Raw genomic sequence first — 72,089 nt, forward strand, 5'->3', positions numbered from 1 at the left:
GTTACAATCAAGTCAAAATGGCCGAAAAAGAAATGGAGAAAACAACCTTCATCACTCCGTGGGGGTTGTATATATTACTACAAAGTCATGTCATTTGGACTCAAGAATGCAAGTGCTACATATCAACGTGCCGCCACCACCCTCTTACATGACATGATACATAAAGAGGTAGAGGTATATGTTGACGACATGATCACGTCAAGTCCAAAGACAGAGAAGGACACTTTCTTGCACTGAGGAAGCTCTTCGAACGACTCCGAAAATTTAACATGCGCTTGAATCCTAAAAAATGTGCTTTCGGAGTCACTTCATAAAATCTCTTGGGATATGTCATTAGTTCCCGAGGCATTGAAATCGATCCTACAAAAATCAAAGCGATCATGTCGCTTAAACCTCCTTCGAACGAGAAGGAAATCCGTGGGTTCCTGGGTCGACTACAATACATTAGTCAATTCATATCTAAACTCACAATGATCTGCGAGCCTATATTCAAAAAGCTCAAGATGAACTCACCTAAAGAGTGGGACAATCAGTGCCAACAAGCATTCAAGGAGTACTTGTCTAATCCATCGGTTCTTGCTCCAACCCTCCCGGGGCATCCTTTGAGACTGTATCTCACATTCACAAATACCGCAGTAGGTGATATGCTAGCACAAGAGATCAAAGGCAAAGAGAATGTAGTCTATTATTTGAGAAATAAGTTCCTTGAGTATGAGGAAAGGTAATCTACTATTGAAAAGCTCTGCTTGGCTTTGGTTTGCGCATCGAGGAAGTTAAGACACTGCTTGCTAACTCACACTGTCCATATCGTATGCAAAGGGGATCCACTCAAATACCTCTTTGATAAGCCAACAGTCAATGGTCGAAGGTCGCGATGGATGGTCATGCTTGCCGGGTTTGACCTCAAGTTCGTATTACAAAAATCAATCAAAGGTAGTATCGTCTCTGAGTTTCTAGCAGATTCTCCTAATAAAGCTTCTTCTGAGGACTTCAACTTTCTAGATGAAGAGTTGATGATGACCTAGGTAGATAGTTGGGCATTTTGCTTCGATGGTGCCTCAAATCAAAAAGGTTGTGGCGTTGGTATACTTCTTATTTCACCTCAGGAAGAGCACACTCCCATCTCTGTCGAACTAGACTTTGATGTCATCAACAACGCTCGGAATATGAACCATACATCATTGGGCTTCAGGCCGCACTAGCAATAGGCGTAAAGCGACTCCAAGTCTTTGGTGATTCTTCACTCATCATCAACCAAATCTTGGGTCGATGGAAGGTGCATAGAGAAAAACTCACTCCTTACCAATCTTATCTACAAGATATTGCTTCTCGGTTAGATGAAGTAGAATACACCTACTTACGACGAGACTTGCATCTATGGTGTGAAGTCCAAGTTCAGTGACTGAAATGCCTTTGGTCATTGAAAGGAGGCAAACTCCAACTCATGTCTATACTCTAGAGGTGCACGACCTCGAACAAGAAGAACCTTGGTATGTTGACATCAAAAGGTATTTAAAGACCAATGAGTATCTTATAGATACATCGAAGAAGGAACAACGAGCATTAAAGCTCCTGGCCTCTCAATATATCCTCTAAGGAGGAGAACTATATAAAAGGCATCACAATGGGCTCCACCTTCTTTGCATAAGTCAACAACAAGGCAAGAACATAATGAATCATGTCCATTCAGGGGTCTGTGGCACGGACATGTATGGCAAGCTTCTCTCCCTTAAAATCCTCAAATTAGGATACAATTGGACCACAACGGAGAAGGATTGCATTCCATATGTGAGGACTTGTGATACTTGCCAAAAGTATTCAATTGCCCAGCACATATCTTTCTCACTCCTCAAAACATTCGTTTCTCCATGGCCATTCTCAACATGGGGAATCGACATCATTGGCAAGATTGTGCCTCCTGGGCAAGGTAATTATGAATTCATTCTTGTGGCAATAGACTATTTCACAAAATGGGTTGAAGCCGCATCTTATGCTACCCTCAAAGCTAACCATGTGATGACCAAATTCATTGAATCCAACATCATTTGTTGTTGTTGTGTGCCTCACGAATTCATCAGTGACAATGGGACCCACTTTCAAGCTGAATGTGCCGAGGTCATTGCAAAGTACAAGATTCAACATCATCACTCTTCGCCTTCAAACGAACGGAGCAGTTGAGGCAGCCAATAAGAACATTAAAACAATGATCTCTAAAATGACATAAACTTTCAAAGATTGGCCGCAAAAGCTACACTTTGCATTATGGGGGGTATAAAAACTCTATTCGCACTTCAACATGCACCACACCCTACTCTCTAGTCTATGGGATGGAGGTAGTTCAACCAGTTGAGCTTGAGATTCCATCACTCTGTATTGGCCTAGAAAGCAAACTCCCAAAAGCTGAATGGGCTAGGGTACGAGATGACGAGTTGGTTCTTTTTGACGAAAAGAGATTAACCACATTGCATCATGTGCAACTCTATCAAAAGAGGATCGAACACCACTTCAATAAGCACATCAAAATAAGGAATATCAAGGCAAGCTTGTGCTCAAAGTATTACGCAAAACAGTGCTCGATCCTACAGAAAAATTTCGTCCTAACTGGGCCGGACCCTACATTGTCAAAAAAATATTATCTGGCGGGGTCGTGCAACTATGGATATGAACGGTGATGAATTCTACAGTCTCACTAACTTGGACCAACTCAAGAAGTACTTTGCTTGAGGCATATACACTCATGGCGTGTCAACATCAAATTAAAATCGACTTTCTAGAATTTTGATTAGCCTGATTCCTCCTGGATATGTAGGCAACCTTCGATTTCGGCCATATCAACAAGTTCATGATTTTTGTGTTCAAAGTGGACAAGACAAAGCAAGGTGAAATGAAGCATCTGGATGGGATAAATTAATTAATTGTTCAAAATAATGTAAACATAAAAGCAATGCACCATTGTAATAAATTAGAGCAGTAATCATATATTAATTTATTCCATTAATAGACCATAACAAAAATAATTCACTTTATTTGCAATGCATAAATAATAGGCGGCTCCCAGGCCAATCAATTTATTAACTCTAATTAAAAACATTACATAAATTAGAGTTGTGAATCTAAAGTAATCAATCTTTTTTTTTTTTCTCTTTCTCTTTTCCGGACTCCATGACATCTTTTTTCGTCCCTGAACTTTCACCACGAGACTTCCTGATCCACTTCTTCTTCCTTAGCTTCGCTTCTTCCATCACAACTTTTTTCTTTCCCTTTCCCTTAAGTCACCTCCACAGCGCGTCCTTTGCCTTTTTCTCTACCTTCTGGGTCAATCCTCAAAGGAGGAAGCTTCTCTAGCTTATCCCACATGGGTACTTTCTTAGGAACGAGTTTGTCTTTGATAGAAACAGCCCTAGACTTAGACACAAGAGTGTCAGTCGAGTCATCTTCACCTCTCTTGTTTGAGTCACGGTCCTTCCTTTCAGATGTCCTCGCCTTAGAACGGTGCTTTCAATCACGAGAAGTCATCCACACGAGATAATGCTTCGATACTCTTTGATCATCACGGGCAAGTGGGGTCACGTGAAGTTGGGGACGAACTATCCAATATCCTTCCCAGCTTTTACCATTGCCTAACAGCATAGGCTTGTTATTATTTTTCACAATATCCTCATTCGGGATGTACTACTCTTTTCCATATTGCCTCATCACCCACACTAGGAAATCAAAGGAAAACAAAGTCAAGCTTGCAATACGCACGTATGTAGACCTTTGAGTATGCACCATACTCTGAATATTCCACCAAGGGATAGTTCAACGCACAAGAGTTACACTAGTGTGATACTTTCTACGTTAATTGGCTTGTGTCACTTATTCCCATTTGATTTAGTTATATTCGTAAATGGTTTTATACATTAGCCATTTTGGTAAATAGTTTTAGAATAATAACTATTTTACAAAAAGACTCATTTGATTCCATATTGAGATTAACTTAATATATTATCCACTTGTGTATAATACATCCATGCTGCCATGCAATCAAACATGCATGAATAAAGAAAGTCACCTGGATTGATTAGCGATCTTCACCATGAGCTGTCTTAATTATGTCTTGAGCTTTCTGCAAAAACCAACCCAAGGTAGACCTTGTCTGCAGTACTAATGGAGAAATTTGCTGACACAATGACAAAACAAATGTCAAGTAAATAACGTACAGTAAAACAAGGTGCTTATATGTTTATCATAAATACCCTTTCCCCTCATATTTCCTTCGAACAACTCTGTAGATACAGTTACCAGAGATGGAAAAGCAAAGTTTTGGAACATCATATTGCTTGTCTATAATTCCTAATATCCCATTTTTTTTTTATTAATATTTCATCTTACCCCCATAACTGTTATTCTTCTTTCATGGTTTTACATATACAGGAATAATTTTACAAACAGTTAGAAGGAGAAACAAACTAATAAAAGAGAGACCTGAAGGTGTCTGCAGCTTCAACAATCTCTCCTAGGTAGACATCATTTGGAAATATCTGTAGAGAAGAGGCAGAAGAGGTTATTCACTAGCAATTTATGAATTTAGTGCATTGATTTTAACCTCTCAGCTTCACAAAGATATAATGCATTTAAAGGGAATTAAACTTGTCAGCCACGAGAAACATGAATGAGTGATCAGTGAAATTGTCCAATCATCCCAAAAGAATGGTATAGAGAAGATAAAAGAAGTAGTTCTAGTAAATATGCGAAAACAACCTTAACAATTTAATCAACATATCCTCCTTGTGCTCTTAAGACTAATATCAGCTTTCACCAGCTTTGTCATGCATACACATATTGAATAGGCATCTCTTACATTTTAACAGACACTTGCAATTATATAGTAGGCCACATCTCTATTGAAGGTTTGTAGATCATCCCAAATTAATAACTAGATAGTAAGAAACACATAGTTCTTACTCGTACGTGTCTAACTCCAAACACTAGGTCAAATTTCAATTAAGATCGTTAAAGGTCGTCACTAATGAATCATGTTATACACAGTAGAATATAAGTATGTACCTCCACATTCTTGACCTCCATAGTCCCATCTATGACCTCTATTAGCAACTCATGGTTCACTTCAGACTGCTTGATTTGATCTTCAACATTAATTTGCCTCATAACCAAGTCTTTTGGTTTATTTGGCATCTATACCTTGAAAACACACAAAGAAGTGATACAGGAGGCTAGGCAACCAACCTTCCAAGTTCAACATTTTAAGATTCTGGATTTTATTTGACAAAGCAGCAGCTTCAGCCTCGGTGTTTCTGAGCTCATCATTCGACCAATTCATATATGCATCTGCAAGCATACATTAGGTATAATACATCAATCATATAGGATCACTCGAAGGATAGGATAGGTTTTAAATCGTGGATATTCTTGCACAATGCAGATATTGAATAATCGAGTCGCATACTTTTAGCTCCAGATTTAGAACTAGAAAGCAATAAAACCGTCTCAGAAGAAGACTAGTCACACATTACGCATATATATATAGAAGTAAAAGTAGGAGAGTATAAAGTCCGAATTTGTGAGGTTGTTGGAAAAAAAGAAAATATGAACGAATGAAGCTACAACTAAGATGATTTAAGAAATGAAGACATAATTAATTCTAACAAATAAAGAATAGCTACTCCATTAATTTATACGGAAAAAGAAATTAAAAAAAAAAAAGAAAAAAAAACAGTATGATGGTGGTTAGCTTTACCCAGGTGTTCAGAGGCAACATTAGAATGTTCAGAGACAATTTGATCCACATACGACTGCATAATAATTAAATTATAATAATAAATTAGTTTTTTATTTTATCTTTTGAGGAACTAAAGGGAAACAGCTTGTAAGGCAATGAATGAAGAGAAGAGAAGAGGCAGGGAACCTTAAGAGGTAGAAGGCATTGTTGAATGTGAACATCATCATCAGATTCAGGAGCAGAAGCAAAAGTAGAGATACAATTTGAAAGGAAGTCGGATAATTCCGCAATTTGACAGCATTTATTATTATTATTATTATTATTATTATTATTATTATTACTACTACTACTATTATTATTATTATTATTATTATTTATTATTTATTATTTATTATTATTATTATTATCATTATTATTATTATTATTATTATTATTATATCTCAAAACCATACAAACATACATTCAAAATGCTTAATTGATTGAAAATAAAAACAAGGAGAGGAAGAGAGAAATATAAAGAGAGTATTACCTTTGAATCGATTAAAGATTGATCTCATACTCACACTCCATTTTTTGAGGTTGAGAATGTGTGCAACTGTGAATTTGTAATGCTTCCGTCGTCCCGCCGCTTTGGGCTCCCCTCTATTTCAAATTTCCACTATCCTTCCTTTATGGTAATGGGTCGGGTCTGTTTCGGGGTTTTTTGGAATCCCTCGGAATATTGGTCACGCTCTGACTGGAAACGGGACTCGGACACCTAAAATGATTCGCCTCCGACGATTAAGTTAGTGACTGAAAACGAAATAAATTTAGAGAGAGAAAGTAGAGAGAAGTTAGAGCTTTTAGTGCTCTTTTTTAAGGATATGTCATAATCCACCCCTCCCATCATCAATGATTGGGGTATTTATAGGGGTGGGGAATTGTGCCCCTTAGGGTATGTGACCTACATTTTAGGGCATTTGATTGGCTGCGCAATCAGTGGAGGACATGTGTCCTCTAGGGGCGCCGTTATACGGCTTTCCTAGTATTTTGGGCCTCCTGATGTAAGGAGGCCTTTATGACATAGCTGATTTCAGGTGCTCTCTTGTTGTTTATACGTGTCTTCTTCCTATGGTGACACGTGTCGCCCATTTATTGGGCCAAGTGTCATCATGGGATTGGACCACGTATGAGGGGTAATTTTTACACTAAACATTTGCCCCTCAAAGGGGGTGGCTCGTCCCAACTGGGTCGCCTCATCTGATCTTTACTCGTTCGGGTAACTTGGGCTTTATTTGGAGCATTCTCATATTACTGACAAAGCCGGACGGGACCGTCCGTCTGCCTATTTGGGCTTAGCGCCTCGTCCGAATATCTTGATACCTTTTTATGGATATCAGTCGAATCACCATTTGGACAGAATTTTCCGAATGGCTTTTAACTTGGGCTAGGTGCCTTAGCTGATTTTGTCTGACACCTTCAGGGTCTTTGGCCTGATTGGTCGGACGAGTTGGGCCAAGTGGGGGCCGAACGTAACCCAGACTCTTTTTACCAGTTCGGTCCTTGGAGCGGACGAGCTACCCACTTCATTGCCCCCTCCTTCACCTCGAGCTAGGACAGCTCAATCTGTCTAAAATCAGCTACAATCTCCTCCTGCGGCTGCTATTCAATTTGGCCAAAGTCGGCCACAGTCTTACACGGCCGCTGGCCCTTTTGTGGCCGTAGGTCGTACTCTTGCTCCCCCCTTTTCTCAAGCTCTTAGATCAGCACGACCTAGGATAGACAAAGTGATTGCCGAACCGATTGACTGCCCCCGACCCGCTCCATCTAAAAATTGCAGTCCTGGGGTCGGTAAGGATCAAAAGGGAAAGGCCCCCTTGGTGCCTGAAGAGCCAGTGATGGCCGAGCAACTACAGGGCTCGGCTGGAGGCTGCTCTGCCGAAGCAGATGAGCTGGACAGAGTGCTGTCCAGCGACTTTGGTGCGATTAGGAAAACTGCACCTCAGCCAGCCGAACAGGGAGATGAAAACCCTGAGGCCGAGGCTGATGAATCACATTTATATAGAGTTTATCGGCACATTTATGCTAGTTTTATAATTGCTTTTTGAGTCTTTTGTCTCTTTTTAGGTCGCAATTGCATAAGTTGTCCATTTTATGCTCTATTACGCTTCCTTTGTGTTTTCTTAATGTTTCAGGTAGTTTCCATAACTATTTAGACGCTTTCGGAGTGGTTTTGGAAGAATCGGACAATGAAAGGATGAAAATGCGATGAATCGAGGTCACTTAAAGAAGGATATGTGTTTGTGGAAGCTTCAATTGATATTTATATGCATGAGGAATGATAATGGAATCCACAAGGGTCGCTATGCATCTTTCGGAAATGAATTTGAGTTAGAAACGAAGGAAAACGATGGTCTACAAAGTGTCAAAACAGACCTTTAGTCACTCTTTTGATCATAACTTGAGTTCTACAGATTGGAATGAAGCGATTCAAATTGCATTAGAAACTAGACTTGAAGAGCTTTCCATTGATAGGTTTCAAGCCCCTACACGCGTCCTAGATCTCGAGATACAAGCCTTTGAATTCGACCTTGTGAAGCTGCCAATCCATCGCCCAGCCATTGGGCGATGGCCGTGCTGTGCGAGCAAGAGTGATCTGCTGGTTGGGGCGATGGAAAACCAGCGCCCGATGGTCGAACTCCCCCTTGTGCAACTCGTCCAACCATCGGCCACCCATCGCCCGATGGGTGGGGTGCGCGCAAGCTACTAGGAATCCTACATCGATTATAACTCTTTCAATCGACCAATCATATCACAACTTATTTTTCTGATTTTATTTTATTTATTTATCTTTAGATTAGTTTTAGGATAATATAAATACTGAAGGGATATTATTTTTCCCTTAGGCCTTTTATTACTTTTTATTTTACGTTCTTTTTAGTTTTCTCTCGAACCCTAGTTTCTCATGGCATCTCCATGGATTCTTCCATGGATGATTCTTGGGTTTACTAGTTTAATTCATTGAGGTATTTTATTTCTATTTTCTTGCTTTTAATTATGTTTTATTCCTTAGATCTAGTTTTATTTATTTATTTCATGCTAGAGTAGTTTTATTTCTAGGGTTTGGGAATCCATGTTTATATTATGAATCTTGATTGATATTATTAATATTTTGATTATTGATTTCTCTAATTGATAGTGTTGTATTGTTAATCTTGCAACCTGATCATTGTATGATTAATTCATGTTAATGAGAGTTTGAATCGAAAAATCTTACTTTTAGAGGCTTACCTACAATTAGCAATTCTGATTATGTTAGCGACCGAACTACATATGTTGAATTGAGAGCGTTAAGACCCGACCGTAGGCTTAGCAATTGCTCTAGATGATTTATTGATTGAATTGTTATTGATTTTTTGATAGATTTAGAACTATAAACATGGTGAACCATAACCCTAGGTCTTTTTATTATTTGTTTTATTCCTATTTTAATTTAGACTACTTTTCTATCTGAATTTCGTGACTTGTTTAGTTTCTCCAATTTCTTAGAGGTTAGATTGAATACCATTTCTCTGTGGATTCGACCCTACTTACCCTACTACATTGTTAGTTGGATTCGTTAGGAATTTATTTTTGACAGGTGTACGACAACCTATCAGAGGCCGAGGAGGAGAATGACTTTAGCAGCCCCTATAGGTGCTTGATTGGGGACGTAGCCTTAGCGTTCCTCAACAGTAAGTTCGATGAATGGGAGGCATTCCTTATGCTGGGAGAAGGATACAATATTTCTGCCCCCGTTCCTCTGGCTTGGTCGCCATCTCGGAGGATCGTAAGAAGATCCGCCGAGGATTCAATGTATATAGGGTGGCCTTCGAGGTCGGCCTCCATTTTCCTCTTCATCCATTCGTCCAGGAGCCGCTGGACGAATATCAGATCGCCTTGATCCAGCAATCGCCGAACAGTTGGGTCAACATTTTTGGTTACTTGGTGACCTGTCTTCGGATAGGTTTCACCCCAAATTTTCCCGTCTTCTGTGCCATGCACAACATGACGAGCATGGAGTCGGACTCGGACGGGTGGTTTATTCTGAGCACCCGGCCGGAGTATATGGTGACTCTGCTAAAGCCGTCCAAGTGGCGCGACTGCAAGCAGAGGTTTTACCTCGTTGAGACGAGGGACAGGGAGTTCAACAAAAAGATGAAAAGATTTAAATCCTCTCCTCTCCACCTTGGACGAGGGGATCATTGGCCGACTCGCCCCCTAATCCACCCGGACCATGCTACTCAACTTGACTATTTCTCGGTTAAGCGGGAAATCAGAGGCGGCCGCCGAGTACTGATCATTCCATGGTGGATTCCCTTAGTAATCTGGCTAAGGGACCCCATCTTCATGTCCTCCTTCGCCCTACTCAGGAATTACTCCCCAGTTTGATTTTGTTGCATGCCTTATTTTTCTTTTCGAATTTTGAGAATTTTTCTAACTCCCATTGTTTTGTTATTTTCAGAGGAAGCCGCAGCCAAGCTCGGCCCATATCAAAAGGGAGAGATGGACATGAACGAGTTTGATATGGAGAGGTACCGGTTGTTGAGGGAGCATTACGAGTCGACGAAGGGGGTACGGACAACTTCTTTATTTATCACTTTGCCTTATACTTTTTTTTTGTCCGATTTGCCGTACTTTGAGCATCATAGTTTGCTATTTGACTCGGACATTACTCCTGGCCGAGTGGGACTAAAATGTAGGTTCTTTCCTACAACCCTACTCGGACAGGGGTTGGCATCTTTTGCCGAGTGAATTTCAATTCAATGTTTCTTTCTTCAATGCAACACGAACAGAGTTTGCTAATCTGATTTTCTTTCGATTTTTCAGACAGCTACCCCTAAGCCTGCGAGGAAGCGGCCGGCGTCCGCTTCGAAGTACGACGGATCGTCCAAGTCTTGCAAGACTACGGCGGCCAGGGCAAGGTCGCGAGTTGTTTCGGCGCAACCCAAAGGAGAACAACCCCAGCTGACACCAAGTGGGGGCTCCAAGCCCTCGGAGCCACCTTCGTCCGAGGTGGCCCAGAACGAGCCCGTCTGCAAGGACGGGGAGGGAATGCCGTCCCTGGACAACACTGCCGGCCAAGACTCAACTCCGCATGTTGAGTATTTGGGAACTCAACCTCCGAGTTCCCAAACTGAAGGAGAGCTGTCGTCTCAGCCAAAGGCGGACGAGCGGTAGCAAGTGACGCCTCCTCCCACGAGGCCTCCACACTTTGCCAATCTCTCAGAAGGTACTCGTACAACTTTGTTTATTATTTTTTAATTTTTCATCTTTCTTCATAATTCTAACTTTACTTTCCATTTTGTAGAAACTTTTGAGGATTTGGACGTTCGGGGTATTCCTTGACCGGGGCCGAACGCAAGGCTGTCCGGGACGCTATTCAAAGGGCTATCACGGGCGAGGTTCAAGACAAATACCGAGGTATCCATGATGGGCACCTCGGTCCAATGATCAACAACTGCGTTGAGGTAGTCTTCTTCCTTGGCAAATACTTAGCTAATTTTCTTTGTTTTTCACTTTCTTTTACTGACACTTGATTCGCTGCAGCTTCTCCTTAGGATCTTCGCCTTTCAAGACTGGAGTTCGAGGCAGAGGCGCGAACTTGAGTCGGCCTGGTCGGACATCCACAGGCTGCAGGACAAGAACACGGGCCTTCTGTCCATGGAGCGACTTTGCCATGATAAGGCGATGAATGCCTTATTTAAGAAGGCACGCCGTCAAGCTGAAGACATCGTCAAAATTGGCAATGCTCTAAAGCAAGAGAGGCTGGCGAATGAGGCTCTCATCAAAGAGAGGGACGACGCCCTTGTTCTGGCGGCCAGTTGACAGGAAGCGTCCGAGGCCTCTGGCCAACTGAGGGCCGAGCTGGAGTACAGCCAGGAAGCCTTGAAGGAAGCTCTCTAAGCTGCGGATGAGAGCAACCAGGAGGTCGAGCACCTATGGAAGGATGTTGAAGAGCTGAAAAATCAACTAAGTGCTTCAAGGCCAATTCCTCCCGCCGATGTTGTTCATATTGAACAGTCGGCTGTCACTCGCCTCAGAAACCGCTTTGAGGATGGTGGGACTTCCTCACAATGAAGGAAGAGTGCGAGGCTGTTGGTCGTCAGCACTCGCCCTTTGTCGAGACTCCCTCCTACAGCGATGCTGAAGATGAAGAGGATGATGCGGCGGACGAGGATGAGGAGCCTCCCCTGGGTAACAATGCAGCCGATACTAAAATGGCTGATGCTGATAAAGATGGGGAAGATGTGGCTAAGTGAGGGGCTCTCTTCTGCGGCTTTTCTCAAGCCTTTATGTCTTCAACTTTTATCTATTTCGGATAACTTTGAACAAATTTTTTTTGATGGCTGCCTGTTTTGAGCGGTCTTTGTAAGGATTTCACCGTCTTCTGAGCGGTTTTTATTTATATTAATTTGCCGCCTTCTGAGCGGTATTCTGCAATTTTTCGTACTTAGTAATTTTATGCATTTTTTTTATATATGCTTATGGCTTTTGCGTACGAATGCACTGGGGGTATGCCCCTTTATTCGGCGTTTGCCTAGTCTAAATTCCAAGTGGTTTGATTAACTTAGTAGAATTTATACCTTAAAGGGTATGACTACTAGTGAGTTAATCAAATCATACATAATGATTGCCCTGGACTAGGCGAACACTGAATCAATTTTAAAGATACGGCCTTTTTATTGGCTTTGGTTGAGTCGTCCGTTGAAGCTATTGCTTGGACGGACCCAAGAAATTCCAAGTATGATCTCAACTTGAAGATTTCTGTTCGTTGGGCTTGGTCGCCTAGGGGAATATTTGCCCTAGATAGGCTTCTTTTGCCTTAAGCAAATTTTAATCTCCCTTTTTGGTCTTTCGTTCGTCCGGATGGGGTCGAACATTAGACTGACCCTTAGGCTTGTTGGCTGAATGGCTGTATAAAGTATGCCCCTGCTACACTTAGTAGTTGGCAGAATTTGACTTTGTTTAAAAGCGGTCAAGTGATTTAGCAAAGGATGCTACTTCTTAACACTTTACTCGAAGCTTGTGTCCTAGTTGTTATGTAAAGATTTACTCGGCCGATGCAAATTGCCCCTTCTTTTGGGTGCATCGATCATTGCTCGATTAGGTGTGGCCGAGCCAATTTACTTTGTTGAACCCTCATTGAAGTTCTACTCGGCCCACACATTATGCCCTAGTTTGAGAAGACCGAGTTGCCATATTGAGGCAACTTTAGTTTCTCTTTTCATGCGGCCTTTAGGCTAATTTCATGGTGGCCGCTCAGCATATCTATGAGCCACCATGTTTTTAATTCCATTCGGCATTTAGCTCAAAAGAATTATGAATAAACAATAAAAATTTAACAACAATGCTTGAATTTCATTAATATTTGTCAAAATTTGTACATTGTTGGTGGCCGTACGGCTTAATTACATCATTTAGCCATGAAGGCTTAGTTAAACTACTTGGTCATAAAGACTGATGTAAAATTTGGCTGAATAGCTTTAGATAAAATATTTTTTTTCAGATTGTCCGTATTCCACGTTCGAGGAATAGGACGGCCATCTAAGGCTTTCCATCTCGGACTTCTTCTTTGATTCGGTAGGGCCCTTCCCAATTTGGGGTCAACTTTCCATCTTCATTGGCCCGGCCTATCGCTTCCATCTTCCTTAATACCAAATCTCCCATCTTCAACGGATGCTTAGACACTCGGCGATTATATGCCCTTGTCATTCTCAAACGATAGATTTCATGTCTGAGCGCCGCATTGCCCCTGGCTTCTGGAAGAAAATCCAGGGCGGTCTTCATGGCCTCCCAATTAGCCGTTTCATCATATAACATAACCCGAAGGGTGGGCTCGTACATTTCAATTGGGAGAATTGCTTCAGCACCATAGACCAAGAAGAATGGGGTTTCTCCTGTGGAACTTTTTTCTGTTGTTCGTATGGACCATAACACATTAACCGACTCATCCGCCCATAGGCCACCTGCTTTTTCAAGCTTGCGCTTGATTCCATTGGAAATCAACTTGTTATAAGCCTCAACTTGGTCGTTGTCTTGTGGTCGGCTGACTGAGGCAAAACAGTGAGTTATTCCCTAGTCACCCAACCATTCCTTGAGCTTGCGCGTTTCGAACTGTGGCCCATTGTCGAACACCATAGACTGTGGCACTCCATACCAAGTGATAATATTCTTCCATATGAAGGCAGATACATCCGTCCATTTTATCCCTCGGACAGCTTCGGCCTCAACCAAATTTGTGAAGTAGTCGACCGCTACTAACACATATCGCCTTTGACCGAGGCTGGCGTATAAGGGCCTAAGATGTCCATGCCCCATTTTGCAAAAGGGAGAGGACTAATTATGGCCGACAAACTATTAGCCGGGTGATGGATTAGGGTTGCAAACTTCTGGCATTTATCACACTTCTCTACCATTTGCATGGTATCCGCGGTAATGCTCGGCCAGTCCCCTAGGTGGGTGGCCTTTTCTGCTAAGGCTCGTCCTCCAATTGAGAACTACAATGCCCCTGATGGAGGTCGTCCAGCACATCATATCCCCTTTCGGGGGTGATACACTTCATGTAAGGTTTCACAAATGCTTTTTTGAATAACTCCCCGTTCTTCATCTCGAACCAGGCCGCTCTCTTTTTCATCAGCCAGCTCTCTTTCGGATCGGCTGCAAGTAATCCATCCCTCGGATAGGAGATGATCCCATCCATCCATGTTGAGCTTCTATCAATGATCTGTACTGGCTCGGCATCGATACTCTTCTTTTCCTGTACTTCCCAAAACACTGATCTGGGGGTATCACATGATGCCGAGGAAGCTAATTTGGAGAGCGCGTCTGCTTGATGATTGGACGAACGGGGGACTTGATGTAAGGTAAAGTGCTCCAGGCTCTCGGCCTCTGCCTCTGCTTTAACCATCTTCAGATATTTCATCATGGTAGGCTCCCTGGCTTCCCAGTTGCCATTCACTTGGTCGACTATTAGCTGGGAGTCCGAGCTTACATCAACTTTTGTAGCTCCTGCCGCCTTACAAATTCTAAGGCCGGCAAGGAGAGCTTCATACTCGGCCTCGTTATTTGAGGCTTGGAAGTGAAATCTTAACGCATAATCAAACTTGTCTCCTTCAGGAGATTGACAAATAACACCTGCACCGCATCCGGTCGCTGTCGCACTTCCATCCACATAGGCCTTCCATATTTGATCCTCGACTGGCTACAAGTCCGATCTAGTCATTTCATCGAAAAAAATCAGCAAAGGCTTGCCCCTTAATCGCTTTTCTGGGTTCGAACGTAATGTCGAAACCTCTAAGATCAAAGCCCACTTTAGCATTCGGCTAGGGGTGTCCATTATTCGGATAAAAACCGAAATCCAATCCAATCCAAACCGAATTATTAATTCGGATCGGATCCAAACTTTAAATCGGATCGGATCGGATTGAAATTTTTTGAAAATTCGGATTTTCGGATCGGATCGGATTGACCTTGTTCGGATCCAAAAAACCGAATTAACCAAAATATAAAACCCCACTTTTACAAATAAGGATACATTATATTAATCATGTAATTTTTTTTGAAAATTACATTAATATAAACTATGAAAAATTATGTTTTTAATATTTGTATTAATCATGAGGAACTATGTATTTAAAACTAGGCTTTTCATAATTGCATTTTTATTTTTATAATCACTTAAGTCCCTAAAAAATTTGCAATGTATTTTAATTCGGATTTTCGGATCGGATCCAAATAACCGAATTTTATTTCGGATTGGATCGGATTGGATTCATGAGAAATTTGGATTGGATTGGATTTAAAAATCAAAAACCGAATTTTATTTCGGATCGGATTGGATTTGGCCTAAATCCAAACCGAAAACCGAATAAACACCCCTACATTCGGCCACTGGCTTCCCAAGTTGTAAACGACTTCTTTAATGGCTGATCAGTATATACCACAATTGAGTGGGCTAGGAAATATGGCCGCAGCTTCTTTGATGCCATGAATAAGGCAAGGCCGAACTTCTCTATGGGTGGATACCTTAGCTCAGCATTGCGCAGTACATGGCTGATGAAATAGACTGGGATTTGATTGATGTCCCTCTGAAAAAGGAGGACAACACTCAAGGAATGATCCGAAATAGCGAGATATATGTATAGCTTTTCATCTTTGAGTTGACTGACGAGTCGGGGCAGTGTATGCAAATGGCTTTTCAGCTATACGAAGGCTTCTTCGGCCTCCTATGTCCACTCGAACATAACTTTCTTCTTGATTGTTTAAATAAAGTATCGACACTTATCCCCTGATTTTGACAAAAATCGGCCGAGTGCAACTAGGCAACCAGTCAATCTTTGCACTTCTTTGATAGTCCTCGGCGACTTCAAATCTAGGACAGCTTAAATTTTTTCAGGGTTGGCCTCAATTCCTCTCTAATCAATCAAAAACCCAAGAAATTTGCGGACTCAACACCAAAGACACATTTCTTAGGATTTAGCATCATCTTATGCCGCCTGAGTTCGGTAAACGTTTCTCGAAGATCCTTCAGATGATCGGCCGGTTGCTTTGAATTGACAATCATGTCATCAATGTATGCTTCTATATTCCGGCCGATCTAATCTCTAAAGACTGTGTTGACAAGTCTCTGAAAAGTAGCGGGAGCATTCTTGAGACCGAATGACATGACTTTGTAGCAGTATAGTCCCTGCTCGGTCACAAAGGCAGTTTTTTCCTGATCTACCTCCCAAAGAGGAATCTGATGGAATCCGGAGTATGCGTCCATAAAACTCATAAGAGAGTGTCCGGCCATAGAGTCAACCAGTCGGTCGATTTTTGGCAGAGGAAAACTGTCCTTCGGACACGCTTTATTGAGATTAGTGTAATCCACGCACATTCTCCAGGTTCCATTCGGCTTTTTGACAAGAACCGCATTGGCTACCCAATCAGGGTAGTAACATTGCCAAATGAAACCAGAGTCCAGCAGCTTTCGTACTTCGGCTTCGGCCGATAGATTTCTTTCTTCCCCATGATTTAGCTTCTTTTGACGGACTAGTTTTACCAGCGGATTAACAGCTAGCTTGTGCACGGCCAGGTATGGGCTTATACCCGGCATTTCACTTACTTCAAATGCAAACACATTTTTGAATTCTTTCAACAGCTTGACTAGATCGTCCCCAAGCAAACTGATTGCTATAGTGCCTACTTTAACCGTTCGATCAGGTCGATCGGCGTCCAGCACCACATCCTTGTGATCGCCGGCCGGCTGGGGCCTCAACTCTTCTGGCCGACCGACGATCATTAATTGCTATGCATGCTCTTTCTTGGCCGCCTTTCTCTTTTGGCCGACCTGGTATGCTTGGAATGACCCTTCATCTGAGGTTGGCTCAGACGACTTTACTCGGCCTCGGATCGTCGGGTTTACAGCCAACTGATTGCATTCTTTTGCCATCTTCTAATTTCCTTGGATTGAGCCGATCTCCCATCCAACCCCTCAAACTTTAACAACATTAGGTGAGGCACAATCACGGCCTTTGCTGTAGTTAGAGTGGAGCGGCCGAGTATGACATTGTAGCCACTAAGCTCCTTAACTACCAAGAAGCGAACAACCATGTCTCTCCCTGCCCTTTTCTGCCCCAGTCGGACAGGCAAGTCAATCTATCTGACTGGGTGAATCACCGTCCCACCAAACCCAACCAGTGGGTGCGAGACTTCCTTTAAAGCGTCCTCAGGGAACTTTAGATTTCTCAGACAGGCGAGGCTGATGATTTCGGACGAAGTTCCCGTATCTATCAGTATCCTCTTGACCTTTAGGTTGGCTATCTTCATGATGAATACCATGGGGTCATTGTGCAAGGACTTGACCTCTCCTCGGTCGGCTTCACTCACAATTACCTCCGAGAATACCGTAAGTTCCTGCTTAACGCCTTCAGCGTGCATTACTTTTTTTCCCAAATTCCTTGCATCATGCTTGATTCCTCTCATGGTTGGGCCGCCTGCGGCAAAGCAGCATGATATGACAGCCACATAACTAGAGTCTGTGTTGTTCCCATCTTTTTCCTTCTCATTTTTCTTTTTCTTTTCTGGCTTGTCATCTGTTTGAGTATATGTTAACTAGGACTTCTTCACATACGAGTTGAGCATGCCATAATCAACCAGCTTATCTAGCAACCTTTTCAAATTGTTGCACTCATTTGTATCATGCCCCACGTCCTTGTGGAAATGGCAATACTTGTTCTTGTTTCTGTACTAGACCGAACCTCGTAACAGCGTGGGCCTTTTGCTAATTCGAATTGAAGGGTGATAGAAAATTGGTCTCTCAAACTTGAACTTATCTTTGATCTCCATTAATATGGAATAACAATCCATGTTAAACTCATACTGGGGTTCGTACCCTTCAGTTTCTTTGACTTGGTTTCTAGGCAGTCAGATACCCAGACTTCCTTTCTCTTATTCTTCCCTTCTTTCTTTTTCCCGGCCGAGTCTTGCTGAGAGGTTTGCTTCTTCTCAGCCCCCTTGGCCGCTACTTCAGCTTTTGTGACAGAACAGAAGTCTGCCGCCCCGATATAAGCTTCGGCTTCCCGTAGAACGCTTGTGTATGTCCGAATCTTCTTGCGGACCAAGTCAAATTTGAAACCATTATGCCTTAATCCCCGGAGAAATTCCGAATAGGTCATTTCATCCGGCAGATTATGAATTTGGGCTTTCTCTTGATTGAATCTCTGGACGTACGAACGCAACCCTTCATTCTTTTCTTGAACGATCGTAGCCAAATTAAGGCTCATCTTCCTTGGCGAAATATTGTAAGAAAAATTTTCGACAATCAGCATGCTTAATGTTGTAAAGCAGTTGATGCACTCGGCTGGTAAACTATTGAACCAGTCTTGTGCCACGCCCTTAAGGGTGGCCGGGAAGCAACTACACCAAGTTGCATCATCCACACATTGCAAATACATAAGATTCCTGTACGAGGTGACATGCTCTTCCGGGTTTCCCGTACCGTCATAGGCACCCACAAGAACACGTTTTACCTTTGCAGGCTGAGGAGTGATGAGGATCTCTTGAGAAAACGAAGGCGGCTTGTCTCCGAGATTTAACATACGCATTTGCTAATCAATTGGCTGCGGCTGAGCTTGCGGTCCGGCCAGGTCAGCAGCCTGGTCGAACGGTTGGCCAAACTGTCCATACTGCCCGAAGACAGCAGGGTTGGTCGGCAGAAATGCATTGAAATTCTGATGAACTTGATATTGAAATGGTTTAATTGGAACTAGGACTGGAGTTGGAGTCCGATGAGCTTGACTTCTGCTGGTCCTAGCCGTGCTGGTATGCTTGGAGGAGGTGTGGTTTGAGAAATCATCCGGCATTAATGGCGTGGAGGCAGTGTCCGAATATCTTATTCGTTCACGCTGCTTGTGCCGGAGATAGTCTCTGGCATCCTTCCACCGCCGAGACGGCTTAGTAATCTCTTTCTAAGGTCGTCTGGCCTGCCCCCCAACCGACTGCGTTTTGTTTAGGAGCCTGGACAAATCGCCCCTCGTACCCTCGGAGAACGCTCGTGCCGGCGGTATGGGGTGTTACCAGCGTCTTCAGCATTAGCCGCTATGCTCTGGGGTTTCTTTTTCTGGCCATCCCTTTCTCCCCTGGGCGGCTGCCTAGAAGAAGACGGTCGTTTACCCTCCATCTCCTTTCGTAGCTTGTTCAAAGCGAGCAGAAGCGAACTAGCAGTGACTGGAGGATCCTCCGCCTCATGGAACGAAGCGGTCAGAGCATCACTTGAGTGAATCGTAGTGACTATATCCTCTACATGGTCGTCCTGGCCAGGGAGAGGACCGGTATCTGGTGTCTGACCATCCATTGCCATTAACGGGCGGGTATCCCCACAGACGACGCTAAATGTATTGGGGTTTTTTGGAATCCCTCGGAATACTGGTCACGCTCTAACTGGAAACAGGACTCGGACACCTACAACAACGAATCTCCGGTGATCGGAGATTCGCCTCCGACGATCAAGTTAGTGACCGGAAACAGAATAAATTTAGAGAGAGAAAGTAGAGAGAAGTTGGAGCTTTTAGTGCTCTTTTTTAAGGATATGTCATAATCCACCCCTCCCATCATCAATGATTGGGGTATTTATAGGGGTGGGGAATTGTGCCCCTTAGGGTATGTGACCTAGATTTTAGGGCATTTGATTGGCTGTGCAATCAGTGGAGGACATGTGTCCTCTAGGGGCGTCGTTTTATGGTTTTCCTAGTATTTTGGGCCTCCTGATGTAAGGAGGCCTTTATGACATAGCTCATTTCAGGTGCTCTCTTGTTGTTTATACGTGTCTTCTTCCTATGGTGACACGTGTTGCCCATTTATTAGGCCACGTGTCGTCACGGGATTGGACCACGTATGAGGGATAATTTTGGCCCACAACAGCGTCCGTCTCGACTTAGATCCGTTTATTTTTAGCTTTTTTGGTGAATTCGTGTTCGAAGAGCAATTAAAGCTTGAACAACTCGTTTGTCTTTGAGTTTCATATCCATGATTTTTTGTTTCTTAAATGAGATTGAGGTTTCACTGTTCATGATTTTGGTATTTTTGTGGTAGTTTTTTTGTGTGATTTTTGTGCTTGTTTCGAGGTTTGATTCGGTTGTTTGTTTATTGGTGTGAGAAGAACGATGATATCTCGAAAAATGAGTCGTGGCCGACTGTAATACTACGTCAATACGAACTTGTTTCTCTTGTAAGTTGTAGGAATTTTTTAAGTTACTATAAAAAAAGGTTTGTGGGTCAACATATTTGGACCTAGACCCAAACCCGTTTATATTCTTAGAGACCCAGACCTGACCAAGACTCATTGGGTCTAAAAAAGTAAGACCCATACCCGTATAAATGGGTATTGGTCTGCGAGTTTGGGTCAGGTCCGAAACCCACTACCATCTTTGTTTTGTTATGTCAATTGCCAACTCTGAGTTTGTTTAAAAAGTAAAGCTCATGTTATTTTTATTTTAGAACTTTAAGGGTAAATTTGTCTTTTGACTATTCAGGAGTAGTGTGGTAATATAGCATTATGACTATTTACAAACATACCATGGCGGCATGGCCCTGTTTGGAGTAAAGACTAAATACAGTCCCTGAACTCTTGTATTTGTACCATTTTAGTCCCTCTAAACTCTTGTGTGCTCTTTTAGTCCCTCCTCCACCTTGAATGGTGTTTTCCAGCCAAAAGTTGAGGGACCTAGCCTAGTCAGTAAAAGTTGAGGGACCATGACTCTTTTTTTTTTTAATTTTTCTTTTTTTTTTTTTGAGAATTTATCAAAAAATTAATCTTTTAATTATTTGTTTAAAAATTAATAATAAAAAACCAGCCACCCTTAAAAAAGCCCAGCCACCCTCCCCCTACTCTGCCGGAAGCCGGCGCCGGCGACGGCTACCACACCCACTACCATAAAAATTGAACAAACTCCACTAATCAATCGCTCATACAACTCAAAACCCCTAATTATCACAAAATCATGAATTCAACTCAAATTATTCAACAAATTGGGCAAAATCATACCATTTTTTGCCAATTCTGCAAGCCACCACAAATCATAATTAAAAAATTATTTTTCGCCAAAATCACACCACCAGCACCACTACCCAAATAAATAAAAAAAATCCCCACCCTAACCCTAAACTCGCCTAAGCCTACAGCCACCACAAACCAAGCCTAAGCCACGCACCACCACCAGCACCACACCCACCACCACCAATACCACACGCACCACCACCAGCACCATTACACATGTAAAGCCACACCCACCACTAGCACCATCACTACCCAAAAAATTTTAAAAAAAAGTCCTCAACGTACCTTATGAAATCTTCAACATTTGGTTTATATGGTTAAATTCGACCATGAAAACCCTAGATCCGGAGTTTTCATGGTCGAATTCGACCTAAAAAACCATTAATTGATAGTGGTCGAATCCGATCAAAAGCCTTGGGGGTGGGTGGCGCTGGACTTCAAAAACCAAGGAGAGAGAATGATAAGGGAGTAGGGTGGCGGAGATGAGACAGAAAGAGGGAGGAGGGAGGCGGAGATGAGAGAGACCGAAGGGAGAAGGGAGGCAGAGATCAGAGAGAAAGAAACTGAGGAGATGGAGGTGAGAGAGAATGAGAAGAGTAGGCTGGGTTTTAAAACAATAATTAAAAGATTCATTTTTTAATAAATTCTTAAGAAAAAAATGAGTCATGGTCCCTAAACTATTGCTTAGTCATCAAAGTCCCTAAACTTTTGGCTGACAAACACCAAAGAAGGTGGTTGAGGGACTAAAAGGGCACAGAAGAGTTTGGAGGGACTAAATTAAAATGGCATAAATACGAGAGTTCAAGGACTGTATTTAGTCTTTACTCGCCCTGTTTAGGAGTTAGATGTTAGCTGTTAGAGGCTAGCTGATTGAATTAGTTGCTTTGACTAGCTGATTGTGATAACTGATTTGACTAACTGTTTATATTAGCTTTTTGTGTAAAACTGGTTGGTAGATAGCTGTAGACACGCAATTGTGTCTCCCCAAAACCAAACCCAGTGATGAATACCTTTCGCATCGAATGATAATCGAATGAAGTGAAAGTGTGAAAAGTCTAGTGTTGCGGTTAGCTTTTATTAAAAATCTAAACCAACTCTATTTTATGAAAATAGCCAATCCAGTTTAGTTTGGTCCATGATAAGGGTCCAATATTCTAACGATATATTATAAGCCCAATTCCGATGAATAATGAGGAATTTATGGCCAAAACACTAAACTGGGCCCAAACCGGATTTTACTTACCAACCCAATGATCATGTGGAGGGTCCAAAGGTTTAATCCTATTCCTAAACTAATTAGGATTGATTAGAGCAACTTCAATGGCAAGTCAATTGTCAAATTAGCTTGTCATGCCACATAAGCTTTCAAGCTAATTATGTTTGTAGCTAGTTTCATCCCCAATGGCTAGCTATTAGCTTACTATTTAAATTATCAATTTATTATTTTTATCTTAATTACTAATTTACTTTTAACATTTTCTTTTTGGCAAGTTTTTTTCAAGCAAATTACATATTTTTGCTCCAATGGTCAAGCTAGTAACTAGGGACTATTTAAAATTGCAAGCAAGTCCCTAGCTACAACCATTGGAGTTGCTCTTAGAAGCTTCTATAATATTCTAAAAGATCTTAACTATCCTTTTTTGAAAAGATCAGATCATAGAGTTTGAATTTGAATAAAACTTTCCTTTTTTAAAGTCTTAATTCTATTCGGATTTAAAGATGTTCAAAGACAGTGAGATTTTATTTTCTTGCCTCATATTCTTTATCCAAATTTTATATGGTTGGATAGATCTTGAAATCATCTTTCCAATTATACTATAAGATTAATTACGAGCTATAACGAAAAAGATATGAAAGGAATACGAAACTCTATCCAAAACTGACACCCTTCCAATATTTTATCCATATCTTTTTATCTACAAAATATTTCAATTTGATTCCAATTGGGTTAAAAAGTAGACTTCAAGATCTTTCCAACGACATATTATATGTCTTATTTAGACTTCTGAATCAAAAGATATGATAAAAACAATATCTGCAAAAAACCGCTTTTGTCGCAAAACGACAGCCTTTGTCGCCTGGCGACAAGGTTGATTGTTGGCGATAGAGTGAAGTTTTATTCCTTTTCAAATTCTGATTATTTTCAATCGGATTCTAGACTGTTTTCCTATAAATGGGGTCCCTGGACCTCCATTTTGATGCAACCAATTCTCATTAAGAATTATCTCTCTTCTCTCTTCAGAAATATATCTTATTCTTTCTCTCTCTATGTCTTTCTAAACCAGCCTTTTTTAAATACACCATACCGCATTCACAAGACCTGGAAACACCTAGCCAAGTTCGAAGTTGCCTTCGCCCTAGACGTGAAAGGTTTATACTTTTCGGAGGGTTTGATCCCAAATCCAATCTAAACTTTTTAACTCTTTCTTACAATTATTTAATTTAATTCTTTAATTTTATTATTTCATTGAAGTTTACTAGCGCCTGTATTTTGTTATTAGAAAGTGGTACGAGGCTTCAAAGTAAGTAATTAGTTTACTCCCGTTTATTTTAATGTAGAGAGCATGTAATTTGTTTAGATCCTAGTATCATGTTAGGATGTTATTATTGCTTTCTAATATTATGTTTAAGGTGCCTTTTATTCTTTCTAATAGCATGTTAGTATCATGTTAGGGCTAAAGTTTTGATCTTTATTGTTTAGTGACATGCTATGATTTGTTATTAATCTTGTTAGTATCATGCCTAGGATCTTGCTATTATCATTAAGCTTAATTATGTCTTATTATGATTATGATTATGTTATGATGATTATTATTATGTTGCTTGATTTATATTATTGTTATTGCTTGATCACGCCTTTTATGCATGTTTAAAGGGAGTTTGTACTTGAAATCACGCCTAATAAGATAATTAATAATTTGGTTTAGGCTAATATAATTTTAATTCAAGTGATAGCCAATAATAGTTTTATTTGTGCATTAATTTTCAACCATCATAGATTAAACAGGTTTAGGGTTAACTTAATGTTTGCATGTTAGTCAGAAAGCCCACATGAATACGAGTAGAATAAAGGAGAGGCCTATTTATAGGGCGAGTTCTCTCTCTCTTTTAGATTGGATTCGTACCCTCATCCCCGAACCCTATTTGGTTCTAGACCTTTTGGAGTTGACGATCTCTTGGATCGTTAAGGGGTGTAACCTTCACCTCGTGAACGGTTTACATGTTCCTAAAACTTGTTGGCAACTCTTTTGCTCTTGTTTCCTTCCCTTTGGACGCCACCATGCTTAATTGTATGATCACATTGGGGTTCAAGCTTGGGGTAGTGCTTGAAATATTCCCTACAATAGCAGTTAGTTGTTAGCTATTTTAGAGTAAAAACAACCAAAAAGCTATAAGCTCATCCAAAAAGCTCCTCATATGAGCTTTTTCATTCCAAAACTCTCTTCCAAACCTCTAACTACCGAACACCCCAAAGTAGCTTTTTAAGTTGGTCAAACCTCTCTTTCCTCTCAGTCCTCCCTTTTTCCCTCAATCCTCTAACTTCCAAACACCCCCTATGAAATTTTCTTATATAATAAAGCTTCCAAACACCCCCTATGGAGCGTAATTGGGAATTTCCCCTATTCTATGTAAGTGAAAGGAGAGGGTTGTTGGGTTAAGCTTCAGGCTTTGTTTAAGAAGTAAACCAAATGGTATTTTGAGTAATATATTAGACCTTTAGGGGTAAATTTGTCTTCTACTATGCAATTCAGGGGTATTGTAGTAATATAATTTTCCGATTATTTACACAAATACCACGAGATTTGTTTGTTAAATAAAGCTTAGAGCGTAATTGGAAATTTCCCAGTGAAAGGTATTGAAAATAAGCCTTATTTCACAAAAATAAGTTCATTTTATGCTTTATTGCGCAAAAATAAGTTCATTTTATTTCTTATTTATTTATTTATTATTGCATTATTTTACTTCCATATAACAACTTTATCATTACGGAGTATATAACTTTTTTAGCTCAGACAATAGTGCTTGTTTTGGTTGTCATTAAAGACGTGTTCTCTTCAACTTATTTTGGATCTTATAAGATAAGATAAGATAAAATCTAATAAGATCTAATAAGTTTTTACCCCACATATCCCTCTCACAAAATAAGTTCTGATAAGATTTGATAAGATAACATAATCATAATAAGATAAGATAAGATAAGATAAGATAAGATCAGATTAGATAAGATCAGATCAGATAAGACTTGCTAAAACAAGTTGAAGAGAACACGCCCTAAATTTGATGGAAATTTAGGCATGGATAAGTAGCAATAATTTTGTTTGAGTTTTTTTTTTTTATCAACATTTTGACTTCAAAATCTATTAAGGTCAAAGTAAAGGTTTTGCTCTTCCTAATCAAGTTGTCAGCCTTCACGCAGATGAATTATTTTAATCTGCACTGATTTTTATATTTTCACTTAAATTTCAAGAGTCAAATGTTAAAATTTATTTTTTGTTTGTTTTATATAGTTTTGTACTCTGTATTATCTTTCGCCTTCTATTAGAATGAATTAAAATAAGGAAAATGGTGTATGACTTCAATAATAAAATTATGAGTGACTTCCTTTAGGATTTGTAGTGGTTCTTGCGTGGAAGTGGAGTTGAGGGTATAGAACGAATAAACGATACGAATATTGATACGGGTATAGAACGAATACACGTTATGTTAGTTTTAAAAGTCTAGGATACATATATCAGAAAGAAAAAATTGTACAAATGTATTAAAAATAAATATATTTAAGAAAATTTCAATACTATACAAAGTATTGCTATATTAATTACTGTAAGATGTTAAATTCTTTTCAAAAGAGCATGAAAAAACATGTATATTTCGCTAATACTAATGTATCATATGTTATAAAATTGGTCAAAATATGAATAGAAGTATCCATATAGATGTATCTGGCATCCGTTGAGTATCGATATCGTATCGGTGTCCGATGTGGATATGTCTACTTTAATGAAGTATCCGTGCAACCTAGGTTGAGGGTTATGTTAGGATGGATTTAAATGGAACTTAATTTATGAGTTTGATACTACACTTCTTAAGTTGAATTTCATTTAGATAAGGTGGTTGTTGTGATGGTTTTGGGAAAAATCTAAGGCGGGTTTGAAGCTTTGTAGTTGATGGTTGTATGAAGTTGTTAAATTGGACTATCGTTTGAATCCTATACTCTGACCATCGTTGCAATCATGCTGATCATCATTGTCGCCATGATCAGGGCTCAACACCAAATGATAAAGATATATCTATACTTATATACTTCCTCCGTTCTATTAATATTACAACAATGGACTTTTTGCAATATAGGATCGGAGATAATGGTACGAAATGAGTCATGGAGTCACATTCGCCCGTATTGGCCTCTACTCGATTTTTATTATGAAAAGTGATTCCTGCAATCTTAAAGGCATATAAACAAATATTCAATTTGCTCCAAACTATTATTATGCTAAATTGGTTGAATATTAATGCAATATATAATTCTATAATATTCTGATCACTTAATTAAACAACAAGATTAAAGAGGAACCTAAACCAATTGTCCAAATTATCTTATTGGGCGTGATTTTCAATTACATATTCCCTTTAAACATGAAATATGCTGATCATAATAACAATAGAATAATCATTAATATTGGAAGTGATTCAGCAATAGTCCAACAATATAAAATCGTTAGAAAATTAATAGAAATAAAAGGAACATGATTCCTTACTTTAATTTTGCTTGCTTGCAACTATAAAAACAATAAACGCATTAGTAACTTCAAGGAAAATTAATAAATAATAATATAATTAAATTAAATAGAGTTGATTTGGGGCCAAACCCTCAAACATTTATACCTTTCACTCCGTGGTTTAAGGACAGAACCTTAGGTAAAGTACGGACTCCTTGGAGTGCTTAAGGGAGGTATTGTTAGTGAATAAGGTAGGCTAGTGTTTAAGCTAGAGCATAGAAGAGAGAAGAGAGAATTATTTGATGCCTAGAACTGCAGAAAGGAGGGGGTATTTATAGGGGAAATGAATATGGGGATGCACGAAACCCTAGAGCTGCAGATAAACCTTAATTTAGGCGCCGTGACACGGTCAGTATCTAACGTGTTACGGTGCACAATTTTCCAAAAATGCGTCCAGGTTCATAAGCGCGTGAGAAAACAAGGAAAATACAGGGAAAAAGCACCATGATACGGTGAAGATTACCGTGTCACGGCAACAAGCGATGTGCCACGTCAGCTTTTGCCGCGACGCGACATTTTAGCTACTGCGCGGTAATTCCAGTTTTTACGCCTTTTAAAAACTATGATAACTTTTTATCTGTAACTCAGAATAAGGCATATAATATATTGTTGACTTTCCAACCCAATTGGAATCAGGTCAAAATAATTTGTAAATTTTAAGATATGGTCATTTTAGTGAAAGGGTGTCGGTTTTGGGCCGAGTTTAGTGTTTGCTCATATATCTTCTTCGTTTTAAATCGAAATTGGGCTTAGATATACCATTGGTAAGCTTATAGAAAGGTCTATCTAACCAAATAATAATTGGATTAAAATTATATAGCCACAAAATCAGTTCAGCTCGGTTTTGGGATGTGGATACGAAAAGTGGAAAGTAAGTTATGGTGTGGGGAAATGGGCTAAGAATTGAGTTGGTTTATGAAATGTATTGAAAAGAAACATAGATTAAGCACTCCAAAGATTAAATACTCAACCCGACCAATAATGGCAGTGAAAGGCTGTTCATCATTGGGTTTGGTTTTTGGGAGACATTTTTAGGTGTCGATCTACAATTATATAGTCATATAAAGAACCTCATAAAAAGTACATAGAACAATCATTAAAATAAATATTATAATTAAATCTTTTTTAAAATTGGTGAAAAAAATATGAAAAATGCTTTTAGAGAATATTGTTTTTAAAGAAAGGTAACAAAATATAATATTTTGGATAAATAAAATTTTGAAAATGAAATTAAAATTTTGAATTTTAAAATTTCAAATTCAAATAAAACAAATTGAATTATTTTGGGGGAAAAAAATAATTCTAGAGAGAGAAGATTTTTCTAAAACTGAATTTTTCTAAAACGATTCGTCAATTAATGTGGGATAAAGATCATTTAATAACAAAAAATATATACAAAATGTGTTTTATGTGACAACACATTTTTTTTTTGACAAGCAGTGTGACTGGAGTAACACCTATAATATTGACAGAGTAGCCCCGTATAACACAAAACGCATAACCCTTATGACATTGCCGGGATAACCCCTACAAAATTGACAGAGTAACCCCTAGCTATAACATTGACAGAATAACTTACATAATAGCTAGCTACACAGAGTATCCAGCCACATAAAAGAGTAAGTTACTATATCACGAACAACTTCACGTTTTTAAAATATATTTTTGTTATTAGATCTTTGTAATATCTTTCTATAAATTATATATTCTGTGTATTTTGCACAGGTACATTCTAGTTAAAAAAAAAAAGGAAAGAAAAAAAGCGGGAAAATTTTTAACCCGTAAATGACAAGTGTCATTCCAAATTTCACCTTTAGTACAGGTTTATAGATAGATTATAGATAGATGAATGAATTTATTATTTCCTCTTCTATTTTACGGTCTCACCTAAACATATCAAACTTGAAAAATAAGTGAAAATAAGATGAGCGAAACAGGTATTAGCCATACTCCATTATGTTTAAGCCAATTTTGCCATATATTTATTGAGGGAATACAGTTTAGTTAATAATTTTATCTCTATGCTTTAGAGATTAGGATAATTAGATTCCTCATTACGTCAATTCCTGTCAAATTTGGTATGGAAGCTTCATGTCTTGGCATCTAGCCTAACTTAATCCTCTCCTTCTCTCTCTTTCTCTCTCCTTTGAAAAATTCCTTTCACTTTACTGGTCAATGCCAGAGAATAAGATTCTTCACTGTTTTTCACAAAATATTTTTTTTCCCATTTTCCAGATTAATGGCTGATTAATTTTCTCAATTTTATGCAGGATCTTCTATTTCTTCTGAAGCCAGATCTTATTTGTTGATGCTTTAATAATCCACTAATTCTGTGGATTATGACATCAACTTTCACATCAAAATTCAGAATTTTTTTTTCTGAATCTGACATTTTTCTGGGTTGATTTTATTTTGGAAATTGGCTCCATAATTTTTCAATAATTTGAAGAAACCCCTTTTTAATTTTTCTGGGTCTAATAAATTTGTGAAAATGATACAGTAATTTTGCACAAATTTGTAAAACCCCCTTCTATTTTTTTCTGAAATGCCAACCTAATTCTTCCAGAATTTTAGAAACCCTTTTAATTTTTCTGGGGTTTTTTCAGAAAAATGGAAGATCGGGGATTTTGTGATGAAAATGTGAATTTAGTCATAGTAGAAGGAGAAGAAGAAGAGGAATTTCGAAGTTGTTGTGAGGAAGATAGTGAAGATGAATGTTTGAGTGAAGAAAATAGTGAAGATGAATGTTTGAGTGAAGAAGAATGTTTAAAGGAGGAAGAAGATAGTGAAGATGAATGTGATGAATTAACTGTAAAGATGTGTTTTAAGGGTATTTCAATTGATGGGTTTGGTGAATCTTGTAGTTCTGGGTTTACTGGAATTGGTGTTGTTATTCAAGGTTCAAAAGAATTTTCTGATATAATTGTTCAGAAAAGGCTTGAATTTTATGTTGATGGTTTAGTTGCTGATTATTTGGCTTTGATGGATGCTTTACTTGAGGTTTTTAAGAGTAGTAACAGTAATATTAGACGGGTTTTCGCTGCGACTGATTCTAAGACTCTCTATGAACAGGTATTGCTGTGTTCTATTTGTATCTTGTTATGTTATGGATTCATATTGTTTCGAATATTGTCGATTTTTTCTGAGTTAGGGTTTAATTGTGCTGCTGAAGTTTTTTGGTCTTGGGAATATTTTCATGCCATGTAGAATTCTTAGAAATGAACTGCTAGTTGAAAACTATACTTTAAATTTGAGAAGTTTGCTGTGTTCTGCATTGAATAAAATTGAGTTAGCTGCTTATTCTATGCTAATTGCTTCAGTCATTCACTAAGCTAATTCTTTATCCTTTGGTTTTTATGGTCGTAGAAATAATTTTTATGTGTTGGCCTCAGCAATTGAAGTTTCACCAATGTTGGATTTCACTAAAGGCGGATTGTGTTGGTTGATGGTAATTTAAGTGTATCTATGTTCTCATTGCATCTCGAAATCTTGTCTTATTGTGAATATGTGACTGTTGGACAGCTTGATTTTGGGTTGTGTATTATGATATGAAAAGTGAAGAGGCATATAATTTAAGTCGTCTTCTGGCTTTATTTAAGTTTGTAAATTTTCAGATTGCGTAGGCTAACATGTATACTTTTATTTGGCAGAATTTTTCTTACATGTAATTGTTTAGTTCATAAATGTTTCTTACATGATTTGTATTTTGTTGCACAGATCATGCTTAAGGAGAGTCTTGATATTCCTCTCATAGTAGCATTAAGGGAGAGGGTACTTGAACTTGTGGGCCGGTTAGATGCTTTTAGTTTGAAACATGTCCCAAGTGTTGAAGTGGAGAGGCCTTTGCAACTGGCTCAGGTGGCAATTGGTTTGTTCACCTTACAAGAGGAGAGTCATGGTTCACTTCAAAATTGTTCGTTATGTTGTGATGATAAGCCATCTTCAATGATGCTCACTTTAAGATGCTCACACAAATTTTGTTCCCAATGCCTGAAGACCCATGCTAATGAAAAAGTAGAGGCTGGTCAAGTCCCCATTGGATGCCCTGAGATAAGATGCAACTATTTACTCTCGAAATCCGAATGCAAGTTATTTCTTCCAGTTATTTCCTTTGATGTTTTAGACAAGGCAATAGAAGAATTTAATGTGCTTAGTTCAGATAAAATTTACTGTCCCTACCAAAATTGTTTGGCTCTGCTTGATCCTAGTGAGGCAAGCTCCTCAGATGAATCCAATGGGTGTTGCATTGATTGTCCAGTTTGTCAGAGATCTATCTGTGTGAATTGTGGGGTTCCCTGGCATAATTTATTAACTTGTGGGGAGTATCAAGATCTTCCACTGGATGAGAGAGGTTCCTCGGATCTTTCTTTGCACCGTTTGGCACAGGATAGGGGATGGAGGCGTTGCCAACAGTGCAGGAGGATGATCGATCTGGTGCAAGGTTGTTACCACATGACTTGCTGGTAAGCATTCCTTTATCTTGAATGTAATCTTACAAAATCCTATATGGCAGCTTGTTTGTTTTTTTATTATTATTTTTAGCTTTAGTCAGTTGACAAATACAAATTGACCTATTAACTGAAGGCTATTTGTATTTGGTATTTCGGAAAACATAGAATATGTTAGAATTGCTTATGAGATGATGGTGTTGAAGATATGCAAAAAAGTTATTGAATGTGGTTGGAGTTTGCTACTCTGATAAAATTATGTGTATTAGTGTATTACATACTATTACTTGAGTTACAATGATTCTACATAGTAACATAGTTGTAAAGAATGAAGGCATGCTAAAAACAAGATGTTATTAGTTTCAAAGAAGTTAGGGGTTTAGGTAAGGGAAAATTTATGTATTTTATGAGGGGTCATCCAACAATACTTTTGGAGGAAAAAGGAAACTTTTTTACTAGGGGTGTGGTGGATTTGTATCATGTCCGTACATCCTTTTCAAAATACCAGAATAAGGGTCGCCCACAATACTTTTGGATGAAAAGGGAGTTTATGTACTAGGAGTGTGATGAATGTGTATCATATCCATACGTCCTTTGAAATTTAAAATACTAACAACGGAATCGAATCCATTTTTTAGCAGAAAAAGGGTCACCCAACACTACATTTAGATGAAAAAGGAAACGTTTATGCTAGGGATGTGTTGGATGTGTTTCATATCCACATGTCTTTTGAATTTACAAGAATAAGAATTGGAGGGGGGAGGCGATAAATGAGAGGTTAAAATAACTATATAAGGATCCTATGTGGAATCAGATGATTTTGGGTGAAGAAAGTCAATGGAAAACTATTTATTTAAGTTGAAATGTATTGCTAAGTATTAAGTTATGTCTGGATCAAAAAAAAAAAAAAAGTATTAAGTTAGGTGGAATACAATTAAGTGAGATGCCAAGAGTTAATTAATTTTTAGACATTCAATACTTAGCATGTACAATTGCATGGAGATATTGCATGAGAGAGTAGTGGAAGAAAACAGGAAGAGGGGGGGGGGGGGGGGGAGGTTGAAAGAAGAATGGGTAAAACAATAGATTTAGATGCAAAGGATTCCTAGATAAAATCAGGATCTCGTTGAAATTGATGTTTTCAGAGACTTGCTTGGAAGATCTTTCATTACACAAGCTAATGTTAAAAGGAGAATTGGGCAATAGTTAGTCAAAGTCATCAGCTACAAGTAGGTCGAGGCTTTCACTGGAGCAGTTTTTATATAAAATCATCTTATAATAATGCATTTTTGGATTGAATTTTTGAAACGTTTTGAGCTTTGAGGTTTAAGAGTATGCAGAGCATTAAATGATGCTTTTCGGAAGTGTTTAAATATTTAAGATGAAAGAGAAGTGAAATAATGGACATGAATCTTTGCCCTACAAATTTTAAGGCTAAGAAACCACTCCTTCACAAAGAAGATAGGCTCATTAAATTAACACTGATACCCTTTAGTCTAGGACTCTATATCATCAAGTGAAATAAAAAGAACAAGGTTAGAGCCTGAAAGCAATATCAATGAAGATCCAAGAAATTTATATATTCTCTTGAATAGTCAAATTCTCGCCGTATTGCACATAAATTTCATATGACACAACCAAACTTGTTAGAAAATTACAGTAATTAGCTGTCTTTGATGCTTAGTCTCCAAATGAGAAGCCATGAAATATACTGAGCCTCCGTTCAAAAAAAAATATATATATATACTGAGCATGTAGCTAAGTGCCTAAGCCTAGAATGTGACAACCACACTTTTTTATTATGTGTTCTATCCTTAAAATGTTTGAAACATAACAAAAATGTGTACTTTTACCTTTTTTTTTTTTGGGTTCTATGCCCTTCATCTTCAGTCCATTTAGGCAATCCTCCTTTGCTGTCTTACCTCACAATGTTTATACCTTTTCCATCAAGAATTTTGTTCCTTTTGGCTAGAACACTCCACTAATCTCGATGTCCTCAAAATTTTCTGTTATATTAGTCTGAAACTAAAATCATTAGAACATGTTCTCATTTTTATTGAAATCATGAACCAACCATAAATCCTATGATTTTCTTCTAGCATTCTATTTTGCTAGAACACTCCACTAATCTTGATGTCCTCGAATTTTTCCGTTTTATTGGTCTCTTACTGAACCAAAATGAATAGCACATGTAGTTCTCTTTTGTAATGAAATCATGAACCAGCCACCAAAACTATGATTTTCTTTTAGCATTTGATTTTTCTTTTTTAATATTTAATTTAATTTATTTTATTTTTTAGGAGGGCTTGAAACCTTTTGCTTTCTATGAGAAAGTTAGGCTAGAGTTAAATTTTTCTTCATGTGATCTTCAGCAGAAGCTATCTGAACTTCTCAGCCCCGTTTTTTACATTTTTGTTATTATGGGTTAAGAAAATTTTCATTTGGATTGTTCAAGCTCCTTCAACACACTTTCTTTTTGCAAATCTTCATCTACTATTTCATGTGCTTCGTAAGGAAATTTTGATATATACAGTTATGCATGCTGAAGCTCAGAGGCTTGTCAGAAATATTCTATATTAGATGAATAATTTGATTTTATTTATCAGTTAAGGCCTTGTAGGCTCTATATTAGAATAACAGCATAAAACCATAAATAGCCTCGTGTGTTGAATACTGCATTTTATTTTCTTTATACTTTCAGTGGAAACAGAAATCTAGCATCTTTTTGTAGTTTTGGTGGGAGAAGGAATTGGTACGCATATTTTCTTTAGGAGATAATTTTGTTAGATAGTCATTGGCTGTATTAGGCATTCTCGAGGTATTATTCAGTTTTTCAAAATATTTTGGGTTGAGCCTTAATTTAACAAAGTGATATTTCTTTCATAATATCTGTACTACGTCCACTTTCTCTTTTTGGGTTGAGCCTTTAAACTATTTCCACTTGAAACTTGCCAAATAGCATCATGAAAACACTCGAGGAAATTATTTCGTGAACTGACTCTTCGATCTTTTCTCAACACCCATTACATCACTTTCTCGTATTCCCTTTTGCTGCTCATACTTTCTTTCCTTCTCCTCTGTCTGTGAAAAGCACTGTGAGTGATTGAGTGGTGTTTAATGGTCTTCGAGGTATATCTACAGGAAAGAGATTGAGGGTGAAGCTCAAGTCCATGCGGTCTTGGGCTTTATTCAACTTATGAAGGCTGCATTGTTCCATTATCATGATCCTTAAAATTCCGTGTCTCTGTCTTATCGTCAATCTAGTACCCATTCGCTAGTAGCCTGTAATGAAAGCTTTATGACAATCTTTTAGGTATCTACAGGGGAGAGATGGGGAGTGAAGCTCAAGTCCATATGGTCTTGGGCTATATTTATGCCAACTTTTATTTATGTCAACTTTTAAAAGCTGCACATTCCATTCTCTTGATTCGTTCTACATAAAATTCAGGGTCTCATTGTCAACCCAATATTTATCCTCTAGCAGTCTGCAGCAAATGCATTTTGACAATCTTGATCCAACTTAGTAATGAGGGTAGGAATCATTACAAATTTACAACACATGTATAAATAACATTGCATTTGGTTAAAGAGTAGAACTGGAATACTGTTTTAGGATTAATTTTCTGTAGAATGAGTGAATAAGTGATTAGTTTGCAGATATGTCCAAAATGTGAAGGGATTTTAAATTAGCGATTTGCTCTACCCAAACACCAGTTTTCAATTTGATGCGGCTGCTCCTGCTTATAATCTGCTGCAGCATATAATGGCCGTGCTATCTGAAAAGAAAAGTGGTTGATTCTGAACATGAGCATCTCAGAACATTTTGCACATTATGAACTGTGTTACTGATGCCTCTGCTTTATCAAAGCCCTTGAAATAGTCTTTGCTCCTTTCATTAGTTTATAATCCGTAGTGTAGTTAATAATCAGATATTATGACATTGTTTATAGTAAATTCTACAGAGCTGATTTCCTTTTTTTTTTTTTTTTTTTTTTTTTTTGATCTCTAGGTGTGGCCATGAGTTTTGTTATTCCTGTGGTGCTGAATATAGGGAAGGGCAACAAACATGTCAATGTGCTTTCTGGGATGAAGGTCGTTCCGAGGATTCTGTTGGGCCTACCACCCCTGAGACTGACCATTGGGCATGCAATTCATTTGATACATTTCCCATGATCCTAGATGCTTACTCTGATCAAGAGCGTTCGCAACTGGCTATCATTCAGAGATTCCTTGCTGGTGGCTTTAGCTTGAGTGATCATCGCTCTTGTCAGTTGCCACCTCCACCATGTACAGATTCCTACATTGATGCCATGAAAGATCTCCATCAGCTTCCTTGGCTGGAGAGGTTTGTTTCTGTAATAAGTGATAATTATTATGATGACTACATTCGCTAACACCGCTATTAAAATGAATTGAGATTGTATTTCCCAAATTCTCCATTGTGGGGAAGCATTGGAGTTTCTTACTCTTTCCAATTGTTTGAACTGCAGTGTTCATAAGTGTACACTTTGAATGTAGTTTTCATTGATCATACATGTGATCGTGCCTCATCACCTGTCTGTCTGCTTTTGTACTCCTGCGAAAATTTGCTACTTCGTATAAATTATTTTCTTATGAGTAATCAATCATTGGCAATACTGCATTAGAGTTTGGCAATTTCTATATGCAATTCTTCCTTCATTTCTTAGAATTGGAAATCATTGGCAATACTGCATTAGTTGATATTAGTTGATATTTTTTAACCTACTTCTCACATAAGTTGCTTTAACTTTCTGTTGAAAGTATGTACTCCATAATAAGCAGATTTAAATTGAAAGGTTTGAAGTTATACACATTGTGAGCTAAGTTTCTATGTTACACAATGTGTTGTCAGCCTTATTCGGCCTTGAATGTCATAGATAGCTAGTATTCTCTTTAATCTTTCAGAACTTAAAATCAGTTAAGGAGTACATCAATCACAAAGTCCTCCGTACTCGTAATACGAGTATTATTAGGAGTGTCAATTCGGATGATCGGATCGGGTTCAATAAGGTCGGGTAAGGTCATGTTAATTTTTAAAGTTTAGTCATGTTAAATCATTGTGTCCAAGCGAGTTGAAATCTGAATCGGATATCTTTTAGGTTGGGTCCGGTGTGGTTTTGTCACATGAGTAGTATAGGTTTAGCTCGTGGGTTATGTTTAGATAATCTAAAGCTCGTGGGCTTGACATGGCCAAACAATCTTTATATTGACCAAATAAAGTCGTTGATTTATTTACAAAGCTACAACTTAATTTGTATTTTTTTACATCAATAATAAATTGGTGCTTGCTTGAAAATATGAGTTGAATTAGGAAGGCATGGTAGATTCGTAGCCCGTGAGTAAAATAGGGAAGTATTTATTTGTGTGAATATAAAGTGAGAACTGAGCATGATTTTGGTGGAGTAACGAAATGAGCACGGGACTGATTTATTCTTTGCTCAGTTTCCTCGTGACTTCATACAAATTGGGTTTTTTTTTTATTTTATTTTATTTTATTTTATTTTTTATTTTTTATTTTTTATTTTTTTTTATGATTACGGGACGGTGGGGGCAATTGGGCAAGAAGCATGTTTTTCTTTTTTTGCAACACTTTAACCTCTGCGGTATTTTACGTGGTTGAGTTACATTTGCTAAAAGATTGTGTAAACAAGATTTGTAGGAAATTAAAATTGGTAAACATGTTATAGTAGATCAATAGAAAATAATAATGAATGGAATAGGAGTGGAGAGTTGGAGACTATGAGTTGAGAGATATAATAAAATAATTCAAATTGTAATGTTACAAACTTTCAAAATTACTTGAATTGGATTGATTTAGATTGATTCAGATCAATAGGGAAATTGATACTTAAAAAGAAGATGGATCTAAAGTCTGATCAAAGTTGACATTATTAGCAAAATTTAAATAACTAGTTCTCCCTAGTCCATTGGGATGGACCTAAGTCGGGTCGATATGAGGGCTGGTTAGGAGTCTAAGAATGGCAGCATGTGGCTTGATTCGGCATGAAATTATGAAAGACACATCGTTAAGCTATGGTTCATTCGTAAATGGACATAATTTCAAAAATTAGTCATTACGAGTATGTCGCTGACTTATTTTTGGCCAATATAAAAGTTATTAAATTATTAGGGTTGCTCGTTGGCACGGTTTACCCCACGAAACGTGGGCCGTACCGTGTATGGAATTTGATTTTGAAAAATTAACATGAGCACGACGTAACACAACTATTTCCTTGTTAGTTATAAGCACGGCTTGCTAGAATGTGTGGCACACTGACATGGCACGTGGGCCATCCTACACATAATGGTCCGTGCCCAACTTTAGTTTCATTTCTTCCTATATATCTTAAAGTTCTTTCTGTATTTACAATAATTGTTATCTCAAAAAAAAAAAAAAAAAAAAAAAAAAACATAAAAATCTTTTAAAACTAATAAAAATATATGAACATGCTTAAACCAACGAAAATTATAGAGTAAAAAACAATTAGAAAATAACTTTAGAAGATTGTAATTCTTTATTTGTATATGGTCCCATTGTTTAAAGGGAAATGAATAGGAGTATTCTTGAAGAAAGTCGGTGGTTGAGGGAGGTGGGAAAAATATTTGAACCCTTGACATATAAATCACAATAATAACTCATACTTCGTAAGTCATAAGTATACTTTACCCCACTCAGATTGTCAGACTTAAATCATTTATCATCCGCTCCATTTTTTGCAGGTACAAACTTAATTAAGATCATTCAACTTTTATCTATATATTATATTGTATTGTATTAATGTGGTCAATTTAGTAGATTGGAAACTAGAAAGTGTGATAAAGATGCAAGGAGAAACTATATTGGTAACAGTGGAATGCTTAAGAGGCAGATTACAAGCTGAAAGAGCTGCTTCTAGAGCTGCTGAACAAAATGTTGATCTTTTAGCTATCAAGGTACGTGTCCAACTGTTAGACTCGGCTATTTTATAAATTTCCATGATTTATATTTTCATGAGTTTGGTGAAGTGTCTGTCTATACCCATTTCGGGATATTAGAATCTGACACGGATATTTGAGGTGATATAAAGAGTCCAGGTTAAGTTTCTTTGATTTAATGAATCTTATCCACTTTTTATGTTTGTTGCAACTTGTGATTCAGTTAAGTGAGCTAGAGAAACAGCTAAAGATCGAGACAAAGTACAGAAGAAAAGCAGAAAAGAAGCTGAATATCCTAATAAAGAAGCTTGAATCTTTGAACATTCCAAAGAACAATGTTATTTCAGAGGAATATGAGCGATTAAGTTCATCAAACAATTCTGAAACTTCGTGTTTGTCATCAATCACTTCTACAAGCTTTAATCATCAAGAAAATCATCTTCCAGTGTTTCAAGGATCGAAATCGAGCTCGATTTCTAGTGAAATTGCAGAGGAAAATACAGAATCTGAGATTAGTTTGAAGCAAAAAGGCCAGGATGTTATCAAATGTGAGCGAAGCCAAATTGATCACACTATTGGGAGACAAGAAATGGACGAAAATTGTCACGGGTGAGTGGCATTATGTTTATTTATCTTTATTTATTTCAAAAAATTGGTTTGCTGATTAATAATCCTTTATTATTTACTTGGATTTATTTTATAATTGTTGCTCTATTTATTTCAAAATAAATGTCTCGATTTTTATAGTTTTCACAAATAATATTGGTGCTTTTGATGTAGTACATAGATTGAATATAGTTATTTCGTCTATAGATTACTTGTTAAAATCGGTGTAGTGCATATTTTTAAATTTTCTTTTTATTATATTTAAAATTATTGATAATTGAACTTATTTTATTTTGATGAATACTACATAGGAGTATAGGACATTTTAATGAGGGAGTGTTTTGGAGTGAAGTATAGAAAATGCCAAATTTTGGTGCATGTGAAAAACATATGAATAATGATTTAATTCAAACATCGGTATACGATTTGAACTCTACATTCTCTGTTTTTATAGATTTGTCAGGTTGATTAAGGCTAATTTAAAAGCGATAAAAGACATAGGTTGCTTAATGTTGTCGTTTTTCTTTATTAAATTAATTGTTGCCTTGAAAGAGGACGACTAGATTTCATTAATAAAAGTAGAATCCGACAATAACAAAGACAATGCTAGCAGGGATATTATTTGCCCAAACTCTCCTGCCAAATCACTAGGCATGGCAAAACAAATCTAACCTGAAATTCCCAACCCAAATGACCCGACTTGAAATTTGACCCGAGTAGGCGAGTATGGTTACCCTAGATCAAACAAAAACCCAATTTGGCACAGCATGAAAAATTCAAATTCAAATTGACCCAAAACAGTCTAACCAAATTTGACTAGAATCATATGTAAAGAATAACTCTGTTAAAGGATCATCTCAACCAAAAGTTTAAGTTGATGGTTAAGGCCAAGATCGGTTTAAATACACTATCACGTCCCCTCAAATGAATGCACATTGGGCTTAAAATGTGAATACGGTGTGCAACCCTTATACCTAGTGCAAAATAAATTCAACTTGAAAAGAGGGGTGGATGAGATTAACCTCTTTTTGTCATGCTGCCTTTGATACTATAGTAAAATATGCATGTGAAAATATTTAAATATCTACTGACCCTAAATAAATATAATGAAAGTTACGGAACCAGACATGAATTTTAACTCGACCCAATGAAAAGTAAGACATACCAAGTTAACTCGAGTCGAATCAAAACATGACCTAAACAACCCATTCTCTAACCCTACCAATCACCCATGAATAACAATGAATACTTTGTTCTTTTTCATATAAGTCTAAACTTTATGGAGAAGCAAGTTTGGCATATGGAGATGAAGTTTGTGGATGAAAAGATGGGAATGTGAATTGAAATAAGAAATTCATTAGAAAAATAAAAATAATAATGTTGAAGATAAACCGAGAATATACAATTAATTTACAAACTTTTGCTTACTACGGAGTAGTAAATATCATCCTCTTCTTAATTACGAAGTATGAAGAAAAAAAAATGTGAAAATCTTAATATACACCGGGTGTATTGTGCACCAAACTAACCCAATAAAGTTAGTTTTTGCTATTCATTTGTTGAATAAATGAAAAATAATCATAAAAATGAGACCAATATATTCATGGGTGCACTGTGCACCCAGGTGAATACAATAAATTTACAAACTATCTCTACTAGCAAACTATGTAAAGTTTGATTAGAAAACCCATTTCCATCTCAAAGTTTTTCTTATATGTTGATGAGAATTTATGGACAAAATTATGATTTTTGTTTTGAAAAAGAATTTGTGGCATTTAGTTTGAGATAACAAACACTAACTAGTTATTCATAATGTTCCCTAAATACTACACCATTTGCAGGTTTAACATTATATTCACACACGATAATCTTTGATTATATATTGTGATTTATATATATGCAAAGAAAATAAAAAAGTCATCTGAAATGTTGTTTGATGAATTTTATTTCATAACATCAACTTTTATTTTATTTTGTTACTTTTTTTTCTTTTTTTTTTATTTTATTTTTTTATTTTTTTGACTTTACACTTCATATATATATACGAAGTATATGGTTAAATGTATGCATTGAGATCCGTAAATCACCCCAAGTTGTAACATTTGGGCGGTGGAGGAAATACTCAATAGTGAAGAAAACAAACTAATAAACATCTTTTACAGGACATTTTAAAAAGGAAACTTGATAACTAAAAATAATTCGAGGAAGTAAATTGCAGTCAATTAATTAATGAATTTCAGTGTTATTACAAAGCTAATTTGTTCCAAATATCTCAGATTGAAGCAGTTATCGTTGGTGAAAAGCAATGATGATAAGATTGACGACAATCAAGATAAACATTTCGTTGATAATTCACTGGCATTGGTTCCCATGAGCCCTGTTGTAGAGCTAAACACTTATTCCAAAGGGCCGTTAGAAGTTAGCAATGAAAATGTGAAAGAAGTCCTTGATTCTTTAAAGCAAATTAGAGAAAATCTTCAAAGCTCCATTAGAGGTCAAGGGGCATTATTAAAAGTTGGTTAATCTTTTTGTAATCACAATTTTCTTCGTTACTTTAGATAATAATGAAATTTTTTATTTTTTTTTTTCCTAAATTTGGTTGTATAACATTTATAAGTTCAAACTTAGATTGATTTTTTCTTGAATAATCTCAACTTTTAATTATTATGGAATAATCCAAACTTTAGGACGCATTTTTTTTTTCTAACAATCCCACTAACTAGTGACCTATTGAAAGAAGTATTTATTTTATTTTAGTTTAAAAATGTGAAAATGCCACATACCACAAGTCAATTGATTAAAAAAAAAAAATCCCAAATACCACCAGCTGGCCACACCAACCCTCGAAATCGGCCACCTAACTCTAACCCTTAAAGCTGGCCAGCTGCCCCACCCAAACCTTTAAAACCCCTCCCTCCTCACCTTATCCCAATCCCCGAAAGCTGCCCCCTTAACGGATTCTTGGAGGTGTTAAAAACCATTTTCAACCTTTTTGGGTGTTAAAATGCAAACTTTCCTAATTAGAGACTTATATTCATCCTTGTAAATTTAAATCTTAGAATTTAAAATCAAAATTTAATTCTTATGCTAAATTTAAGATTTTCAAATGTCAAAGGTACAAATTTCATTTATAAGAGATGCTTGTTTATAATTAAACTTGTTCATTTGTTTAACAACTCATTTAATATAAATGAGCCATTCGCGAAAAATGTAATGTTCTAAATGAGCTTAGCTCGAACTCGGCTCGTCAAGTTTAAATGAGCTTGAATATGAACGAGGTAGTATAAGGATCTCCTCGGCTCATTACACGGCCGGTTGAAGCTCATTCCTGTTAGTTTATTAAATAAATCAGCCGAACTTGAACAAATTTTGAAGCTCATATAATAAATGAGCTTGAACACGAACATAGATATTTGCTCATTCAGATAAGTTCACAACAAATCATTTATTTGTTTTTTGAACGAAACAACTCAACTCGTTTATTAATGTTTGTGAATGAACTACTCATCTATTTATGTTCAAGAATTATTTGTTTATTCACAATTGTTAATTTAATTCACAAGTTTATAATTGTTGGGGTTTGGTGAGTCGGACTCACCACGGAAACAACCCCAACCCAAGGAACCACTCGCAATTAATAAAACCATAAAACATAAATAAATAATCACAAGAAAGGAAGAACGAATCTTACCCTCGAAGCGAGCTTCGCCCTTACAAAAACGGGCTCTTACTTGAAAGCCTTGAGCACCGCAAGCGCCGTGCCTCCGACGGTATCCACCCACAAAGGACAAACACGACTTTAAGGTCCGCTACCTTGGAGTTAGCAAGGTCTGACCAAAACCCGAGTGTTATTAGAGTTTAAGAGTTTTCCCAAAAACATGGAATGCTCTTTCTAACTCCCACTCCAGCAAAGAATTCTCAAGCCATGCCATGACTATTTATAAGGAAGTATGCCTTGTGAATTTCACTCATCTTTCAATGTGGAACTTTTCACAAAAAGATCCCACATGGAAAGATTGGTGAATTCAACCCTTAGTTAAATAAATAAAGGAACAAGTAACAAGTGTCACATGGTTAGGAGTGGACCACTTTCTCACTTGGTCCCCAAGGCATTTCACATGCAATGTGAACTAACCATGTGTCACCCAACCTTGAGCCCCAAGTTGGTTCGGTTGGCCCATTTTATTTTGGCCCGTGTCCATGACCCATCAACCCGGGTCCACGGCCATTGCCACATGTGTCGCCACCGTGGCGCGCCGCCACCATGGCGCTGCCACGTGGCACGCTGCCAACGTGGCATGCTCCTATTGGGCATGCATTCCTAGCCTTTTGCGTGGCTAGGATTTTACTTGTTACTTGATGCATTTTCCCGTCTCGCCAAATCCTAAGTTTTGGCTCGACATTTGAGATTCTCCGACGCTCGGTTTCGACGCTCCAAGCTCGAATTTCCGACGTCTAAATGTTTAACACTCGGGCGACGAATTAATTTCTTCCGAATTAATTCGTCGAGTCAGTTCGTATATTTTGCTTGGGTGTGACCCGAAGGGTTCAGTCAAGATTAAGCTGTAATATTAATTATATTAATAATACTGATCGGAAGCGGCCTCCACCCAGGAATTCCGATCACTTGACCTTACTGAATATATTAGCTTTCTAATAATTCTGAACCCGCTATCAGAATAATACACTTGTTTGAAGGACACCATTCCTTTCAATCTCCCACTTGTCCTTCCGGACAAGTGTGCATTTAGTGTATAGCCCCTTTCCTATGTCTCTTCATGAACTACAAAGTAAGATTACTCGTCATCTTTGTTACGTCCAGAAGTGTTTCTCGAAATCCGAGTTTGACTGTCAATAAGCAGATGATTTCTAAAATCCATCTGAGCACGGCCATGCATTTTCACAGTCTCGCTCTTCGAGAGGCCTTGTAAACAACAAGACATGTTCCCTATTGTTAGTAGGGGGACATTTCTAGTCTTGTAATGTAGCTTCTCTTACTAAGAGGACTCACCCGCCCGATATCTGTCTTTATAATCCCCAGTTACGACAGACGTTTGGCGGATACCAAAGCGGACCAGTACTCAAACAAGAGATCTCCCACTACTCTTGGTCAAAGGAAAAGAGTTCCGATAGTAATAATGAGAAAAATACTTATGACGATTTTTAAATCTCTTAAAGTATCCTCATAGGTCGATCCAGTATGGTTCTAAACCAATACCTGTGCAAATGATTTATATCCTCATAGCACAAGAAACAGTGCTATAAATCATGCTACACACTAATCTCTAATGGTCATTAATCGTCCACAAATAAACGACCTTGATTAGGGATAATTTTCGATTAAGATATTCAACGTTCACTTAATAGGTGTTTCTTTATCCAAGCCATTGACTTGATACCCTATTTTGAATATTTATTAAAATCGAATGGACTCATTATTTAATTCTAAACCACAATTAAATAGTTTTGTGGAATATTTAGAAATATTTTATTCCACTATGAAACTTCACAATGTTTCATCTTATGATAAATGGTTTTTCCCAAATGTTTTAAGAGTAGTACTCTTCATAAAACATTCATAGAAATCACACTCATATTTGATATGCTTGATTTCTTTCATGCAATTATGAATGTTGTCGTTCACTTATTGCATAGGTTTAGTTATAATTACTTTGCAAACCTTAGCATCTTCATTATCTACCATTTCCATAATAAGATGATAAAATTTTGAGAGTGTTAATGGATTACATGTGATTCAGGATTTATTGACCAAGCAATGACTCCCACTCATTTTTATGATTCGAGACCTTCTACTTGACAACCTACAATCATCAACGTTCAACAACGAACTTTTCCATTTAACATCTATCTTATTATTGCCTTTAAGGCAACAATATTCTCAACATATATTTTAGTAGACTCCCTGATGATGCCTTGCATGGGTTTCACTCCAAGCGACTCACAACGATTTGGGATACCCTAATCACTTGTGAGCATGAAAATTTTCTTTAAATTCCCGCACATTATACATGGATGCACATCCATGTTACCATTCTCAAGCCACAACACTTCTTGCCTCGTGCTTATAAATGGCTTTCTTGCTAAGGATCTAATTCTTGTTAAGGTTTGTGCTTGCAACATCAAAACTCAAATTATATTTGTTTCCATGCGTCAAGAACTTCATCCAACTACTTATCTAAGTTCTATGGATGTTCTTGACTATAATCTAATGATCTAATACTTAGATTAACGTTGATTGGTATTATATACGTACTTCACATGCTCTAAGCAAGTAAGTCGTCTGACGATTCCATATCATAGCTTTACATGATGGATTTAATTCTAGAATGATTCTCAATTTTATTCCATCCATGTGACATTCAGCTCATACCACAGTTACACTGAGTCTTGCCAAATTGTTCGCTATATGATGTGGTTGAAAGTCTCCTACTAGAGTCTTTCTCGTTTGACTTAGTACTTAGCCTAGCTTGTACTTAGGTCAAATATTTACTTAGCTTCATACATATGGGTCGAAAGCCTTTCAAAGTCCTTCATGTTTAACATGGTAATTTCCTTTACTCATTTAAACATTTTAATTAAGTCTATACCATAGAACTTAATTCCCAACATGTACTAAGTATCGTCTTTAGCTCGGTCCATTGTCGAAAATACTTTCAAATCTAAGCATTTAGCATTTGATAGTTGTTTCATAATAGAGTTCGTAAACATCTTGTTGGACCATTACTTTTGCTCCCACTAAACTTCTTGTTCATCAGAATTTCTATGTTTCTACATAAGTCAATCCTCTTATTAACTTTATGAGAAAACACGTTCCAATTCCTTCATGCAATGCTTCCTTTAATCCCATGACGGATTCCATGTGCTTGCTTTCAAATCTAGCATTATTTAGATTTTCAAAACCCTTAGACTATTCCATAGTCACTTCCAAAATTCTATTTTGGGAAGGCGGTTTTGGTATCTATTTTTCCATATTTCATATGCGCAATTTTGCTAGATCAATCACGAAAAGACTTGAGCATTCCAATTGGTGAATGGGATTTTATTAAAATCAACTCCTTGAAATTAATTATATCCTTTACAACCAATCTAGCTATGTATGCATATACATTTCCACATTTGTTAGTTTTTTCCTTGAAAACTTATGTGCAATCGATGGGTCTTTCACCTTTCATGCAAATTAATCAAGTTTCAAACATGATTTTCAAACATGGAGTCTATTTCGGATTTTCATGGCTTTTAACCATCATTCGGAATTTGGATTTGTCGTAGCTATCTTACAAGACATTATTCCTTTGCTTGTAAGTCTTAGGTTTGTTTCTAACTTAATAGAAAATTTATAGGATTCAATCCAAGCCTTTGGTGAATTCTATACCTATACGGGGTAATTGCATCAAACAATGAGTTTTAAGGCGCTTTCAAAGCCCTTTTATTATGTTGATCTTACTCCAACATCTTTAATGTTTTGTGAGTAATGAATTCTCTTTTAAGGCACTTGTAAAGTCCTTTTAAGTATTCTTGATCAAGCATTATCACGAAAGCTTTTAAGGTCTTCCGAGATTCTCAGTTCTAGTTTGTTGCTAAGCTCGATTGTCATCGAGTTTATTCTCCTCCCACTTGTCGTTTTGGAAACATGTTACTTTCCAGAAAGACACTACTTAGAGCAACAAACATTTTGTTCTCAATTAGGTTGTGGAGGTAATGCCCGTAGTCTCACTTGAATGCTTACAAAGAGACATGTATATTGTCTTTGGGTAAAAGTTCGTTGTGAAACAAACAGTTAGCTCCCATTTGAGCTAGCTTAGTCTTTATTGAGCTATTCAGCTCCCACTGAGCCACCTAGCTCCCACTGAGCCACTTTGCTCCCACTGAGCTAGTGGACTCCCACTGAGACTAAGAGCCTTAGACATATACTTGAAAGACTTTTAGAAGTTATTTATATCCATAACTAAATATGGAGTCCTTTCTTAGCTTCGACATTTTGTTTAGTGTAACATTAGTCATTTGTGCAAATCTTTAAGAACTTTATAGGAAGGGTTGTGAACCATCATCGTTCGAGTCATTTTCAAATGACACCGAGGTCTCCGTGAAGACACACCATGTTCTTTGTGGAGTTATTTATGAAAATTTCCATTCATAACTTTGAGATAGTCACGCTTGGCTCAAGCAAACATCGCTCGATCTAATCTAGACGTTTTGATATCTTGCCAAGTCGATTCTGTACTTCACTGAACTCTTGAGCTACTCAAGTTAAGTTTGTTCACATTTGATGAATATATCCATATCCTTTCAAATTCTTTGTGAAACTTTGAAGTAATTGAATCCTCTTTAGCCTTCGAAGTCAATTGTCTATAATAGCTCTCTGCTTTGTTGGTTTCAACAAGTAAGACTTTCTTGTCTTAGAATGATTCCAATTCGAGCAACTATCAAGAGCCTATCTAATAGAGCCTTGAGTACGTTCTTGTCGACGTGACATTGCTAAAGATGTTTGGAACGCAAATCAAGCCCATGACTTGAACTTAGTGAGTTTATCATGTTAGGGAAATGTTTGTTTATAATCAAGCATTCTTGACTCAATGCTTGGATAACCATTCCATTCAAATAAATCTCGTAACTATTGCTCATTACTTTGAATGTGAGTCTTTCCGTGTGTAAACGGATCAATTGTTGATTATGGAACATAATAACGATTACTTGTTCCAGCCTCTGACATAAAAGGTCTTTAAACAAAACATACGACCTTACAACTGATGTAGCTCTTCTTGCTTCATTTTAAGCTTGTAAGTCGATAACTTAGCTTAACTTTAATAGTTTGAGGTCACTATCATAGTGGAACACTCAAGCAGTATCCGATACTTGTGAAGATAATGAATTGCTAAGTAAACTACAATAACATGAACTCATGAGTTGAAATGAAATCTAATTCCTTTTCTTCGTTCCTTCTTTCCTATATTTCTTATCATACAATATCTCATAATCTTACTTTAAGAATCATTTCTTTAAGTACCTTGACTATTATACTTTGTTAGGCATAATCAAGCACCTAGTGCGCCGTTAAACAAAGTTCCATCTTTTCCATTAATTCTTACTCGAATTACTACATCAATGAGTCCTACTCAATTATGATGCGAAAAGATACGTTGGTTGTAAAACATTGACAATCTTGAGTTTGCAACTCAATACCTCATGTTTTATCAAAACTAACTAGTATTTTGAATACATGATGTCCAACCGTCCTTTCGGACTTAGTTATAAAAGTCATTTATGAGAATTGTATTTTAGAAATGCTTTTCTTTTCTTTGAGAACTATTCTCAAGGATTTCCTTTACCAATCATGGAAACAATATCATTTGATTTAGAGTAATATAAATATAAGTGCAAAGTATAACCATTTATCAAGAACATAATTAGTTTGAAATTTAGAAGCATTCATGCAAACTTCAATCTTATTAAACCTCTTATTTGCGCATAAAAATTGTCCCTATTTGGCGAAAATAAGGCGATTCCAAGATCCGAAGAAACAAAGAGTGGTTAAGCATGCTTTGGCTTGTCTTAAACACTCAATCTTCTAGGGTAAGCATTGCCCTGCTAATGGCTCTAAGCCACTCTTGGTTAGACCATCGTCGCATCTAATGCATCTTTGACGATGTATCTCTTTTGCCACGGTATGTGAGGACTCCTCACTCATACCGATGAGTTAAACCAAAACCAACGCGCACACCCAGTGTGCCTTACGCGCCTTGGAGAAGTAATGGCACTTCGCTTTGGCGTAGCCTACCATCATCCTCGTCCGGGCAATAAGTGTTGTTTTGGAAAGGCAATTTTGACTCAATATTATTAGGGACCTAGGATTTCTATGTTGGTTGATTTAAGTGAACTTAACTAATCATCGCAACATCAAGAAAACCTAAACATGCATCTAACGAATAATTCACATATATATAAGTACGCACAGGTCCCAGGATCGAAACCTGGCTCTGATACCACTGTTGGGGTTTGGTGAGTTCGACTCACCGCGGAAACAACCCCGACCCAAGGAACCACTCACAATTAATAAAACCATAAAGCATAAATAAATAATCACAAGAAAGGAAGAACGAATCTTACCCTCGAAGCGAGCTTCGCCCTTACAAAAACGGGCTCTTACTTGAAAGCCTCGAGCACCGCAAGCGCCGTGCCTCCGATGGTATCCACCCACAAAGGACAAACACGACTTTAAGGTCCGCTACCTTGGAGTTAGCAAGGTCCGACCAAAACCGAGGTGTTATTAGAGTTTAAGAGTTTTCCCAAAAACATGGAATGCTCTTTCTAACTCCCACTCAAGCAAAGAATTATCAAGCCATGCCATGACTATTTATAAGGAAGTATGCCTTGTGAATTTCACTCATCTTTCAATGTGGAACTTTTCACAAAAAGATCCCACATGGAAAGATTGGTGAATTCAACCCTTAGTTAAATAAACAAAGGAACAAGTAACAAGTGTCACATGGTTAGGAGTGGACCACTTTCTCACTTGGTCCCCAAGGAATTTCACATGCAATGTGAACTAACCATGTGTCACCCAACCTTGAGCCCCAAGTTGGATTCGGTTGGCCCATTTTATTTTGGCCCGTGTCCATGACCCATCAACCCGGGTCCACGGCCATTGCCACATGTGTCGCCACCGTGGCGCGCCGCCACCATGGCGCTGCCACGTGGCACGCTGCCAACGTGGAATGCTCCTATTGGGCATGCATTCCTAGCCTTTTGCGTGGCTAGGATTTTACTTGTTACTTGATGCATTTTCCCGTCTCGCCAAATCCTAAGTTTTGGCTCGACATTTGAGATTCTCCGACGCTCGGTTTCGACACTCCAAGCTCGAATTTCCGACGTCTAAATGTTGAACACTCGGGCGACGAATTAATTTCTTCCGAATTAATTCGTCGAGTCAGTTCGTATATTTTGCTTGGGTGTGACCCGAAGGGTTCAGTCAAGATTAAGCTGTAATATTAATTATATTAATATTACTGATCGAAAGCGGCCTCCACCCAGGCATTCCGATCACTTGACCTTACTGAATATATTAGCTTTCTAATAATTCTGAACCCGCTATCAGAATAATACACTTGTTTGAAGGACACCATTCCTTTCAATAATTAAGATTTAATTCTTAGGTTATTAATTAAGATTTTGTAGAGGTTTGATCTACACTTGTGGACCAATCATAGAGGGGTAATAAGCTAATAATTGGGGCTCTAATCTCCGCAAGAAGGTTAAAGAAAGTCAGGGAACTCACGCATCAATGGTTAATTCTAAATTATTATGCGATCTTTTATATGTGTATGCATGATGATATTGTTTAGGTGCGTATGCATGAAATTTCACTTAGAGGAGTGTACCTAAAACTCTACACCATATGCATTTATGAAAGTCAAGCTAATTAAAGTTTTAAGCAATTCAAGCAATGTAAAGACTAATAGCAAGAGCTATTGGGAGCATCTAATATAAGGACGACAATTCAATCTGAGTTCGTTTGGAATCCCACCTGATCCGAAGAAAAATGTCTGATACAGATCCGTTTAAAAATAGTCAGAATCTGACTTTTACTAAATCGATTCGAATCAGAATAGGCCAAGAGGCAGATCGGACTTGGACCTTGTTCAAAGTTCGACTCCGGATCCGAATCCGACCAATATGATGTAAGAAATGAAATTTATTAAATAAAATACAAGCAATTAATAGTATATCACCCAAATAGGACGGGTATATCGGATGTCCGAATAAACAGACCGGATTCGAATCCTAAAAGAATGAGTCGGATCAAATTCAAACTCGGATCAAGCTGATTTGGATTTGAATTCGGATCCGCGTCCGTGATCCGATTATGAAGCTGACCAGATTCGAATTTAGCCCCATCCGACCCGAATCCAATCCATTGCCATTCCTAATCTTTCTATTATCCTCAAATCATTAACCTAGATCCCTCATTTAAAGTTATAAATGAAAGGAATTAATCTAATTCTAAACTAATTATGATGAATTCAACAACAATTCCCACATATGTCAATCAAATTCATTCATGCATTCATGCATAATATCATGCTTAGCTAATCCAATCAAATTAAGCAACATGTAAATAGACCTTTATATATTAATTAATTACAGCACAAGAACCTCTCAAATCCCCTAATAAAGCTCAATTTTCAATTAAGCATGCTATACCCAAACCCTAGCAAACAACTCACTAAAAATCATCATATATATAATCAATTAAACAAGAAATCAAACGCATGAATTAACAAAAATTTAAGAACATCTACACTAACCAAAACTAAATCAACAAAACTTAATTACTACTCCCTCCGTCCCCGAAAGAACGACCCATTTGGCCTAATTTTAGTCCCAAAAAGAATGACCCATTTGCATTAAAACACTCACCAATTTGCAACAATATTTGTGCGAAATTAGCTTTCTCTGTCATTCTATCTATCATTCAGTCTAGTAGGCCTCCTTTTGTCACGTGTCTGCAAAACAAAACCAAAACAGAAAATATAAAGGCAAATAAATACATGTGATGTTATTGGAAGTATAATTAATGAAATGAAAGTAATAACTGTAGAAGTATTGGCACCCATAGGCTATAGCATTATTCCTTTTGCTACTTATACAATTCTTCTATTCTGTATCATGTGTTTTAATATCCAAATTAAAGTGAACGAAAAGAACTTTCAAGTAATTTTACCAAAGAATATTAATTAAAAAAAAAATTACCTCATGTCACATTTTGAAACACTTCTTTATCTACTACATTTTGAGTAGTATTATATGTCTTACCTTCCTTATCACATATTAACATTTTCAGCCCACTTTTTTTTGTAATCCTTGATATTGCAACATATAGTTGACCATGAGTAAAAACTGGCCTTGGAAGATATAAACCCACATGTGAAAGATATTGTCCTTGACTTTTATTTATTGTCATAGAAAAACAAACAACCAATGGATATTGTCTTCATTGAAGTTTTAAAGGTAACTTTGTGTCCGATGGAGTTGACAACAGGCGAGGAATAAATACTTTGTGACCAATGTTGTTACCCACTAAATAGTTGCTATATAGATTATTTAAAATAATTGCATCAAAGGGCACCAATTCGAAACCAAATGCATTTATGTTCGCTCTAGCAAAGGCAATAACGCTAGTAGAACGTTGAAAATTTATCTTGTATGCATGATTAGTAGGCTTGTATTCCCCACTACTTTTTCCAATAGAAATATTTGATATCTTATATATCTCGCCTTCGTTTAGTTGATGTTGGAACGTTGACAATAGATGCTTTAATTATAGCATGTATTTTATCACCCTAGCACAAAAAAAGATTAAAAGTTATAAACTAATGTAATAACAAATTATAGTACATGCAGAAATAAAGTTGGTCAATTGTATGTTAACTTTTTTTTAATAATTAAAACAAAAATACTTTTTCATCCAATAACACCATCTCAATAGAATAAATATCAGCAGGATTGGAGAATGATAGTGCCCATAAACGGATGACTCTAACTCGCAAGGTTACATTCTCAGTAGTAGGACTTATATCCTTGATGAATACTAAATTTTCAGCCATGATTGAATGAAAATTATGGTTAAACAATATAATAATAATAATGATGATGATGATGATGATGATGATGATGATGATTATTTAAAACCTAAATCAATCGTGATCAATGATTATATATGGTTTATATATAGGGAATAGATCTTATGTTACTATGTAAAATTAAAATTTTTTACTTGTATCCATTGTCATATTTGTCAATCATGCATAAAATTGATATTTTATGAAAAATTGCAACTATATTTAGATAGTATTGTGGAGTATAAAAATAATCTTGGAAGTGTGAAAAGATTCTATACTACCTTTTAACATTTGTTACTCGTATCTCTCCTCTATCATTCATAAAATTGATATTTAATAGAAATTTGCAACTATATTTAGATAGTATTGTGTAGTATAAAAATAATCTTGGAAGTTTGAAATACTACCTTTTAACATTTTTACTCATATCTCTCCTCAATCATGCAAAATTGATATTGAAAATTGCAACTATATTTAGATAGTATCGTGGAGTAAAAAAAAATAATATTGGAAGTTTGAAAAAATTTTATACTACCTTTTCACATTATTTCTGTTTAGTGAACGATATTTTTTTTTTGGTGGAAACGAGGGGCAAGCCCCAAAAACAAAGAGAAAAAACTAGAACTAGAAAACAGAAAAAACTAAAACAACGAACAAAACAAAAACAAACCAACCAAACTAATCCTTCCTAGCTACCCTCCTCGGCATAGCTACTCCCCTAAGATCCTCCAATAAAACGGCACGAAGATCCTCCGGGACCGCCTCAAAAATGATCATAGGTTGCTCCAAGGACACTCCATAGTTAGCCAACCAGTCGGCTACCCTATTAGCTTCCCTGTAACAATGAGAGATAGTGATTTCCCATCCTTGCCTTGCAATTAGGGTCTTACACTTTCTAAGGATATGAATATAGGGGGAGTTAGAGGGAATAGGCTCCTCTAACAGACGAACTACCACTTCCGAGTCAACGCGTACTTGAACCTTCCTATGTCCAGCATTCCACGCAATAGCCAGCCCACGCATTACAGCCATCAATTCTGCCTTTGTACAGGTACAAATCCCACATCGAACTGCAAACAACTCATGAACCTCACTCGTACAGCTACGCACTACTCCTCCAGCTCCTGCCGCACCTGGGTTGCCTTTACTAGCACCATCCGTGTTGAGACAAACCCATCCATCTAGAGGAAACTCCCACTTCACATACACCTCTTCTCTACTTCTTTGTTTAGTGAACGATATGGTTGATATGTTTACTATGTATATATTTACTATGTACACATAAATAATACTACCTCCGTTTCTTTTTAGTTTACACGTATTCCTTTTTAGGAATTTTTTTTTAGTTGACACGTTTCCTTTTGGGGTAACTTTTTTACCTTGCATTTACAAGCTACCCCACTTGCTTTTTCATTCTCTCCCACTCTCTCTCCTCTCCTTAATATATGTGCCTAAATAAAACGCATCAACTAAATAGAAACGGAGGAAGTATATTATAATAATAATATATAAGAATACAGGTTCGCTTTCTCAATATTTGATTGTATGTATTGAGTTTGGAAGTACAATTAGATAGTGGAAATTTGTTGCAAGGAAAAAAAAAAAACAAAATTATTTATTTATTATTTCTTAATATGTAGGTGTCTAATGTATGTGAAGCTTAGTTGATTAAAGTGATATGGAATTGCAAGTTTGCAACTCTATCTTTTATGACCTCATATGATCTCAAAAATGACGCTTTTAATCATCTCTATTGATATAATTAAAAGAACTGATGAATATTGGAGTATTTTTGATAGTTGAATGGAGATATGAAAGAAAGGTAAAGAATAATAATTATTAATTAATAACTATCAAAGAATATGAGTACGTACTTTGTAATGTAGAATAGAACCAAAATATATACAGTGATAGAGTATTTTGATATTTTTACTATGTGTATATATTTACTATGTATACATAAATAATATATTATAATAATAATATATAAGAATATAATAAAGTTTAATAATTAAATAAGAAAATAACTATATAATAAAATATAATATAATAATAATTTAGGAATCAATGCAATTGGCGGGAAAAGAAGTAATGACATTGTGCCAAGTGTTATTATTGGTTCGCTTTTAGTATAGGTTAATAGATAGATAGCTAGTGAATTTGATATGAGGCATCCAAAATTCATCTCTTGAAAGGGCTTTATCAATACTAACATTGTCAACATTTATAATAAGGAAACAAACAATTATAGTTTTTTTTTAAATAAAAAAAAGGGGTAAACGGATCTGGCCCCCAGACACGGATCCAGATCCGTTTTTTTTTTCTGCGGGACCCGGATCCGTCGGGTCCAAAATTTGAAGACCTAGATTCGTGAAAAACGGAGCTAGCTGGATCCACGGATTCGAGCCGGGTCCAGATCTAGATCCACTGCTATCCCAACTAGTAAACTACGATTTTACCTTAACATTATGATTAAGATGAAATTTTAGGAGTAGGAAATTACAGCGATATAATACTGGTCAAAAATAAACAAATGATTAGATTGTATAGAGTATGTAACATGATTTCTTAATGTCATTAAATTTGTAAGCTAAATGGTTTTAACAAATCTTTATCAAACAACTCTAGGTTGATCGATATCAAATATCACTCTTACTCTTATAGCATGTTAGCTTCTTACTTTAAATCTTATTATTATAAGGATGGATATCAAAATTTTAGGTGAACTAAAGAATTAAATAATATTTTATTCTTCAATATTTTTATTTGAACAAAATAAATTTTTAAAGATCTAACAGAAATAAGGTGCAAGCATTATAACTCTCAAAGTAAATTCATTGGACTAATTCATTTATTTGGAAGGGGATTGAAAATTGAAAAGGAAATATAACACTCCCTTTAATCTTCAATATACAAAGTTCATTTATCATTTCACACGAATTTATGAATGTAAATGAAATAAAAAGATGTAGGTGCTTTTTTGATCGATTCATATTGAATATGAAAATAAAGTTTAGTTTATTGAAGTGAACAAAAATTAGGAAAAATAAAATTTCACAATCCCAACTTTATGTCATTTACTTTAAATAATCATAAATTTTCATTATTCTGAAATAATCCTAACTTTGGGGGAAATTTTTTTTTCAAAAGATCTGGAACTACTTTCTTTCTTCTTTGCCTTCTTGAATTCGTTGATCTCTTTGGCTGTATCTTAACTCCACCCATGGGAACACTGGTGGGCCTACATGGTATCCCGAGGGGCACGTGTTACCCCCGAGGGGCAATGTTGTATAAAACATTGGATGTTGTGTAAGATGAATGAAGTCGCTTCAATGGTTATAAAAAAAGTAGGTGAAGAATGTTTTTCCCTCCGTGCTGCAAGGTCTGTGGTTCGAATCTTCCCCCACACAAATTTAAATTTTTAGTTTTTGGTTCATTTCTATGTCTTTGTGCTCCTTCTAAAGCTATCACTCTATAGGTGCTTTATATTAAATATTTTTTATTCCTAAATAAGTTACCCTTGACATTTATGTTTTAATAAATTAGATGAAATAACGTCTATCAAAAACTGATTCAACTGCAAATTACTTTTCACTTTCTTGACATATATGTTAAAATACATTAGATAGAAAACTCCCATCAAAAACTAATTAACAACAATATTAATATGTAGAGTGTGTGTGTATATATATATATATATATATATATATATATATATATATATATAGTTTGTGTAACACCCTAGAAATTCCTTTCTTTTAAAATACCTGTTTTTACCACTTTTAAAATACGAAATAGGAAAAAGCCACCATTAATACGGCTAAGGAAATTATCAAAGACACAGCGGAAGACTATCTTTAAAACCACTCAAAACAAGTCACCGTAAAAGTCAAACCAAACAAAAGTAAAATCAAATGAAGTCAAGCTACAACTTGGAACCATTATATGCCCTTATGAAAACCGAACAATACTCAAAATCTTTGCGTTAGTCTCATAAGCACAATATAATATAATAATTAAAGCAATAAACCACATCATATTCCTATGGAAACTAAGCATAATTCGCTCTTCACTTATGCCCATCATGAATATGCTTCATCACCTGAAAATCTCCTCTTTACTTGACCCCTCTACTCACCATTAAAAATGGGTCGTCGTAGGGCAAAGATAAAGACAAAGCTAAACAAAAATTCAAATGCACAATTAGCAAAGCTGAGTACATAAGTGTAAATAGTACACTCTAACATGCATGCTTTCATCCTATCATCACACAACTTACCTTGTTGCAACTGTTTATAAGCATACAACATACGACACACTAACCAATAAACAAAAAAATTGCTTATTTAATTTGATTACGCATTGAATGGATTTCCCCCCAACCTTCCCCAATAAAGGAGTATTAACATAGGAGCTAACCGTGCTAGTATAAAAGAACCACTCGTAAATGGCGGAATTTCTGCACATAATAAAAAGGAATGTACAGCGTCTTGTACTCCAGTAGAAGTTATGGTTAAATACAAAACCTTATAGCTCCCTCCATATGTTCATACACAAGGTATATATGTTCCAAGAGTTTTGGTGCGTAATCTCTTTCACTTTACGTTGTGACCACATATTCTTTATGTTGAACCCTTTTTAATCTACCTTGGTGTCAAAGACTAACGTATAGTGCGCCACAAATCTTATTCCTCGGTGTTGGAAACACCTTACGTGCACTAAGGCACCAAAAATATAATTTAATCCTTGTGTACATAGATACTTAAATAGCTCATTCGTCACGCTTATAGCATCAACAAAAATTATATGAACCACTATAAAATTCCCTTTCAATATTCAAACTCCATTAAACATTTAGTTTAATTAAACATGCCTTCAATCATGCCAATAAGAAAAGTGTGGTTCATATCCAACATGCCAAAATAATTAATTCCAATCATTAATTCACCAAAAATAATCCATAGTTCACAAATCAATCACCAACATTGATCAATGCAATCAACAATTCTGGTCAATACTTATCATGATACTACCTTGGAATTAATTAATCAAAGCCTAACATACTTCTAAATACTCAAATATTTACCAAGTACGCGAACATACCTAAAAAATGCTACTAAAATAGTCATACTCCCTAAAACACTTCCCGGACAAAGTCTCCTACATAAAGGGACAATAAAACTATATTTATTACCCTTGTATACACAATTTTCAGCAATTGAAACTCAATTTGAACAACATAAAATAATTTGAAAATTATTTTAAAACCCTTGATTAGTCCCTCTTTTAATGGGTAATTAAACCCTTTTATTAAAATCACAATACCACTACTATAAACAAAATTACAGCAATATATCTTGATTAAAACTCATTAAAGACTCATCAAAACTTTATCTTTATACTTGGTTAATAATTAAAACCAATGGGTATATATAAAGCCCCAAATTAATTTATACAAGAACCCTAAAAAAATCACATCTTTAATAATTAAAAACCACAACTTTGTAATCTTTGCAAAATCTAAAAATTAATCCATAAAAAAAGTCTGAAATTATGATTTTAATTCATTAAAACATGATTTGATACTAATTAAATATATTTTGAACAGTTAAAATCCAAACTCATAATTAAAAACCATCAAACTAATCAAAATAAATAGAGGAGAGAGAAGAGAAAGGTTGCCGGCGTGGTGGGTGGTCATCGGCTAGGTTGGTCGGCCGTCGACGGAAATCTGGCAAGTGGCGGCAGCAGGTGGAGTGGTGGTGGCCGACTCACGTGGACAACAAGTGGGATTAAAATCCCACTCACCCAAATCCCTCCACGCATGTTCACAGCAAGTCAAACCCTAAAGAGAGAAAAGAATAAGGAAAAAGGGAAATGAAAGGAAAAAAAGAGAAAGGAAAAGAAAATAAGAAAAGGAAAAAAAAAATTTACCTCTTTGTAATCTTGTTTGGGTAAATTTTGTGGATTGAAGGAGTATATATAGTGTAGAGTAGACTAGGATAGGTTTTGAGCTTCATAAAATTAAGGACTTGAATAATAAGATTGGCAGCCTAGATATAAAAAAAAAAAAAATGATTGGGTTTATTAAGATGGCTACATTCGGATTGAATACATATTGACCCAAAAATTAAATCTTGTATTATTTAAATTCCATAATTAAAAAAACTTTACCCAAAATATATTTTATAAATAAATAAATAATTTATAAAATACATTAAAATACGGAGTATTACAATATGTCCGTGAAGAAAATTAGTAATATCTTATTATTTTGATTGTTTTTCTTTTTTTTTTTTTTATAAAAAAACAAATCAATCTATAACTTTATACTAAAACAGACACCGGAATTGATATGTGTCACATCCTGGTGCTGTTTTTTTCCTCCAAAACTCCCCCTTCCTTTTTAGATAATTTATTTTAAGAATATATTTTTATAATGCAAGTATAATAATATTACTCCAAATCTTTTATATGTTCGTAATAAATATATTCCTATTTATTTGGTGTTCTTAATTCTCTTCCATACACAATTACCTAAACTATTATTCCAACCCTTATTTAATTATCTTATTTAACTGTTCACAATTAATACTATTCCAACTCTTATTTGATTTTCAGAATTAATATTTAATGATTCATATATGAAACTTTAAAATTAACTAGCTTTTTGGCCCGTTCAATGCACGGGTTGTTACTTAAGTTAATTAATTTCATATGTAGGTATACTTTTATACGAAGTAATTGTTTTATTTCTAAAACTTAAAAGAAAAAAAATGGTGAGGGTAGAATTGTGAAAGAAGATGAAGGAATTTAGTTAGATATATATACATGAAAAGTGTGGGATATGAAATGACATATTAGTTTAAATTATATTTAAAGTCTATGAGATGAAAAGACAATTTTTATTATAATTCATATGTTTATGTAATGTGTACTAATTCCTGTCAAAAAAAAAAAAATGTGTACTAATTAATTGAACTTTATTTTATTATGATTGAAATAAAACACTTCAATTTTTTACTTGATTGCAAGTTGTAGATCAGAATGCATAAAGACTTAAACATAAATATTAAGGGACGTGACATGTGGCATATGGGGTAATGAGTAACTTTTGATGTCATGTGTCACATGAAAAATTTGTGGTTTGTGTTTTTAAATACTAAAGTATAGATTATTTGTTAGACGTAATTATTTTTTCTTTAACAAAATTAGACTTACTGTGTGCATGGCACTGGGCCTAAGCTAGTTTGTTAATAAAAGGGCATACGACATCTACAAATGAAATCTATATTAACAAACACATAAAAGTGAATCATATAAGGGTTTCCTTCATCAAAACTACGATCGTTGAAGAGATCTTGCACACATTGTTGGAATACACAACCTTTACGGAGAGACGGTGTAACGATTTGTTGTAGTCGTAAGTATGATTTTTTGAAAATTTGACAATTGTTGTGATCACGAATAAATCTTTACCAACGAATGGATAATAGGGCAAAAAATGATTACCTTTTTTATAAACCCTAACACACAAAAAAAAAACCCCCCTAAACCAAAACAAACAATTATGGGCTTGTTTAGCATTGTTTTTGGTTTTCAGTTTTCAGTTTTTTTTAAAAAACCAAAAACAGGAAACAAGAAAAAGGTGTTTTCACTTTTCTGTTTTCAGTTTTCAAAATTATCATGATTTTAATAAGATTGACTAATTTTTTATTCATTATATGACATATATCAATTTAAAAAGCAAAAAAACCAAAAAACAGAAAACCACAGTGATGCCAAACGAACCCTAAACTAACAAAAGCTAAAGACTCCACCATAGGGAGATGGACGAACCTCTATAGACTATTTTTTAATTGATTGTAATATCGAAAATTTTGATTAACTAGTAAACAATATATTATTTATCCATGAAAATAAATCTGTAAAAATTTTAAATGGATGCTTAAAATTTGCTGATATCTATTCATACAATGACACAATACTTCATGCAAAAAAATTAACTTGATTTGTTTGCTTAAATTTAGTTTGAGTATAAAATTATTAGGTTTTTTTTTTTCAATTTTTTTTCATTATTTCTCTAGCGTGTTGTGCTACCTGTAGTTTGAAATCCTCAATCCGTCACTACATGGAAATGGCTTCAAACACCTACACACAAACATCAAGAAAATCTCAAGAGGAGGAATAACGGGATAAATATCTAAACAAAGTAAGAAATCAAGCATAAATGCACATTATTCCCAACTCATTCTTAAACACGCAAACCAAGCATTATTAATCAAAAATAGAATAAAATATGGTAAAATGGCCAAAACTAATGAAGAAAACCACCCAAGAGTGCCATTTATAGCACTCATTATAACCAAGGAATTTAGCGATGCGTGGAGTAAATTTAAAGTTGCCTAGATGTATGTATAGTACAATTGATTTGCCTTATAATGTGAAGAGTTGTTACAAAAATAACATGAAATACAAATCACACAAAACTAAGAGCATGTTCATATTTACTAAACTGAGCTGAACTGAGCTGAACTGATTAGAGTTAAACTGAACTGAATTGAACTGAAGTAATTAAGCTGAAATGAATATTGTATGAGAAAAGGAAATTAGGAGCTCAACTGAACTAGGGATGGCAGCGGATCTGAACCCGGCCCGGCCCGTGGATTCAACTCCGTTTTTCACGGATCTGGGTCTTCAAATTTTTGACCCGACGGATCCGGGTCCCGCTGAAAAAACGGATCTGGATCCGTGTCTGGGGGCCAGACTCGGATCCAGATCCGTTTACCCCCATTTTTTTTTATTTAAAAAAAAAACTATAATTGATCTTTTGAAAAAAAAATTTCCCCTCAAAGTTAGGATTATTCCAAAATAATGAAAAGTTATGATTATTTAAAGTAAATGACCTAAAGTTGGGATTATGAAAATTTATTTTTTCTAATTTTTGTTCACTTCAATCAACTAAACTTTATTTTCATATTCAATATGAATCGATCAACAAAGCGCCTACATCTTTTTATTTCATTTACATTCATAAATTCGTGTGAAATGATAAATGAACTTTGTATATTGAGGGTTAAAGGGAGTGTTATATTTCCTTTTCAATTTTCAATCCCCTTCCAAATAAATGAATTAGTCCAATGAATTTACTTTGAGAGTTATAATGCTTGCACCTTATTTCTGTTAGATCTTTAGAAATTTATTTTGTTCAAATAAAACTATTGAAGAATAAAATATTATTAAATTCTTTAGTTCACCTAAAATTTTGATATCCATCCTTATAATAATAAGATAAAGTAAGAAGCTAACATGCTATAAGAGTAAGAGTGATAATTGATATCGATCAATCTAGAGTTGTTTGATAAAGATTTGTTAAAACCATTTAGCTTACAAATTTAATGACATTAAGCAATCATGTTACATACTCTGTACAATCTAATCATTTGTTTATTTTTGACCAGTATTATATTGCTGTAATTTCCTACTCCTAAAATTTCATCTTAATCATAATGTTAAGGTAAAATCGTAGTTTACTAGTTGGGATAGCAGTGGATCTAGATCTGGACCCGGCCCGGATCCGTGGATCCAGCTCCGTTTTTCACGGATTTGGGTCTTCATTTTGGCCCCGACGGATCTAGGCTAGATCCAGGTCCCGCTGAAAAAAACGGATCTGGATCCGTGTCTGTGGTCCAGACCCGGATACATATCCGTTTACCCCCTTTTTTTTATTAAAAAAAACTATAATTGTTTGTTTCCTTATTAAAAATGTTGACAATGTTAGTATTGATAAAGCCCTTTCAAGAGATGAATTTTGGATGACTCATATCAAATTCACAGGCTATTTATTAACCTATACTAAAAGCGAACCTATAATAACAATTGGCACAATGTCATTACTTCTTTTCCCGCCAATTTCATTGATTCCTAAATTATTATTATATTATATTTCATTATATAGTTATTTCCTTATTTAATTATTAAACTTTATTATATTCTTATAAATTATTATTATTATAATATATTATTTATGTATACATAGTAAATATATATACATAGTAAAAATGTCAAAATACTCTATTATTGTATATATTTTGGTTCTATTCTGTATTACAAAGTACGTACTCATATTATTTGATAGTTATTAATTAATAATTATTATTCTTTACCTTTCTTCATATCTCCATTCAACTATCAAAAATACTCCAATATTCATCAGTTCTTTTGGTTATATCAATAGAGATGATTAAAAGCGTCATTTTTGAGATCATATGAGGTCATAAAAGATAGAGTTGCAAACTTGCAATTCCTTATCAGTTTAATCAACTTAGCTTCACGTACATTAGACACCTACATATGAAGAAATAATAAATAAGTAATTTTGTTTTTTTTCCCTTGCAACAAATCCACTATCTAATTGTACTTCCAAACTCAATACATACAATCAAATATTGAGAAAGCGAACCTGTATTCTTATATATTATTATTATAATATATTATTTATGTGTACATAGTAAATATAAACATAGTAAATATATCAACCATATCGTTCACTAAACAGAAATAATGTGAAAAGGTAGTATGAAATTTTTTCAAACTTCCAATATTATTTTTTTACTCCACGATACTATCTAAATATAGTTGCAATTTTCAATATCAATTTTGCATGATTGAGGAGAGATATGAGTAAAAAATGTTAAAAGGTAGTATTTCAAACTTCCAAGATTATTTTTATACTACACAATACTATCTAAATATAGTTGCAAATTTCCATTAAATATCAATTTTATGCATGATAGAGGAGAGATACGAGTAACAAATGTTAAAAGGTAGTATATAATCTTTTCACACTTCCAAGATTATTTTTATACTCCACAATACTACCTAAACATAGTTGCAATTTTCCATAAAATATCAATTTTATGCATGATTGACAATGGATACAAGTAAAAAAATTTAATTTTACATATTAACATAAGATCTATTACCTATATATAAACCATATATAATCATTGATCACGATTGATTTAGGTTTTAAATTATTATTATTATTATTATTATTATTATTATTATTATTATTATTATTATTATTATTATTATTATTATATTGTTTAACCATAATTTTCATTCATTCATGGCTGAAAATTTAGTATTCATCAAGGACATAAGTCCTACTACTGAGAATAATGTAACCTTGCGAGTTAGAGTCATCCGTTTATGGGCACTATCATTCTCCAATCCTGCTGATATCTATTCTATTGAGATGGTGTTATTGGCCTGGATGAAAAAGTATTGTTGTTTTAATTATTAAAAAAAAATTAACATACAATTGACCAACTTTATTTCTGCATGTACTATAATTTGTTATTACATTAATTTATAACTTTTAATCTTTTTATGTGCTAGGGTGACAAAATACATGCTATAATTAAAAAGCATCTATTGTCAACGTTTCAACATCAACTAAACGTAGGCGAGATATATAAGATATCAAATTTTTCTATTGGAAAAAGTAGTGGGGAATACAAGCCTACTAATCATGCATACAAGATAAATTTTCAACGTTTTACTAGCGTTATTGCCTTTACTAGAGCGAACATAAATGCATATGGTTTCTAATTGGTGCCCTTTGATGCCATTCTTTCAAATAATCTAGATAGCAACTGTTTATTAGTGGGTAACAACATTGGTCACAAAGTATTTATTCCTCGCCTGTTGTTAACTCCATCAGACACAAAGTTACCTTTCAAACTTCAACGAAGACAATATCCATTGGTTGTTTGTTTTTCCATGACAATAAATAAAAGTCAAGGACAATCTCTTTCACATGTGGGTGTATATCTTCCAAGGCCAGTTTTTACTCATGGTCAACTATATGTTGCAATATCAAGGGTTACAAAAAAAAAGTGGGCTGAAAATGTTAATATGTGATAAGGAAGGTAAGACATATAATACTACTCAAAATGTAGTAGATAAAGAAGTGTTTCAAAATGTGACATGAGGTAATTTTTTTTTAATTAATATTCTTTGGTAAAATTGCTTGAAAGTTCTTTTCGTTCACTTAAATTTGGATATTAAAACACATGATACAGAATAGAAGAATTGTACAAGTAGCAAAAGAAACAATGCTATAGCTTATGGGTGCCAATACTTCTACAGGTATTACTTTCATTTCATTAATTATACTTCCAATAACATCACATGTATTTATTTGCCTTTATATTTTCTGTTTATATATATATATATATATATATATATATATATATATATATATATATATATATATATTTGCGCTGAAATGGGCAAGATCGAAAGGTCACCGACGAATTGTTTTGTACACTGACTCACTAGCTATTATTCACTTAATACAGCAACCAAGAAGAAGGGAGATACAAATGCTATGGACAATTCAGGAGTTGCTACAGGAAGGAAATCTTTTTTTCACATGCCTTATTTGGAAAGTTACCCGGGACAGGTTGCAGAAGCACACGTTATTGCTAATAGGGGTAGGGTAGGCTTAATTAGTTTGTCGCACTAGCTTTCTGTTTAGTTTGTTGTTGTTAAAAAAAAAAGATATATATATATATATTCTATTTTGGTTTTGTTTTGCAGACACGTAACAAAAGGAGGCCTACTAGATTGAATGATAGATAGAATGACAGAGATAGTGATGAGTAGATTGAATAAATGAATGATGAATAATGTAGGGTCATTGGCTTAATTTTCATCTCAACATTTTTTTCCTGAGGGAATTATCACTCATTTCCTTACTATGTTGATTAGATGCTATCGTTTAATTTTTTCTATGTTAAGTGTTATTATACCCTCTTTAGGGACCTGTCCATCTTACTGCTCAATAGTAATAAAAAAATATTTAAGATAATGCATATATTCCACAATAGACAATACTATATAATATGTGTGTTATACGATAAGTAACAATTAAAAGTCTTATTCAATGGTAAAAAATTTAAGAAATGGTTAGATTTAGGTCCATGCAAATTATTATTCACTTATAAAACATTATTATCTAAATTATTTTGTCCTTATAAATAAAATATATGTACCCACCACAACTTTATATATGGATCTACAAGTTTAACCACAGAAATGTTGGATGGTGTTTTAAAAAAAATTCAATATAAAAGAACAATCTTGAGACGATATCTTTAGACTCATTAGTTTATATATGTATTAATGTATATAATTATAAAAAATGGCTAAACATTTACTAATTTAGCTTCCAATTCTCCGTTAAAAAAAAAAGTTAACAATACCGATTATAAAAAGGTCGCCTTATATTATGACCATTATTAATCATAATAATAATAATTCAATTTTATCCGTGCATGGCACAGGTCTTACACTAGTTTCTAAATTGTACTTTTATCATTATTTATAATTTTTATTTCAAAGTATAAGTGTATAAGTTGGTTACTTTGTGTTTTTAGATTAGTTGTATAACTAAAATTTAGGTTGAATTTAATAACCCCTGATGGAAGTTTTAAATGCATTTTTTGACCCAATTATTAAATTTTTGCAAAAAAAGTAGGCAAAATATATTGGACCCGTTTTGGACCCGAATCCGGACCCATATCTGTTAGACCCATCAGATCTGCATGGATCCGGGTCTTCATTTTCCAGATCTGAGTCGGATATGGATCCTAGATACAAAAACGGATCTGGATCCGGATCCATCCAGACCCGGTCCAGATCCGACCCGTTGCCATCCCTATTTACTTCACTTCAAAAAACACTAATTTGATTTGCCGCGTGTTTTTTTGTTACTTTATTTAACTACCCATAATAGTGCAAAAAGTTATATTACACTACCTCTTGACTACAAATTATTGATTTTCGTGCCAAGCTTGCTCTATTTAGATTTTAGAGGTCATGTTGGCCCTTTAATCATGATTTAAGATCAAAACACCCAAAAAAGTATCGAAAAATGTTCCATTTGCGAGTGTCACGCAAATTGAGGTAATTCTTACATGCAAAATGAGACATTTTCAATTATCTTTTCAATTATGGCCTTAAATCGATTCCAAAGGATCAAAACGACCCTCACAACCTTAATAGAGCAAGTTCAGGCACAAAAATTGATGATTATATTTTAAAATATGATATTTACTTTTATTGAGGTAGTGAAATCAAACATTATGCATTTAGTGGGTGGTTAAATAAAATAAACGAAAAAACAAGTGTTTAAATCAAAATAGGGTGTTTTGTGAGGTGGTAAAATATAACTTTTTTTATTTATTTTTTTTAAATGTTAATTTTGAAAGAACTTACATGGATTAGATAATTCATATGAAGCTAAGGAAAAGGTGACCACTTTCTTACTGCATTAGATGAATGAAGCCAATAGTTCAACTTGTATGTATAAGAATTTGATTTATCTTGTGAATAAAAATGCGGTACGCTCCGTATTAGATAAGATGATCATCTAGTATACCTTCTCGTTCATGGAAAATTATAAACTAACTTCGTTATCTTGGTAGAAAATATTTAGAAAAGTTAACAATTATGTATATACATGTATATATATACATATACATATATATAATTTCTTTGGATATTATAAACTAACCCATTCAGTCCAATATCTTTTGATATTGAACCACTAGGCACAAGACAAAATGAATAGAGGTTGGTTGCTTACATATCAAATTGCGTAGATTGCATTGACGGCTGAATCTTCAGAGAATACATCAATATCATGAAAGGCATGACTTTTTTTCCTAGATGATTTTTCTTTCTTCCTTACTTTTCTAATTTTTTTGAACTTTACAACATAATATGTCATGGTGCCAAGAACTCCTGCCATAACCCCTGCTCCTAATATAGTAACAAAAATGGCAGCCCACGAGTGATGTCGGCCTACAACAATGTATGATGAAGAGATAAATGAAACACTAGTACAGACTGACGCCATCCACATTAACTTATTGATCACCTCAACGACTTTCCTTTCGGATTTTGTTTCTCCCCTGACTACAGTTATTTGAACCACTACAACAGATAAAGACGTGAAGAGTGCAATTGCATTAAAGATGAAGAATATTTTAAATGAAACATTGCTAGCCACCACAGCTACTCCAGAATCATAGTCCCCACCCGGAACGGTGAAAATGGCCGCAAAGGCCACAGTTGCAAAAAGCACAGCCACCACAGTTACTGAATTTGTAGCATTGTTAATTCCTTCTCTATGTAGCTTTTTTAATTCTTTTGCAATCCCATTTACATTTTGGTTTGTCCTTCGAGTTTGTTCGAGTTGAGTGTGAACATCCTTCTGGATTTCAGTCACCGTTTTTCTAAGCTCATCTCGTGATTGATTTAATTCATCAGCTTTAACCCCACCATATCGCATTAGACAACCCTTTATTTCTGAACTTTCTATAGACAGAGGTAGCCCTTCTGCAATATCCATCGCAGTTTTGCGATCTCTTGTTAATGCATTCACATCAGTTACTGAGAGGAGGAGTAGTTCATTCACTATCTACACATCACAAATGGTTCACTAATTTCTTATAGCCTCAAAATTGTTATTAAATAATGAATGACAATCTTTTTATGATTTAAATCAATAATTTACATAATAGTTTAGTAGTCAAGAAACATTAAAAAAAATTGAGTCCTTACTTCCACTTATCTACTATCTTTTTTTCACATAAAAAACATAAAGACCATAGTTCATCAACAAAGATTTGACAAAAGTCTAGTGCATTGTTTTGGCAAGTTGGTATTATAACACCACAAAATAATATATTTCATATTACATCTAGTCATTCCTAACAAACTATATGATTCCTTAATGGTTGTTTTAATTTTAATGATAATAAAAAGTTAAAGAAGATGAGTGAAGAGCTTATTACCTCTACTCGTTTTTTTCTAGTAGCTACATGTAATGCGACATTTCCAAATTTGTCCAAAAGCATGATTATGGAAGGATCTGCTCGAAGTAGCAATCTGACTACTTGAGCACTATGACCTTTCACAGCCATATGAAGTGCAGTTTGGCCTTTCTTGTCTGTTTTTCTAGCTAGTTGTGAATCACCTTTCAACAATGCTCTCACAATGTCTACATGCCCTTGTCGGGCTGATAAATGCAGTGCATTCTTCCCATTTGATTTAGTCATCTCTAGTAAGTTAGAATTTTGTGACAACAACACTTTGACAACTCCTAGATGACCTCTAATGGCTGCAGATATAAGAGGAGTTACATTGGATTGACCCATAGTGTTGCATAAATCAGGATCTTGATCTAATAATGCCTGCACAATGGCTGCACATAGTAATTAATACGTGATTCTACAATAATAGTAGCTAGATGGTAGCACAATGGGAGTGATTTTTTTAATGTAAGTTAGAAATTGTCAAAGCTATATACCTTGAGTGTGACATGCATTCATGTTAAACATGAGTTTTTTTTTTAAGATCTACAATAGTTGTCGTAAACTTATTACATTACTATATCTCAAACTTATATGACTATATATCTATACATATATATGTTTTAAATAAAATCATAATTCTCAAACTTATATATATATTTTTGAATAAAATCATAATTTTTTTTATAAGTTAGTTGATTGTTTTAGAAATGTTGTCATACATTAAATTTAGATTATGAGATTTATAAGCCATAACATGTTATACATTAAAATAAATACTTTGTTTGTACCTTCATGACCTTGGCTAGCGGCAACATGTAATGCAGTGAACCCAACTTGGTTCTTGGTAGAAATGCCTTCAGATGTCGTATAAGGCAAAAGAGCCTTTACTACATCAAGGTGGCCTTTTTCCGCAGCTCTAAATAATGGTGTCTCACCGAGCTCATTGACTTCATTTACAATGGTCAAGCGTATCTCAATCAAATCTATATTGAATTCGGCCCCACTTGTTGTTCCTGTCATCTGAGAATCAATCTCCTCCAATATATCCTTCACCGCCTTTATGTCCCCCTTCTGGGCTGCCAAGTGAAGTTCTGTGTCCTTGTGTTTCCCTGTCACCTGCTTAACATACTTCTTTTTTTGGTCTATTCGCTTTCCCGACTCTGAGAGGGCTAGTGACTTGCAAGAGTCCGACAATGAAAGAGACTTTGATGAGCTTGAGACAACCAATGCTTTACCTGTGTTTGATGGTGAGTTACCACCATCGATGTCGATGTTATTGAAGGAATATGAACCCAAGGAATAAGATTTCATTGAATCATCGGAGGACTTTTTTTTCTTCTTATTTGAGGTAGGACTTGACACTAACATTGTCTTACCCGAATTCGACATAAAAATTGTCCTAGATAATGGCGATGGAGGTGGGACTATACTGCCTATCTCAATATCTTTATCTTCTTCCTCCATATTTCTACCAAGTAAAAATTTCCAAATATTTTATTATATCACCTTAATTTCGTATTACCTTATCATATCTCAATATATGCCCATTGATATTCTTGGGTTCAAATCGCGATCGAAGACCGAGGTGAATGAGACAAACAATTAAGATGCCGGAGAAAAGCTGTATAATCTAGTTTTTGTCTAGATTTGATGGTGATGATTGTTGGTGAATTATTGCTTTTTATTTTGCCATTCTTACGCAAAAATGCCATATTAGCGCTAGCGAATATGGTCATGGCATAAAAACTAAATTAAAATTTTTATTATTTTTATTTTTTATGTTTTAGAAAATTTGTTTCCTCTTTGTTTGAGATCTCCATATTTCTCGTTGATATGACAACATAATGTTATACCAAAATACAATAATGCGTGGCTTTTAGAGTTTTAAGTAATTTAATTTGTTAAAATTATTATTTTTAGCTAATGTAAGAAGTATAAGGTATGTTTATTGATTTTTTGATTTTAATTTATTTTTTCCAATTTAAAAAATAAAAAACTACACCATATTAGCTCAATATAGACAATTGATTATTCCACTAAGGCAATACACTTGTTGCACGAAACTAGTTGAATATTTCATCATGCACAACATCTCAACAAATTACTGTGGATGCTTTAGAAATTTACTCTTTTAGAAATAATATGTGATACACTTTTATATAATACAAACTACTCCCTCCGTTTCATAATGTTATCCCCATTTATTAGAATCTTTTAACTCTTAAAAATTAGAGGGAATCTTCTAAATTTCTCTCTATATATAATAGCAAACATAGTCATATGAGATCTAATTTTATTTGTCTCGATGAGCACTTTCTTAATATCTAACTAGCCTTTTGGCCCGTTCAACGAACAAGTCGTAACTCATTTTATTTTTCTTGAAATGTGTTGCTTATTTGTGTTGTATGTGTCGGTGATTTTTTTGTAATAATTTGCTTAATTTTCTTACTTATAATTTGCAAGTTAGGAATACATAAAGATTTTAACATTAAATAATTTGTTATTTTAACTTTTACATTAAAAGGGGTATAGAGAGGAGTACAACTTTTTTTTAATAGTGAAAATGGAACACTCCATTTTCTTACTCAAATTTGCAATTTAGGAATGCATAAAGACTTTAGCATTCAATAACATTTTTTTTTTAATCTTTTAATTTTAAAGGGAGTATAAAGAGGAAATATTTATGGATGTGTTATGTGGTATATGGGTGAATTATGATGACATGTGTCATACAGGTGATTGTGGTTTGTCTTTTTAAATACTTCCTCCGTTTCTATTTAGTTGACGCATTTAATTTAGGCACATTTATTAAGGAGAGGAGAGAGAGTGATAGAGAATGAAAAAACAAGTGGGATAGCTTGTAAATGCAAGGTAAAAAATTTACCCAAAAAGGAAACGTGTCAACTAAAAAGAAACTTCCTAAAAAGGAATACGTGTCAACTAAAAAGAAACGGAGGTATTAATAAGTATAGATATAGATATAGATATAGATTTTTATACTTTTTTTTTCTAGTGTGAGATTAGAGATATTTGGAATAAAATATTAACATCGATATACGTAAATGGGAGTAACATTATGAAAAGGAAGGAGTATTATACTACTTGTAGGGAATATTTCAAGCACTATAACCCCAAGCTTGAACCCCACTGTGATCATACACTAAAGTATGGTGGGGTCCAAAGGGAAGGAAAAAAGAGCAAAAGAGTCGCCAACAAGTTTTAGGAACTTGTAAACCAATCACGAGGTGAAGGTTACACCCCTTAAACGATCCAGGAGATTGTCAACTCCAAAAGGTCTTGAACCAAATAGGGTTCGGGGATGAGGGTACGAATCCAATCTACAAAAGAAAGGACCTGCCCTATAAAATAGGCCTCTACTTTATTCTCCTCGTATTCATGTGCGCTTTTTGACTAACATGCAAACACCATATTAATCCTAAACCTGTTTAATCTATGTTGGTTGAATATTAATGCACAAATAAATCTATTATTGGCGATCACTTGAATTAAAATC

At 35.6% G+C, this 72,089-nt stretch overlaps 4 protein-coding genes across 4 annotated transcripts; 3 read left to right on the forward strand and 1 right to left on the reverse strand.

Annotated features, from left to right (window-relative positions):
• The first annotated feature begins 1,671 nt into the window (after positions 1-1,671).
• On the forward strand, positions 1,672-2,178 carry LOC145616895 (uncharacterized). The gene has a single exon (XM_081671611.1). It carries the CDS (start codon positions 1,672-1,674, stop codon positions 2,176-2,178), a length of 507 nt encoding a protein of 168 aa, XP_081527737.1.
• A 26,940-nt stretch (positions 2,179-29,118) lies between these two features.
• On the forward strand, positions 29,119-36,128 carry LOC145618064 (uncharacterized). Its single transcript, XM_081672843.1, has 3 exons — positions 29,119-30,127; positions 30,773-31,518; positions 35,513-36,128. Exons 1-3 carry the CDS (start codon positions 29,666-29,668, stop codon positions 35,895-35,897), a joined length of 1,593 nt encoding a protein of 530 aa, XP_081528969.1. The 5' UTR covers positions 29,119-29,665; the 3' UTR covers positions 35,898-36,128.
• A 1,991-nt stretch (positions 36,129-38,119) lies between these two features.
• LOC145618585 (uncharacterized) lies at positions 38,120-41,671 on the forward strand. The gene is made up of 4 exons (XM_081673360.1): positions 38,120-38,244; positions 38,321-38,457; positions 38,663-39,048; positions 41,322-41,671. The coding sequence occupies exons 2-4, from the start codon at positions 38,347-38,349 to the stop codon at positions 41,566-41,568; spliced, it is 744 nt and encodes a 247-aa protein (XP_081529486.1). The 5' UTR covers positions 38,120-38,244; positions 38,321-38,346; the 3' UTR covers positions 41,569-41,671.
• A 25,673-nt stretch (positions 41,672-67,344) lies between these two features.
• LOC145618458 (ankyrin repeat-containing protein ITN1-like) lies at positions 67,345-69,993 on the reverse strand. The gene is made up of 3 exons (XM_081673230.1): positions 69,364-69,993; positions 68,555-68,964; positions 67,345-68,178 (listed from the first exon to the last, which is right to left on the reverse strand). Exons 1-3 carry the CDS (start codon positions 69,962-69,964, stop codon positions 67,345-67,347), a joined length of 1,845 nt encoding a protein of 614 aa, XP_081529356.1. The 5' UTR covers positions 69,965-69,993.
• Between the last annotated feature and the right edge of the window lie 2,096 nt (positions 69,994-72,089).

The sequence above is a fragment of the Chenopodium album genome, chromosome 26, assembly GCF_948465745.1.
Source record: "Chenopodium album chromosome 26, dcCheAlbu1.1, whole genome shotgun sequence".
NCBI classification, from domain to species: Eukaryota; Viridiplantae; Streptophyta; class Magnoliopsida; order Caryophyllales; family Amaranthaceae; genus Chenopodium; species Chenopodium album.

What these genes read in the sequence shown, in the direction of transcription:
- LOC145618064 (XM_081672843.1), top strand. Translation starts at nt 29,666, where the DNA reads ATGGAAGATCGGGGATTTTGTGATGAAAATGTGAATTTAGTCATAGTA. An exon ending in CTAAGACTCTCTATGAACAG is followed by an intron (nt 30,128 to 30,772) that starts GTATTGCTGTGT and finishes TTTGTTGCACAG; the next exon opens with ATCATGCTTAAGGAGAGTCT. An exon ending in TGTTACCACATGACTTGCTG is followed by an intron (nt 31,519 to 35,512) that starts GTAAGCATTCCT and finishes TTTGATCTCTAG; the next exon opens with GTGTGGCCATGAGTTTTGTT.
- LOC145618585 (XM_081673360.1), top strand. Translation starts at nt 38,347, where the DNA reads ATGCAAGGAGAAACTATATTGGTAACAGTGGAATGCTTAAGAGGCAGA. An exon ending in TTGATCTTTTAGCTATCAAG is followed by an intron (nt 38,458 to 38,662) that starts GTACGTGTCCAA and finishes CTTGTGATTCAG; the next exon opens with TTAAGTGAGCTAGAGAAACA. An exon ending in ATGGACGAAAATTGTCACGG is followed by an intron (nt 39,049 to 41,321) that starts GTGAGTGGCATT and finishes CAAATATCTCAG; the next exon opens with ATTGAAGCAGTTATCGTTGG.
- LOC145616895 (XM_081671611.1), top strand. Translation starts at nt 1,672, where the DNA reads ATGAATCATGTCCATTCAGGGGTCTGTGGCACGGACATGTATGGCAAG.
- LOC145618458 (XM_081673230.1), bottom strand. Translation starts at nt 69,964, where the DNA reads ATGTCGAATTCGGGTAAGACAATGTTAGTGTCAAGTCCTACCTCAAAT. An exon ending in CGCTAGCCAAGGTCATGAAG is followed by an intron (nt 68,965 to 69,363) that starts GTACAAACAAAG and finishes TACTATGTGCAG; the next exon opens with CCATTGTGCAGGCATTATTA. An exon ending in CTAGAAAAAAACGAGTAGAG is followed by an intron (nt 68,179 to 68,554) that starts GTAATAAGCTCT and finishes TGTGATGTGTAG; the next exon opens with ATAGTGAATGAACTACTCCT.